General features: G+C 32.9%; 2 long non-coding RNA genes across 9 annotated transcripts; one reads left to right on the top strand and one right to left on the bottom strand.

Moving 5' to 3' along the window:
• The first annotated feature begins 1,397 nt into the window (after positions 1–1,397).
• Positions 1,398–31,985, top strand: LOC126978833 (uncharacterized). 8 transcript variants are annotated; one of them, XR_007732710.1, is made up of 9 exons: positions 1,420–1,460; positions 3,366–3,457; positions 8,041–8,109; positions 8,208–8,326; positions 18,746–22,405; positions 23,108–23,336; positions 23,418–23,680; positions 26,947–26,995; positions 30,338–31,985. It is a non-coding gene; the product is annotated as an uncharacterized LOC126978833 (long non-coding RNA). The 8 variants fall into 8 exon arrangements; XR_007732715.1 differs by lacking the exon at positions 3,366–3,457 and having other exon boundaries at positions 1,398–1,460; XR_007732712.1 differs by lacking the exon at positions 18,746–22,405 and having other exon boundaries at positions 1,430–1,460.
• A 3,911-nt stretch (positions 31,986–35,896) lies between these two features.
• Positions 35,897–39,641, bottom strand: LOC126978834 (uncharacterized). Its single transcript, XR_007732718.1, has 3 exons — positions 39,561–39,641; positions 36,497–36,671; positions 35,897–36,075 (listed from the first exon to the last, which is right to left on the bottom strand). It is a non-coding gene; the product is annotated as an uncharacterized LOC126978834 (long non-coding RNA).
• Positions 39,642–50,985: the final 11,344 nt, after the last annotated feature.

Below are 50,985 nucleotides of genomic sequence, written 5' to 3'. Positions count from 1 at the left end.
GTATGAATAGAAAGTAAACAATACATGCTTCAAAGAACTGTGGTCTGCTACTAAGATAACTGAATTAAGATCTTACCACGAATACTAAAAATATATAGTTATAATACTTACTTTATAAATCAGTTGTCTATATCGATTAAATAGATTGATTCAGTGTAAATAGAAATATCTAATATATAAAATTCTCATGTCGCGGTGTTTGTAGTTAAACTCCTTCGAAACGGCTTGACCGATTCTCATGAAATTTTGAGTGCATATTGGGTAGGTCTGAGAATCGGACAACATCTATTTTTTATCCCCCTAAATGTTAAGGGTGGTCCACGCCATCTTTTTTAAATTTTTTGATTTTTTTTAATTTGTTTGATTATGAGTCAGCATTAAAAAATACACACAACTTCCAATTTTCACCTATCTACGATCAACAGTTACTTTTGTATCACGATTTTGATATCGGCAATACAACGTTTGCTGGGTCAGCTAGTATATAATATAATAATATTTTCTTACATAATTAAATTAATGTTTTGAACTTTATCAATATAATATGATTTTCATTCTAGTTACGTTATTAAAACTTATGTATTAAAGAAAAAATTGATCATTATTAATTAGTAAAATTTTTGTTTGTTTAACACTTACATTTTGTAATCAGAATTGGGAGTTATTCTCCTACTTTAGTAATGACTAGCTGACCTAACAGACGTTATTCTGTTCATAAAAACTCTTGCGGATGGAATTTTGGAAAATCCGTGCTTAGCTGACCTCTACTCGGTGAAAAGAGTATTCCTACCAAATTTCAAGTCTTTAGCTCCAATGGTTCCAGAGATATCGTGATGAGTGAGTATATACGTGGAAATCTCTATATATATTTAAATATATATATGTTAAATATATGTATATATGTATATATATAGATTTACACAAATTAAGACACTGTAGAATGCTTGACAATAAAATATAAAAAAAAGTCTATAAAATATTTTTCATTTAGTAACACAGATATATTAAGATTATTATAGATCAAAAAATAATTAATTTAGCGTTAAATATGGCTATTTTTAAATAACAAAACAATAGAGATCCCTAAGATAATTACTGCATTAATGAATTCAGTGTATTATTATAAAGTTGATGAAGATAATGCTGAAAAAATTATTGATGAGCTCATATATAAAATATGGCAACGAACACAAGACGAGGCAGCTAATTAACAATAAAAAGAAAGATATCGAGCCAAATGTGGTAAAATAAATAAAAACTTAAGATTCTCTCAAATTGTCAACAAGGAAGCATAGATACATGGAGGCACGTGATAGTAAGGGATGGATATACTAATGCAATTTCGTTGCAGTAATATAGTAACCTTGGTTTGCCAGTTAAGAGTTAAGACCGGAGATTCGGAGGTTTAGTCTGCATTCATACCAGAACGCCGAGCAGGACGGTCGTGAACACAAAGAGCAGTAAGTTGCTATTTAAATAATACATTTAGAGTATATTTTATAAACATTTTCATTGAAATAGCCGTTATTCAAAGTACCTAACGGCTAATTTAATGCAGTAAGTTGCTATTTTTAATGATACATTTAGAGCATATTTTATAATCATTTTCATTGAAATAGCCGTTATTCAAAAAATCTCACGGCTAATAGATGTGAATTGAATGTTATTTTTTTTCTATTTATTTTTTAAATACAGTTAGAGCTCTATTTATGTTGCAAAAAAATATGCCGCGAATACAGAAACCGTGAATATGGAATGGTAATTTATATGGATCTATAATAGTAGATACGTTCCAAAAAAACATATAAAAAGATCAGTAGAAGTTTTTCACCATATTGATTATTTATTATGTTCAGGCTTTGGAAATAGCTTAAAGAATTTTGTAAATTTTTCTCGCTTGGTAGTTATTAAAAGCTCCTCAATCGGTTGTAAATAGGTTTTGTTATTTTTTAACCGATTTTAAAAAGGAGGATGTGCTCAATTTAATTGGTGCATTTTTTATGACTTAGCTATTAAGATTAAGCTGATTTTTTGATCCGATTTACGTAATTCTTTTTTTGATGCGGAATCGTTGCCACTTGGTCCCATAAAAATTTAACATAGATTGGCCCAGTAGTTTTCATTTTATGAACATTTTTGTTTACATGGACGATGTATTAGGCTTTTTAGGAGTTTATGTAGGTTTCTTATATATTATTATTAACCCGTGTCCCCCGTGGGTCTAAGGCTACCTGCCATTCATAGCTAACAAACGTTCTTTTTCATTTCATTGTCTGACAACAACGAAAAATAGAGTTTCGAACCGCATTTTTTCTTAGTCAATACTGTTTATCGATCTATATTGTTTATTTAGGCGCGCGGCACCTTTCGTGAGCCTACCCATAGCTACTTTAAAGAATGGTTATTTAAAGCAACGATATGTTATAATTTACCTATTATAATTTAGAAAAATCCTACTGTAGTTTACAGAATTTTATTACAGACACTAAAAAGTGAAAACGTAAAAAAACTACATTTAAAAAAACCGACTTCAAAAACTTAAAACTATAAAATAACTTAGTAAAGAAGTAATTTAAAAGACCTCTTATGCAGACCTTATTAACAATTATGCTACCCATAGCTAGGTTTGAATCTTTAGCCGCGAATATGTTTAAATAACATTTTATTATATAGTCAAAGTCAAAGTCAAAAAATCTTTATTCACTGTAAAACTTTATAAGTTATTTAGTGCAAGTCAGGATGAAGTACAAAAGTTACAATAGCATTCAAATGAGTATAACAATGTTCATTAACAAAATTTAGAATTCCAACTATCTTTATCATTCAAATAATCTTTCACGCTATAATAGGCCTTAGATGTTAATTTATTTCTTACGATACATTTAAATTTTTTAATAGGTAACATTTTAATTTCATTTGGGAGTTTATTTTAAAATACAACACAATCCACTTTAAAAGATTTTGCAATTTTACGGAGCCTAGTAGATGGAATTGCGAGTTTATGTTTGTTTCGAGTATTGACACTGTGTACATCACTATTCTTTTTAAATTGGCTAATATTTTTATGGGCGTATAGGAGGTTCTCGTATATGTACTGGCAGTGTACTGTCATAATATTTATTTCAGTAAACTTTTCTCTCAATGAATCCCTTGAACGCATTTTATAGACTGCTCGAATTGCTCTTTTCTACAGCACAAATATGTTTTCAATATCTGCAGCCCTACCCCACAATATAATTCCGTAAGACATGACACTATGAAAGTAGCTGAAATATACAAGTCTAGCCGTTTCAACATCTGTCAGCTGCCTAATTTTTTTTATCGCAAATACTGCATACATTCTGCATAATACATTTTCATTATAGTAATAGGAATGAAATTGCTGCTCGTTGCTGATGAAATTACTGGACTAACGAGACTTAACACGACTGCAATTGTGATGCCGCGCAGAACATTGGTAAATAATATTTCTGATTAATTTTAAGATACTTGATAAGTATCATCTTTACAAGTTTCGTATCGTTAATTATGTCAAATTGTGTAATATGCTTCCTGAAAACCTACTGGAACAAGTTGAATGAAAAGTTATGGAAAAAATATTTGAATGATAAGAAGGTTTGGATAAGAGTCCTGCTCGTCTCGTCCCTTATTATCATTAAATAAATCAATATTAAGGTTCTGTTATATTTTTATAGTAAAAAACATTAAAATTGTAAACTTAATAATTATCCTCTATTATAAAAGAAATAACGTATTCATTAAACTCACTTCAAAATGATCTCCAAATCAATATAAGCAAGTTGTTGAAGATACTTCATCTCTTCTCATTCATTTACACCACTTTGTTCGGATAGTTGAGTCTCTTGAATCTAGAAAAAATATTTTATCTGACGCACTTTTCGAAGTAGTTTAGTGCATAGGCACCAGAGGATACTTACAAGTAGGTCTTTACTTTGGTCAATTATTTTATAAATCACAAAATGTAATTAAATATACTAAGTTTCATTAGTTACAATATTTTTTATACAACACAAGTGCTGGCCTGGCAAACAATGTTTTAATTATATTAAGTACCCCATTCGAATAGTAATTTTTATATCTTTATCATTATTCATAATATCTTTAATAGTTTTTTTCTTATAAAATTAAGAGACGCCAAAGTGTATTTAAACATAATCACTGGGATAGTTCCTAGACATTATTTTCGGTGGTTAGTAATAGCTTAAATTTTATGTTGCCTTTTTATTGTGAAATATCCTGTGTAATTATTATTAACAATGACTGAAAGAAAAAATTGAGCGCGATTGCGATTAGATAAATTTACAAAAATAGATGAATTTGTGTTGTTATTTGATGAAGTGTTTTTATTGTTTCAAACCTAAATTTTATTTCTGCTGATTTTAAAAGAGTGTAATTTTAAGTCAATGTAATTATGTGATAATTCATTTAATTTTTTCAGATTAATTTGTAAAACTAAACATAATCTATAAATGCAGAAAATAGAATTTAATTGAAACTACTGTATCCAACGTTTTACAAAACTATAAAAAATACTTTATCTGGTGCACTTATCGAAGTATTTTTGCACATATTCACCAAACTATACTTATTAGTAGGTTTTTGCCAAAATTTTTTTTTTAGAAATCACAAAATGTAATTAAATTTACTAAGTTTCACCAGTATAGTTACAAATTTGTTTATAGAAAATTTATTGAAGTAGGCGTTACTTTGCGTAAATCCATAATTATACAAATGATTTAAGTTTTCTTTATTGTTAGTTCCGCCAATATTTGTTTTTTTTTAAACAATTCGACGCATGTTACGACACGAGACTCGTGCCAGATTTTGGCGAGACAACACGTCCTGAGGATGCCTCGTGGAGAGACGAAACACGTGTCGAATTGCTTAAAAACAAATATTGGCGGACTTAACACTAAAGAAAACTTAAATTATTTGTATTGTTTAAAGAAGACAAGTGCTGGCCCGGCAAAATATTTTTTTACTTAAATTAGGTACCCGCGCCCGCGCATTGCTTGAATCATATGCAGTCATATGCAACGAAATGTCATTGACTAAATTATTTGTATTGTGAATATATAGGTACTTTGATAGTCTAAAAGTAAAGGTTCCGAATAAGTAATCACCATATTTAGTAAAATTGTTTTTCTAATTAATTTTTTGCTGATCAATAAATAAACGAAAATACAATCAATACGCTCTAAATAGAAAATATCGAGACCCAATACTATTGATTGAAGCACAGTGTGACGTCAAAGTACGCGTTTTCATTGTTTCAAATCCTGATTTTATTTCTACTGATTTTAAAAGAGTGAATGCTTCAAGGTATTTATGAGATAATTAGTTTTATTTTTAATTTTTTCAATTCACATTTTTACATATTAATTTGTAAAATTAAACATAATCTATAATTGCAGAAAATATAATTTAATTGGAATTACTATATCCATTGTTCTTTTCTTTTTTAAACGATCTCATCGAGAATTATAGTTATGATATACCTCAACATTGATAATCATAATAATAATAATATTGACACACTTTTTACACAAATTATCTTGCCCCAAGTTAAGCATATATAGCCTGTGTTATGGGTTACAAGACAATGATATATTTAATACAATATACTTACTTAAACATACATAAATTCATATAAACATACATAAATACATTTAAACATCCATGACTCGGAAACAAACCTACCGTGCATGTCATATCGAAGTTCAATTATAAACTTAATTATAAAAGAAATAACATATTCATAAACTCACTTCAAAATAGCCTTCACAGTAATATAAATAAGTTGTTGGAAATACTTCATCTCTTATCATTCATTTGCGCCACTTTGTTCGTATAGTTGAGTCTCTTCTTAGAAAAAATACTTTATCTTCTGCACTTTTCATAGTATTTTTGCACGTAGGCACCAAAAAATACCTACTTATAAGTAGATTTTTGCTTTTGTTCATATATTTTATAAATCATAAAATGTTATTTAATTTACAAAGTTTCATAAAAGTTATTTTAAATTTTTTGATACCAAACAAGAGCTGGCCCGGCAAACGTTGTTTTAATTATACTTATTACTTAGTACCCCACGCCTGCTCATTGTATGAATACCTAACTAGTCATAAGTTATGAGATGTCATTGACTGAATTATTTGTATTGCGAGTGTATAGCTATTTTTTAGTAAAAAAAATTTATGTTCCGGACAAGTAATCACCAACATATCATATACGTAAACTTATCCTAACAAGCATTATTCCGATCGGTAGTTTTTGCAGTATAACCGAAGGAGAGAACCGGCTCTACATATAATAGAATAATCAAAGAATATGTAATAGTGCAAGTAATATAATCTTAAAATATATAAATTACGTGACACGTTGTTTGTCCGCGATGGACTCACTAAACTAATGAATGGATTTTAATGGGATTTCTTCATGGAGTGCAGTTTGGTCCAACTTGAGAAATAGGATAGTTTTTATTTCGATTTGGGGCCCGTAATTATTTTTATTTTCAATATTTGTTTTGTATGGACATATTTTATATGAGAGAATTTAGTGACGCACGGTTTGACAGTTCCGCTGTGAAACAATTTCATTATAACAACAGGGAGAATTTTTTACAAAACAATTCTTGATATTTTGAAATATTATTGGCAAATTCCTATATAACAGTATTTTTTTTGCCATCTACAGAACAACGTCTGTCGGGTCAGCTAGTATAATATATTGTTGACATAGACTCTGACGTTACAAGAATGTTTTAACAATAATTTGATGTGTTTGATAACTTGTAGGATGTGAATATTAATTACGATTTGCCCAATAACGGTCTTGTGTAGAACACAGTAAAAATAGTAGGGTTAGTGTTGCGTTATGAATACATGAAAAACCAGCTTACCGAATTTCACACATTTAAACGTTATCAAAGTCAAAAAAATCTTTATTCTCTGCAAAACTTTATAAGTTATTTAGTGCAAGTCAGGATGAAGAACAAAAGTTACAATAGCATACAAATGAGTATAACAATATACATTAACAAAATTAAGAACATTTTAATAACATTTGGGATTTTATTATAAAATATAACACAATCCACTTTAAAAGATTTAGCAATTTCACGGAGCCTAGTAGACGAAATCTATCTATCTCTCATAATACACATTTTGAATTAGGACATCTATTTGGCTGAGCCAATTAGTGCCGAAACAAAATCGAGAATTCAAATAAGTCTGAAAAGAGGTTTCACATAAGTAAATAAGGATTGTATTTGATTCGATGCAGTTCTAAACATTCCTAGCGTGCTGTGCTTTACACCAGATGTCAATCAGTCTAGCTCTTTAAAGAAAAATTAACCTTATACGTGTAAATCAACATAATATGCGTACATAAGATCGCAGGTCGCATGTAATTTTTGATTGGTGTTGCATTGAATATCGATAAAAATAAAGTTATGATATAGCTCTTCATCAATTTACTTGTTGACGGTTTTAAATTGTGATGAATCATAAAACACTAAACCTATATTTATTAAGGTGTTTTAATAATATTAGTAATATTGCATTATTATTTTGTATTGCAAGTAAACAATTTGAACTATTATATGTTAATTGTTTATTAAAAATAAAATAATATATTCTTTTAAAGTGTCTGTATTTTGATTTCACTAGTTATATTTTATGTACGTTTTTTGGAATTACTAAACGAGATATTTTTACCCTACTTCTAAGTATTACCTTTTTTTACCGGTATGTGTGCAGTATTTTCATTTTTTCGTTCCAAAAACGAAATTTTTCATATTTGATGATTCGATGCATCTTAGCAATCCACGTCATACCATTTCTTATTGTACAGTAATGTAATAATGGTATTAAATACTTTTTATTTAAACAATAAACACCACAAACAAAAAGAACTTATGCCAATATAAACATTTACGTAAACTACATAAAATGTTTTTCTCGGTCTTTTTTAAACTTGTTCGTTTTCGAAGTGACCTGAGCAAATTCGTTTTTGCAGGAAACCAGCTTTGCCTCCTAGTCGCTCCACTATTCCTCATCTATGGATTTTTTGGAAATCTGAAAACAGGTATGTATCAGCTATCGCGACGCACGACCGGAGTTTTCAATATTGATCTCAATTTCTAAACAATATGTGCTTTATTTTAATTTTATAATCTTTTGCAGGGCCCATATATATTTCAAAATAGATTCCACAATCGTGTTTTGATATTCAAAGAACCGATGTCCATATTGTTTGAATGCTAACTACACGTGGTGGCCATATCAGATTTCCATCCATTCCGGTATGTACAGTAGTGTCTTAATCTTAAAGTGACAACCGGCATGTACTTAAAAAAGTATTTTTTTTTATTTCAAAACTTATTTGTTTATTAATCCCGGAAGTGAGGGTTATCACTTTAAAAACATAACAAATTGTTTAGAAATAATACTCTTTCATAGTTCATACTAAAATAGTGATATTTAAAATATACATTTTAACATGTAACTTATATTGAATTATGTAAATCATAAACCTAAAGTAATGTATAATATGCCTAGTCACCAGTAGGACATGCGATTGTCCTTATTATATATTATCCAAAAGTATTTTTTGTTTCTAGATTAATACAATGGACCTCGATTTTCTGTCCACTACAAGTTCACAAAGTTAAAAATTGATTTTTTTACAGAAAATGTTGTCGAACCAAGTATCTGAAGTAGGGGAGATTGTAATTGTATTGTAATGTAAAGGTTCGAAGAAAGCATAATATACATTAATATATCTAAATAAATTAAGGATTCTACTAGTATATAGTGTTGATACTAGTACATGACAGACAAAATGTTTTTTCCAATTCACTTTTTAACATACACATCACCGTAACTCGTTCACAATGAAAACGATACTTTCTAACGTATGGCAGGGGTTGGTTGACTGCGTGGAACGAACTTTACTTGGAACGGCTGAGGTGCTATCGTAGTCCTACGGTTCCCTCCAGTGTAGGTAGAGCATTCCCATCGTGATGAATCTGCAATCTTTTATCTACTTTCCATTCCGGGGTTTTCGTGGTGTGCCATAATAGTGCTTATTTAACCACCCGGTGGCTGACATCTTTTGACATCCGGGGAGTGGTTTTATTCATAACATTTTCTTATATATAGTATTATCACGTCTTCTTTTTTAAGGGATCCTAACAAGTTGAGGTCTCCTTTTGACAGGATTTTCTTTTATTCCTACGGCTTGGTTAATTGAATTTACGCTACTACAGAAGTTCAACCACCACTAACTACAATCATCCAAAGTAATGATGACTTAATAGTCTCCATGCCGGCTGAAAACAAGTCGTTACTAATTTCATGCCGGCTAAAATAGATCTCCAAGAATTTGTTTCAATTTCAATTCTTCAAACGAAACAATTAAATGAAATATCGATATATTTTATTTAAATATTATTTAATGTACAAACCGTGATATATTCCTTCAAATAGCTCTCCTTAGCGACCCTCAACTATGGCTTTCTCAATTTAAATGAAATAACATCAATAAGGTCTCTGGCATTAATAATGTTGAGAGCGCTGCGATATTCATCCTTCAAGATTTGGTAAAATGCAGACATTTCTTCATGGTGCTGTTCTACTTTTTCTTTAGACTTAATAGTCTCCATACCTGCGGAAAACAAGTCGCTACGAATTTTATTTAATTATTGTAATTCTTAGAACATAACATACTTAAATGATGTTAACTATTTAGTAAAGTATGTAATGGTATTTTATTAAAATATTTTTGTACCAACCGTGATCTCTTCCATAAAAAAGCTCTCCCTCGGGACCCTCAACTTTAGCTTTCTCAATTTAAATCAAATAATAGCGAAATGGTCTCTGGCATTCTTGATTTCCAGAGCACTGCGGTGTGCCTCTATTAATGTTTAATAAAAAGCGAATATTTCTAATCGGTTCTTATCTACTTTTTCTTACATCTGAGCTTATCTCAGTATGTTGGATGTTACCCTACTACAGAAGCTTCACCAGGCCTCCGTTCTCTGGAATATATTCCGTTTCTCGTAGTGTTTTTATGCTGTTTTATATTTTTCCCAGTTCTTAATAGTTCTGGTATTTCTTGCTCGGTTATAGAGTTCGCTGAGTCGCATTCGCCTACCCACGCCGAATGGCATAAAGTATTCTGGTCATCTGCCTTTGCCAGTTATTTTAGAAGGCCTCTTCTCTTCCAAACTTTAGCTTTCTTAATTTAAATGAAATAATAGTAATAAAGTCTCTGCCATTTTGGATGTCAAGAGCGCTTCTGTGTTCATTTATTAATGATTGGTAAAAGGCGAACATTTTCTTTCGTGGTTAGTTTGTTTTATTTTTTCGTGGTTATTTATTTATTTTTTTATGGAATAGGAGGACAAACAAGCGTACGGGTCAACTGGTGTTAAGTGATCACCGCCGCCCACACTCTCCTGCAACACCAGAGGAAACACAAGAGCGTTGCCGGCCTATAAGGAAGGTGTACGCGCTTTTCTTGAAGGTACCCATGTCGTATCGTCCCGGAAACACCGCACAAGGAAGCTCATTCCACAGCTTCGTGGTACGAGGAAGTTTTTTGATCTTATGCTACTACAGAAGTTTCACCAAGCTCCCGTTCTCTGGAATTTATTGCGCTTCTCGTAGTGTTTTTGCGCTGTTTTATATTTGTCCCAGTCGTCAATAGTTCTGGTATGTTGTATGAAGTATTTCGGTCATCTGATATTGCTAGTTATTTAAGCTTGCATTTGAATGATCTGCAACTGGAAGTTTGTTTGGAAAAGCTTGTCTGTGAACTAAGGCCTCGTCTAAACATTTCCACGTTTTACTTTCTCTTGATAAATCAGTCCAAACCGGATCAACAGCATCAGGGTATCGTAACATAACTACAATCATCCAAAGTAATGATGACTTAATAGTCTCCATGCCGGCATGAAAGTAGATCTCCCAGTATCTGTTTCAATTTTAATTCTTTATACAAAACATAATGAAATGATATGCACTAAATATCATCAACTTTAAAGAAAATATATATTTAATCAAAACAAATCTTACAACAATATTTACAATACTACGACTAAATATTAAATTATATGAACCTATTTCATTAACATATTTTTGTACCAACGCTGAACTAGAAGTTTGTGTGGAGCAGCTTGCCTGTCGACAAAGGCCTCCTCTGAAGATTTCCACGTTTTCCATTCTCTTGCTAATTCGGTCCGAACCGGATCAGCTGCATCAGGGTATCGTAACATAACTACAATTATTCAAAGTAATGAAGGCTTAATTGTCTCCATGCCGGCTAAAATAGATCTCCAAGAATTTGTTGCAATTGTATTTTTATATGTATTTTTATTTAAATATTATTTATTGTACAAACCGTGATATCTTCCTTCAAATAGCTCTCCTTCGCGACCCTCAACTATGGCTTTCTCATTTTAAATGAAATAACATCAATAAGGTCTCTGGCATTAATAATGTTGAGAGCGCTGCGATATTCATCCTTCAAGATTTGGTAAAATGCAGACATTTCTTCATGGTGCTTGTCTACTTTCTCTTTCATCTGACGTTTTCCCTGAGTGTTGGATTTACGCTACTACAGAAATTTTGCCAGGTTCCTGTTCTCCGGAATCTATCGGTTTCTCGTAGTGTTTTTGTGCTGTTTTATTTTTTTCCCAGTTCTCAATAGTTCTGGTATTTATTGCTCGGTTATAGAGTTCGTTGAGTCGCATTCGCCTCCCCACGCCGAATTGCATAAAGTATTCTGGTCATCTGCCTTTGCCAGTTATTTTAGCTTGCATTTGAATGATCGGCAACTACAAGTTTGTGTGGAACAGCCTGTCTGTTGGAAAAGGCCTCCTCTACAGATTTCCACGTTTTCCTGTCTCTTGATTAATGGGTCCACACCGGATCAGCAGCATCAGGGTATCTTAACATAACTACTATCATCCAGAGTAATGAAGCCTTAATGGTCTCCATTCCAGCAGAAAATAGGTCTCTAAGAATTTGTTTCAATTATTGCAATTCTTAGCCCGAACCACAATTAAATGAAATAAACAATATATTATACAGTATATGAATGTATTTTATTAAAATATTTTTGTACCAACCGTGATCTCTTACAAACTTTAGCTTTCTTAGTTTAAATGAAACAATAGTTATAAAGTCTCTGCCATTGTTGATGTCAAGCGCGCTTCTGTGTTCATTTATTAATGATTGGTATAAGGCGAACATTATCTATCGTTGCTTTTTTTTTCTTAAATCTGAGCATATCAGTTTGTTAATGTTACGCTACTACAGAAGTTTCACCAGGCCCCCGTTCTCTGGAATTTATTCCGCTTCTCGTAGTGTTTTCGTGCTGTTATATATTTGTCCCAGTCATCAATAGTTCTGCTATGGTGTATGAAGTATTTCGGTCATCTGATTTAGCTTGTTATTTAAGCTTGCATTTGAATGATCTGCAACTGGAAGTTTCTTTGGAACAGCTTGTGTGTGGACTAAGGTCTCCTCTAAACATTTCCACGTTTTACTTTCTCTTGCTAAATCAGTCCAAACCGGATCAACAGCATCAGGGTATCGTAACATAACTACAATCATCCAGAGTAAGGACGACTTAGTAGTCTCCATGCCGGCTGAAAGTAGATCTCCTAGTATCTGTTTCAATTTTAATTCTTGAAACAAAACATAATTAAATGAAATGCACTAAATATTAAATTATATAAAACTATTTCATTAAAATATTTTTGTACCAACGTTGGACTAGAAGTTTGTGTGGAGCAGCTTGTCTGTCGACAAAGGCCTCCTCTGAAGATTTCCACGTTTGCCATTCTCTTGCTAATTCGGTCCGAACTGAAATAGCTGCATCAAGGTATCGTAACATAACTACAATTATTCAAAGCAATGAAGGCTTAATTGTCTCCATGCCCGCTAAAATAGATCTCCAAGAATTTGTTTCAATTGTAATTCTAAAAACAAAACAATTAAATGAAATGTAATTCATTTTAAATAATATGAATGTATTTTATTTAAATATTATTTATTGTAGAAACCGTGATATCTTCCTTCAAATAGCTCTCCTTCGCGACCCTCAATTATGGCTTTCTCAATTTAAATGAAATAACATCAATAAGGTCTCTGGCATTAATAATGTTGAGAGCGCTGCGATATTCATCCTTCAAGATTTGGTAAAATGCAGACATATCTCCATGGTGCCTGTCTACTTTCTCTTGCATCTGACTTTTTCCCTGAGTGTTGGGTTTACGCTACTACAGAAGTTTCGCCAGATTCCTGTTATCCGGAATCTATGGGGTTCTAGTAGTGTTTTTGTACTTTTTTATATTTTCCCAGTCTTCAATAGTGCTGGCAGTTTTTAATCGGTTATTGAGTTCGCTGAGTCACATTTGCCTTTCCAGGCTGAAAGGCATAAAGTATTCCAGTCGTCTACTTTTGCCAACTATTATTTTAGGTTTCATTTGAATTACTTTCCTTAAGACTTAATAGTCTCCATTCAGGCGCATAGTAAGGCGTTACGTATTTGATTTAATTTTTGTAATTCTTAGAACATAACAAAATTCAATGAAATTTACTATATAGTAAAGTATATGAATGTATTTTATTGAAATATTTTTGTACCAACCATGATCCCTTCCTTCAAATAGCTCTCTCTTGGGACCCTCGGGATTTTTAGCTTTCTCAATTTAAATGAAATAGTAGCTCTACCATAGTCTCTGGCATTGTTGATTTCGACAGGTCTGCGATGTTCATCCATTAATATCTGCTAACTAAATGCAAACTTTTCTTCACGGTGCTTGTCTACTTTCTCTTGCATCTGACTTTTTCTCTAAGTGTTGGGTTAACGCAACTACAGAAGCTTCGCCAGGTTCCTGTTCTCCGGAATCCATCGGTTTCTAGTAGTGTTTTTGTGCTTTTTTATATTTTTCCTAGTTTTTGATCGGTTATAGAGTTCCCTGAGTCACATTTGCCATTCCAGGCTAAAAGGCATAAAGTATTCCGGTCGTCTACTTTTGCCAAGTTTTATTTTAGCTTTCATTTGAATGACTTTTTCTAAAGACTTAATAGTCTCCATTCCTGCCGAGAATAAGTCATTAAGAATTTGTTTCAATTATTGTAATTCTTAAAACAAAACATAATTTAATTTAATTTACTATATATAAAAGTATATGAATGTATTTTGCTCTCCCTCGGGATGCTCAACTTTAGCTTTCTCAATTTAAATGAAATAATAGCAAAAAGGTCTCTGATATTCTTGATCTTGAGAGCGCTGCGATGTTCCTTTATTAATGTTTGATAAAAGGCGTACATTTCTTACAGGTGCTAATCTGCTTTTTCTTACATCTGAGCTTTTCCCAGTTTATTGAGGTTACGCTACTACAGAAGTTTCACTAGGCCTCCGTTCCCCAGAATCTATTCTGCTTGTCGTAGTATTTTTGTTTTGTTTTTATTTAAATCTATGTACAACGTTTTTTTCGGAAATCTTCATGCCATTGTCCTTAGTATCTATTATTCAAAAGTATTTTTTGTTTCTAGAATAATACAATGGAGCTCGATTTTCTGTTCACTATAAGTTCACAAAGTAAAAAATTTATTTTTTTACAGAAAATGTTATCGAAGCAAGTAACTAAAGTAAGGGAGATTGTAATGGGTTTGAAAAAAGCATAATATACATTAAAATATCCAAATAAATGAAGGATTCTCCTAGTATATAGGGTTGATACTAGTACATGACAGACAAACATGTTGTTTCCAATTCACTTTTTAACATAAACATCATCATAACTCGTTCACAATGAAAACGATACTTTCTAACGTATGGCAGGGTCTGGTCGACTTCGTGGAACGAACTTTACTTGGAATGGCTGAGGTGCTATCGTAGTCCTACGGTTCCCTCCAGTGATGGTAGAGCATCCCCATCGTGATGACTCTGCAATCTTTTATCTACTTTCCATTCCTGGGTTTTATTGGTGTGCTATAATAGTGCTTATTTAACCACCCGGAGTCTGACGTCTTTTGACATCCGGGGAATGGTTTTTTTCATAACATTTTGCTGGTTTCTTAGGCTGTACTTATATTATAATTGCAGTATTCTTTTTTAAGGGATCCCAAAAAGTTGAGGTCTCCTTTTGACAGGATTTTCTTTTATTCTTACGGCTTGGTTAGTTGAATTTACGCTACTACAGAAGTTCAACCGCAACTAACTACAATCATCTAAAGTAATGACGACTTAATAGTCTCCATGCCGGCTGAAAATAGATCTCCCAGTATCTGTTTCAATTTTAATTCTTTATACAAAACATAATTTAATGAAATGCACTAAATATTAAATTATATGAACCTATTTCATTAAGATATTTTTGTACCAACGCTGAACTAGAAGTTTGTGTGGAGCAGCTTGTCTGTCGACAAAGGCCTCCTCTGAAGATTTCCACGTTTTCCATTCTCTTGCTAATTCGGTCCGAACCGGATCAGCTGCATCAGGGTATCGTAACATAACTACAATTATTCAAAGTAATGAAGGCTTAATTGTCTCCATGCCGGCTAAAATAGATCTCCAATAATTTGTTGCAATTGTAATTTTAAAAACAAAACAATTAAATGAAATGTACTAAATTTTAAATAATATGAATGTATTTTATTTAAATATTATTTATTGTACAAACCGTGATATCTTCCTTCAAATAGCTCTCCTTCGCGACCCTCAACTATGGCTTTCTCAATTTAAATGAAATAACATCAATAAGGTCTCTGGCATTAATAATGTTGAGAGCGCTGCGATATTCATCCTTCAAGATTTGGTAAAATGCAAACATTTCTTCACGGTGCTTGTCTACTTTCTTTTGCATCTGACTTTTTCCCTGAGTGTTGGGTTAACGCTACTACAGAAGTTTCGCCAGGTTCCTGTTATCCGGAATCTATCGGTTTCTCGTAGTGTTTTATGTGCTGTTTTATTTTGTTCTCAGTCCTCAATAGTTCTGGTATTTATTGCTCGGTTATAGAGTTCGTTGAGTCGCATTCGCCTCCCCACGCCGAATGGCATAAAGTTTTCTGGTCATCTGCCTTTGCCAGTTATTTTAGCTTGCATTTGAATGATTGGCAACTACAAGTTTGTGTGGAACAGCTTGTCTGTTGGAAAAGGCCTCCTCTACAGATTTCCACGTTTTCCTGTCTCTTGATTAATGGGTCCACACCGGATCAGCAGCATCAGGGTATCTTAACATAACTACTATCATCCAGAGTAATGAAGACTTAATACCGTAATAAGAATCTTTGTACCGGACAATTACTGTTCGAGGCGCAAGCATAGATTGTTCTCAAGTATGACATATCGTACTGTGGCTCGCACCAACTCACCTATACCGAGGTCTCTCTCTGCTCTCAACGCTCTTCTCGAAGCCAACCATGCTTGTGATTTATTTGCGGATGGATGGCAGACGATTTTAACAGAGTGCTTGCGTTTTTGTGAGAGGAATGGATGAACGGTATTTGGATGTTAATTAATTGTTAGTTATTTACAGTAAACTTTGTATTTATTAACTATTATTTGTGTAATATGTCTAGTTTGTAATTAATTCTTACTTTAATATTGTAATTGGCTTACGCCGTTTTATTAAAGTATAAATAAATAAATAAATTAATGGTCTCCATTCCAGCAGAAAATAGGTCTCTAAGAATTTGTTACAATTATTGCAATTCTTAGCCCGAAACACAATTAAATGAAATAAACAATATACTATATAGTATGTGAATGTATTTTATTAAAATATTTTTGTACCAACCGTGATGTCTTACAAACTTTAGCTTTCTTAGTTTAAATGAAATAATAGTAATAAAGTCTCTGCCATTGTTGATGTCAAGAGCGCTTCTGTGTTCATTTATTAATGATTAGTATAAGGCGAACATTATCTATCGTTGCTTTTTTTTTCTTAAATCTGAGCATTTATCAGTTTGTTAATGTTACGCTACTACAGAAGTTTCACCAGGCCCCCGTTCTCTGGAATTTATTCCGCTTCTCGTAGTGTTTTCGTGCTGTTATATATTTGTCCCAGTCATCAATAGTTCTGCTATGGTGTATGAAGTATTTCGGTCATCTGATTTAGCTTGTTATTTAAGCTTGCATTTGAATGATCTGCAACTGGAAGTTTCTTTGGAACAGCTTGTGTGTGGACTAAGGTCTCCTCTAAACATTTCCACGTTTTACTTTCTCTTGCTAAATCAGTCCAAACCGGATCAACAGCATCAGGGTATCGTAACATAACTACAATCATCCAGAGTAAGGACGACTTAGTAGTCTCCATGCCGGCTGAAAGTAGATCTCCTAGTATCTGTTTCAATTTTAATTCTTGAAACAAAACATAATTAAATGAAATGCACTAAATATTAAATTATATAAAACTATTTCATTAAAATATTTTTGTACCAACGTTGGACTAGAAGTTTGTGTGGAGCAGCTTGTCTGTCGACAAAGGCCTCCTCTGAAGATTTCCACGTTTGCCATTCTCTTGCTAATTCGGTCCGAACTGAAATAGCTGCATCAAGGTATCGTAACATAACTACAATTATTCAAAGCAATGAAGGCTTAATTGTCTCCATGCCCGCTAAAATAGATCTCCAAGAATTTGTTTCAATTGTAATTCTAAAAACAAAACAATTAAATGAAATGTAATTCATTTTAAATAATATGAATGTATTTTATTTAAATATTATTTATTGTAGAAACCGTGATATCTTCCTTCAAATAGCTCTCCTTCGCGACCCTCAATTATGGCTTTCTCAATTTAAATGAAATAACATCAATAAGGTCTTTGGCATTAATAATGTTGAGAGCGCTGCGATATTCATCCTTCAAGATTTGGTAAATCCATTAATATCTGCTAACTAAATGCAAACATTTCTTCACGGTGCTTGTCTACTTTCTCTTGCATCTGACTTTTTCCCTAAGTGTTGGGTTGGCAACTACAGAAGCTTCGCCAGGTTCCTGTTCTCCGGAATCCATCGGTTTCTAGTAGTGTTTTTGTGCTTTTTTATATTTTTCCTAGTTTTTGATCGGTTATAGAGTTCCCTGAGTCACATTTGCCATTCCAGGCTAAAAGGCATAAAGTATTCCGGTCTTCTACTTTTGCCAAGTTTTATTTTAGCTTTCATTTGAATGACTTTTTCTAAAGACCTAATAGTCTCCATCCCTGCCGAGAATAAGTCGTTAAGAATTTGTTTCAATTATTGTAATTCTTAAAACATTACATAATTTAATTTAATTTACTATATATAAAAGTATATGTATGTATTTTATTAAAATATTTTTGTACCAAACGTGATTGCTTCCATAAAAAAGCTCTCCCTCGGGACGCTCAACTTTAGCTTTCTCAATTTAAATGAAATAATAGCAAAAAGGTCTCTGATATTCTTGATCTTGAGACCGCTGCGATGTTCCTTTATTAATGTTTGATAAAAGGCGTTCATTTCTTACAGGTGCTAATCTGCTTTTTCTTAAATCGAGCTTTTCCCAGTTTATTGAGTTTACGCTACTACAGAAGTTTCACTAGGCCTCCGTTCCCCAGAATCTATTCTGCTTGTCGTAGTATTTTTGTTTTGTTTTTATTTAAATCTATGTACAACGTTTTTTTCGGAAATCTTCATGCCATTGTCCTTATTATCTATTATTCAAAAGTATTTTTTGTTTCTAGAATAATACAATGGAGCTCGATTTTCTGTCCACTATAAGTTCACAAAGTAAAAAATTTATTTTTTTACAGAAAATGTTATCGAAGCAAGTAACTAAAGTAAGGGAGATTGTAATGGGTTTGAAAAAAGCATAATATACATTAAAATATCCAAATAAATGAAGGATTCTCCTAGTATATAGTGTTGATACTAGTACATGACAGACAAACATGTTGTTTCCAATTCACTTTTTAACATAAACATCATCGTAACTCGTTTACAATGAAAACGATACTTTCTAACGTATGGCAGGGTCTGGTCGACTTCGTGGAACGAACATTACTTGGAATGGCTGAGGTGCTATCGTAGTTCTACGGTTTCCTCCAGTGATGGTAGAGCATCCCCATCGTGATGACTCTGCAATCTTTTATCTACTTTCCATTCCTGGGTTTTATTGGTGTGCTATAATAGTGCTTATTTAACCACCCGGAGTCTGACGTCTTTTGACATCCGGGGAATGGTTTTTTTCATAACATTTTGCTGGTTTCTTAGGCTGTACTTATATTATAATTGCAGTATTCTTTTTTAAGGGATCCCAACAAGTTGAGGTCTCCTTTTGACAGGATTTTCTTTTATTCTTACGGCTTGGTTAGTTGAATTTACGCTACTACAGAAGTTCAACCTCAACTAACTACAATCATCCAAAGTAATGACGACTTAAAAGTCTCCATGCAAGCTGAAAATAGATCTCCTAGTATCAGTTTCAATTTTAATACTTAATACAAAACATAATTAAATGAAATGCACTAAATATTACATTATATGAATCTAATTCATTAAAATATTTTTGTACCAACGTTGGACTAGAAGTTTGTGTGAAGCAGCTTGTCGGTCGACAAAGGCCTCCTCTGAAGATTTCCACGTTTTCCATTCTCTTGCATATTCGGTCCGAACCGAATCAGCAGCATGAAGTTATCGTAACATAACTAAAATTATCCAAAGTAATGAAAGCTTAATTGTATCCATGCCGGCTAAAATAGATCTCCAAGAATTTGTTGCAATTGTAATTCTTAAAATAAAACAATTAAATGAAATGTGCTAAATTTTAAATAATGTGAATGTAGGTATTTTATTTAAATATTATTTATTGTACAAACCGTGATATATTCCTTCAAATAGCTCTCCTTCGCGACCCTCAACTATGGCTTTCTCAATTTAAATGAAATAACATCAATAAGGTCTCTGGCATTAATAATGTTGAGAGCGCTGCGATATTCATCCTTCAAGATTTGGTAAAATGCAAACATTTCTTCACGGTGCTTGTCTACTTTCTCTTGCATCTGACTTTTTCCCTGAGTGTTGGGTTAACGCTACTACAGAAGTTTCGCCAGGTTCTTGTTCTCCGGAATCTATCGGTTTCTAGTAGTGGTTTTGTGCTTTTTTATATTTTTTCCAGTCTTCAATAGTGCTGGCTGTTTTTAATAGGTTATTGATTTCGTTGAGTCACATTTGCCTTTCCAGGCTGAAAGGCATAAAGTATTCCAGTCGTCTACTTTTGCCAACTATTATTTTAGGTTTCATTTGAATTACTTTTCTTAAGACTTAATAGTCTCCATTACGGCGGATAGTAAGAAGTTACGTATTTGATTTAATTTTTGTAATTCTTAGAACATAACCAAATTCAATGAAATTTACTATATCGTATATGAATGTCTTTTATTAAAATATTTTTGTACCATCTCCTCCATAAAAAAGCTCTCCCTCGGGACCCTCAACTTTAGCTGTCTCAATTTAAATCAAATAATAGCAGAACGGTCTCTGGCATTCTTGATCTCCAGATGTTCCTCTATTAATGTTTAATAAAAGCGAACATTTCTAATCGGTTTTTTCTACTTTTTCTTACATCTGAGCTTATCTCAGTTTTCTCTTGCTCTCCAACATGGACGGCACCATAGAGCTCCATTCTTCTTGAGATTTGTTCATTAAAAATAGCAAAGTTTGAATTGCCTTTTTCGATACAAGCTCAACAGTAGCTGGCCGATAACATTATGACCTATCTTCCTGACTACCATTAGGCGGATACATTATATTTAAACCCAATGGATATTAGCAAGTGTAGCACCGTTATGCTAGTGTGTGTGCGGTTACGGAGGGTACCAGTTACACAATTTTTTCTCCCTTAAGTAATCATATATGGCCATAAATATTTATATCGTATCGTTTTTACACTTTTTCACAACGCACGACGGCATTTTTAAAATATTTTATTGAGACGCAAAGTGATCTGTCACAGACGATGTCAATTCTCATAATGGCCCCTTATCGGCCTGTAGTGGTGTGTGTGCTTAGGGCTATGTATTTACATGTTAATCGGCTTGTTTTGGTGCTACACTGTCATGTAAGATGACACGGAGTCCTTATTTTTTTCCCAGTCCTCAATAGTTCTGGTATTTTTTGCTCGGTTATAGAGTTCGCTGAGTCGTATTCGCCTACCCACGCCGAATGGCATAAAGTATTCTGGTCATCTGCCTTTGCCAGTTATTTTAGCTTGCATTTGAATGATCGGCAACTAGAAGTTTGTGTGGAACAGCTTGTCTGTTGGAAAAGGCGTCCTCTACAGATTTCCACGTTTTTCTGTCTCATGCTAAATGGGTCCACACCGGATCAGCAGCATCAGGGTATCTTAACATAACTATGATCTCCATTCCAACAGAAAATTGATCTCTCATTCTTATAATATAAATAGATCTCAGAATTTGTTTCAATTGAATTTCTTAGAACAAAACATAATTAAATGAAATGTACTATATATTAAAGTATATGAATGTATTTTATTAAATTATTTTTGTACCAACCGTGATCTCTTCCTTCAAATAGCTCTCTCTCGGGACCCTCGAGATTTTTAGCTGTCTCAATTTAAATGATATAGTAGCTCTAGCATAGTCTCTGGCATTGTTGATTCCGACAGGTCTGCGATGTTCATCCATTAAGATCTGCTAACTAGATGCAAACATTTTTTCACTGTGCTTGTCTACTTTCTGTTGTATCTAGATACTTCCGCGTTTTTCTTTCACGTGAACCTTTCCCAGATTTACTGTGTTTACGAAGTTTCGCCAGGTGCCCGTTCTCCGCAATCTCATCCGATTCTCGTATTGTTTTTGTGCTGTTATATATTTTTCTCATTCCTTAAAAATTCTGGTATTTTTGCTCAGATTCTGATTTTATAGAGTTCCTAAAGTCACATTCGCCTTCCCACGCCGAAAGCCTTGAAGTATTCCGGTCGAATGCTTTTACTGGCAGCTGAATGTTTGCGTGGAACAGCTTGTCTGTCAACCAAGGCCTTTTTATGATGAGCACATCATATCTTTTGCTAGTTGGGATTCTTGTGTCAGCAGCTGGGGACATAGAAGTTCCTCAGGATTTGACATGTTGCATATTCATATACTTTGGTTGTAGCAGTGAGGTTACCATAATATGATGATCTGCGTGGCATGTTCTAGTATCCAGACTGTATACAAGTGGGTTCATCGATTTAGTTAATCTCTATAATGCTGCAGCCCTACTTCGGCTACTTGCTGGGATATATTTTCTGTAATTGCAATTTGCTCAACAAATCAATTTTTAATAACTGATAAAGGACCTCCGCATGGGTGGAAACTAGTTGATACCAACACCAATGAATTGTGAGTTAACCTTTATTAATAATTAACGATTGTCAAATAAATAACGATAATCGCACGAAAGTTTAAATAATTTAATTTAATACACTATTTTTTAGACTTAAATAGACGAGTTAATGACAAATAACTTTCTCGCTGATGGCGCTGCAATTGATAAAGCAGCAGAAGCGTTCTCGCAACGGGTATAATATACGTTCACAAAAATCGGCACCTTTTTGCTCTTAATAGTGATTTTCATTATTATAACACTAGAAATAAGGGATTGCTTGAAACTAATTCTTGTAGGCTTCATAAGATATATAATAGCGTTCAGGGTACATGTATACACTTTTATAATATAGTCTCAGCCACTGTTCAGGCATTATCTATAAATAAATTGAATATTTTATTAAAATGGCTCTGTCGTAAGTCCTATTACTCCTATGTGATCGGACAGCCTGGGACTAGATTATAATTGTTTTATGGCGATAGAAATGACTGTACAATTGTGTATATTGTACTGAAAAGAGCGCAAAAAAAAAGGCTGGAAGGCTTTCTTGCACCGCTTCTTCTCACTTAGAGCGCCATTTGTTTCCGAAGCTGTAGTAGTATCTAGTATATTAGAAATGACATCAAAAGAATTCTAAAAAATCAATTTTGAAAAAATAAATGCCTTTTTATGCCTTTAAACGTAATATGTGGCATCACAATGTTGTTGTGTTTTAGCACCGGCGGTTCGGCATCAAGACTATTCTTTCTATCTGGGATCTAGCCGGAAAAGCTCAGATGCAAGAAAATGTTGATAATAATCGTGATGAAATGTTGGCATTTTACAAGACCTTGATAAATCAACACCGCTTCACTCTCGAAGGCGAGAATGCCAATGGCCTTATTGAGAAAGCTAAAGTTGACACGTCACGTCACGAGGAAGAGCTATTTGAAGGAAGAAATCACGGTTGGTACAAAAATATTTGAATAAAATACATTCATATAATTTAATATTTAGTGATATCATATAATTATGTTTTGTTTTTAGAAATACAACTGTTGGAGATGTATTTTCTGTTGGTATGGAAACCATTAAGTCTATAAAGATGATGCTGCAGCCGACAGGGGGGGGGGGGTGTTATTTTATAACACTAATGTTAAGAGACGTGTTCAGGAAGAGATTGATTTTGATGTGGGCCGAGAGCGTCTCCCGGCTATAGAAGATATGCCGGGCCTGCCCTACTGAACCATCTATCTTGGAAACACGTCGTATGTCAGGAATTATTCCACTGGCTACAGGATATTCTCCAAGTAAGTAAATTTACAACATATTCTATGCTTTGAATTTTGACACAGACAATTTTTAAAACATCGCCATATGACGAACTGCTTGGCATGTTCTAGTATCAAGTCTGTTAAAATCAATTTTGAAAAGACCCACCCACCCTGATAACGGGCCTCCGAATGGTTCGAAACTAGTTCATACCAACACCGATCAATCGTGACTAAATACGATAGCGTTTCAACAGATCCATGTAAGGTTCGTCCCGCCCAATCGATCAGCCTATGCATTAGCCTGTATGCCGGACCAAGCCCATCGGTGCCGATCCGTAATTGTAATATATTACCTAGATATATTACAATATCGCTATAGTATACCCATGATATAACAATGTCACTAAAACCAGGCCGTTAAATTGCAAGAAATTATGTCAATTGACAATTTACCGTTTAATTATAATATCTCTAGTACAATTGTAATAAGTGTGATACTTACTTTGGATAGTTTCACATCCATCACAGCAAAGGGTGGTGTCAAGGCTGTCCAGACCAGTCACCCTAAATACCGTATGACGCGTGGTCAGCCATTGCTCGTCTCGCAAATATTTTTGGGAGGGAAAGACAAGAAATGATAATTATGCGAACATAGCGAAATCTACCCCGTAAAACTAATTTTAGTCTTCAGTTATTGCGTCCAAGCATGGCCCGATCGCGCATTTGGCATTCCGTTATCACCTGGGGGCCTATTCCTAAAACCGATGTTGGATATATCGTGGCATTAGTCGTATCGAATCCTACTCTTAGTTACATCGTATTCAATGTTGAAACGATGTTTGCACGTACGAAACATTATTCGATATAATCGGTCCTAACCCTACTCTTACTTGTAAATGTCAGTGACGAATATTCGAATTTGCCAAATATTCAAAAATCACTTTTTCGATAATCTTGACGACACCTTCTAGGCTGTCGTTGCTATTATTCGCAAAGGTATAACAAAATAGTAAAAATATTATATAATATTATATAATACTAACTGACTGATAAGTAACTGTTGATCGAAGATGGGTGAAAATTTGAAGTTGTATGTATTTTTTAATGTTGACTCATAATCAAACAAATTTAAAAAAAATGTCAAAAAAATTTAAAAAAAAAACGTGTGGACCACCCTTAACATTTAGGGGTATGAAAAATAGATGTTGGCCGATTCTCAGACCTACTCAATATGCTTACAAAATTTCATGAGAATCGGTCAAGCCGTTACGGAGGAGTACGGGAACGAACATTGTGACACGAGAATTTTATATATAAGATAAGGCGATAAAAATAACTTATCGGGTATATTGGGACAGCTTCAGATTATTGACAGCTAATTACTGACAGTAGAAGTTAGTAATTGATCTCTATCTGTAGATAGTATATTGGGATCGGCCATAAGAGTACTGACGGCTACGTCGCGTCGCGGCGTGGAAGAAGTGAGTGTGAGTTCCTACGCCAGCTCGCGGCTACATCTAGTAGCCACGTACTTACGGGATATTATGGTAAAATGATTTATTTTGGCGTGTTATGAAAAAATTATGACGGTGAACTTTTAAGATGCGCGCGCATCACTGTAACACAAAAGTAACAGGGTGAAATTGGTTCCTCAATTTTCTGATTTTTTGATATTTATTATTTTTTGGTTTCTTCGTCCATTATTACGATAGGCAAAGGGTTCAAGCCCGTACAGCCGTATTCGTTATTTAATAATTAATTGTCTAAGCCATCGTTGCCAGATTTTACATTATTGTTCTATCAACAAACGTAGACTATCACGAGGAATAAATTATTTTAAGGATTTTTGCTTTGTTAGGCCAAATAAGTATAACTTCTTGCGTGCATACATATAAGTACACACACACTTTTTTTATTATTACGGTTAAGTTCTTCTACCGGTGAGTTTAATGTCGCCATTGTATTTCCACACTGTATTCACACAAATTATATGTTATTTCATATCAACAACAAAAAAGGTGAGTTAAATGTTACACTTATGCGGCGTATATCACAATTTTTTTTCACGAAGTAAAAGACAAACGACACAATTGGTCACTCATTCTAGAAAGAACCATGCCAAATCATATGTTAAGTAATCATTGAGGGTCTACTAATTACACAGACAGATAAGGATCTAAGAACCGCTTCTAAAATCTTAATATATATAAATTACGTGACACGTTGTTTGTCCGCGATGGACTCCTAAACTAAAGAACGGATTTAAATAGGGATTAATTCATGGAGTGCAGTTTAGTCCAACTTGAGAGATAGGATATTTTTTATTTCTAATAATATTATTATAATATTTGTTTTGTATGGAAATATTTGCTGTGAGAGAATTTATTGATGCACGGATTGACAGTTCTTAATTAATAACATTTCATTATAACAACAGGGCTATTCCACAATGTCCAAGATAATGACAAAGTGAAGTAATAGATTGTCATAGACTAGAAATTAATGGCTACATAACAGTTCCAGAAATAACAGATTGCGTTTCACTATCACATGGACTAGTAAAACAATAAGGACTCCGTGTCACCTTACATGACAGTGTAGCACCAAAACAAGCCGACATAGCCCTACGTCTGACCGTCTGTATAATAATTTGAAGCCGTTGAGTATTTCATGATCACGATGTTTTGATTTGGTTTTTATTGCCTTTCCAAAAATTTATTATAACTTTTGGTCACGTCCAAATCGTAGGTCTTTTGACCAAGAGCTTAAATAGGGAACACTTTACATCTCCTCTCAATGACGCGATGTAAAAATTTTGTTTTTTCCTCTTTTCTATCCCTTCGTTTGGATACCCCCATCATGCAAACCGGCAGATCAATATTTTTCCGTTATCAGTACCACGTAGGGCGCATACCCTATTAATATATGAAGCGATTGAGTACTTCTTTGTTACTTGACTTGACTACTTTTTTACATTGTTACTGTATCAAAAAAGAATAATAATATAATCAAATGTGGTCATCGTGAACAATGCTCTATTATAGCGACAAAGAGGCTTAAGCTCACTCCGCTAGAAGTACAGTCAACATTTCTTTGAGGCCGAGGGAGAAGAGTGAGAATTACTTCTTTTATTTATTCCAAAAGTAATCGTATCGTAATAGATAAGGTACAATCGATATGCTGAGGGTGAATATTGTATTAAATTTACAATGCCAGCACATTATGGTTAGGTACTCTGACAAACTGCAACGAAAAGAAATAATGAATAAAATTGTATCCTATACCTTTCGTTATCTTTCCAGACTGACAGGTGCAAGAGCTCTTCAAGAAGATAGATGAATGCAAAGACAGGTATGTCTTGCATATGCTATTGTGAACGTGTCTTCCAAGCACTACCATTGGGTTTAAATATAATGTATCCGCCTAATGGTAGTCAGGAAGATACGTCACGATGTTATCGGCCAGTTACTGTTGAGCTTCTGCTTCGAAGAAGGCGATTCAAACTTTGCTGTTTTTAATGAAAAAATCTCAAGAAGAATGGAGCTCTATGGTGCCGTCCATGTTGGAGAACATTTGGCTTGCTGCCTGGCAAGTGTGTTACTGGCCTGGGTAACGACGAAATGTTAATATTATCGATTTTGCGGATTGTTTGCAATTACCGCTCTCATGCATAGAGATTTGATTTGTAATACAAAAAGTAAAGCTTTGGTAGAAGTGTTGATGGAATTTCACGTATTCACACTTACACCTAAAATATAAATTCTTTCCATTTGTACTTATTAATCTCGTCAGGATCGATGGTAATCTAGTATGATTACCTGTATGTATGATCCTCTGTACCTGGTGACCAAAACCGATCAAAGATAATTCGTCTATGAAAGATCCACTCTAAACTGATATTAGTTTTAGACGCAATAAATATGATAAATATTTGCAAATTGATACTGGATTTATGAAATATATAGATAAGACTATTTAAATTTGAAGAGACTACCTGGAAAAATGGCGGTTATGAAAGAAATCCAAAATAATCTCTCGGACCACCTACGAGCCAGGTTGGAGGGAGAGTTGAAATGATATCGCCATTTTGATGAGGACCTTTTTATCTTTTTTATCAAACAAATACATGATGAAAATCCAGGTGAAGAATTGCCAAATATTCTAGCTAATAAAACTATTAGTGAACCAAGTTGACCACGTAATGATTGTATAAGTTCGAGGCGTAATTCGAGAAGTAATTTTTGATTCTTCTTGAATTTTGTTTGCAATTGATTCTATTTTATAAATGAAAGCAACTTTTTCTCAAAGAAGTTATAATTTTTATAAATGATTGATGATTGCTGCATCATAAAATATAAAATATCTTTATATTTATTCACAAATAAAGAAGAGAATAAGGTGCATCATTGTACATTTTCTCATTCTGAATTTGTTGTTCAAGAAAGTAATCCAAAAGATTATTCACTTTTTTGTTAGAAAAAGACTTTAGTTTTGTTTGAAAATCGGCCGCGATGCCATCCTCGAACTTTCAAGTATCTGGAAATATAAAAACAATATAAAATTATATATATTTGTAAGTTTACAAAATCATTACGAAGTAAATTTGACTCACTAATGGTTTTATTAGATAGAATAGTTGGCTATTCTTCACCTGGATTCTCGTCATATATATTGTTGGATAAAAAAGTTAAAAATGTCCATGTCAAAATGGTGATATGATTTCAATTTTCCCTCCAACCTTGCTCATAAGTGTTACGTCAGATTATTTTGGATTTCTTAAATCAATAACCTTTTTCCAGGCAGACTCGACAAATTTGAATACACTATTCTATATATTTAGTAAGCCCAGTATTGATTTGCACATACTTATCATTGCGTCAAGAATAATATCAGTTTAGAGGGGATCTTTCGTACCCGAGTTGTTTTTGTCACCAGTTGAAGGCTCATACATAGAGATAATTATACTAGATGACCAACAATCCTGAAATAATGAATAATAAGTACAAATGGCAAGCATTTGTATTTTAAGTGTAAGTGTGAATACTTACTTGTAATTCCAACAATACAACCATATACTTACAACTATAATAAAAAAATGTGTAATAATTACAATGGAAACCGTAACTTTTTGCAGGTAACTTGATAAAAAGTACCGTCATTCAAAAAAGTTATTAATTAAAAGCTTCTTAAATTTTGATTGCAATTGATTATATTTTATGAATGAAAGCAAGTCTTTTTCAAAGCAATCATAATTTTACCTTATTTTTTAAAATATAATATATTTTTATTTAATTTATCCACAAATGTAGAAGGTGCATCATTATACTTTTTCTTCTTCTGAATTCGTTGAAGAAAGCAATCCAAAAGATCCTTCACTTTATTGTTAGAAATAGAGTTTTGTTCAGGTTGCAAATTGGCCGCTATGTTATCCTCGAGCTTTCAAGTATCTGCAAATATAAAAACAATATATATATATCCACGGACGAGTAAAAAAAGGACTCCATGTCACCTTACATAGCAGTGAGTCACCAAAACAAGCCGGTATAGTGTAACTACATAGCCCCATGCATACACTTATACAAGCCGATCGGCCACCATTATGAGATTTGGCATCGTCTGTGACAGATCAGTTTGCGTCGCAATAAGATATTTTTTAAATGCCGTCGTGCGTTGTAAAAAAGTGTAAAAACAATACTGTAAATGTATTTGTGAATATATGATTATTGAAGGGAGAAAAAATAGTGTAACTGGTATACCCCGTAACCGCACACACACTAGCATAAAGGTGCTTCACTTGCTAATATCACGGCGCGGAGTCCTTCCTTTTTTACTAGTCCGTGAATATATCATATTTTTTAATTTACAAAATCATTACGTGGTAAACTTGGTTCACTAGTTGTTTTATTAGCTAGAATATTTGGTAATTCTTCACCTGGATTTTCAGCATGTATTTGTTTGATAAAAAAGATAAAAAGGTCCTCATCAAATGGCGATATGATTTCAACTGTCCCTCCAACCTTGCTATTAGGTGGTCCGACAGATTATTTTTGATTTCTTTTATAACCGCCATTTTTCTGGGTAGTTTCTTCAAATTTAAATAGATTTGTCTATATATTTCATAAATCCAGTAGTACTTTGCAAATATTTATCACAGTTATCGCGTCAAAAAATAACATCAGTTTAGAGTGGATCTTTCGTGCCCGAGCTGTCTTTGACCGGTTTTGGTCACCAGATACAGTGGATCATACATACAGACAATCATACTAGATGACCATTGATCCTGGTGTAATTAACAGATACAAATGGCAAGAGTTTGTAGTTTAATTATAAGTGTGAATACGTGTCATTGTATCAACACTTCTACCAAAGTTTATCTTTTTGTAAAACATAGCAAATTTCCATGCAATCGAGCGGTAACTGCAGGCAATCCCTAAAATCGATTAAATTAACAATTTTTCGGTACCTAGTAATTAGTAATATGCTGAACAGTTAGCAAGCCAAATGTTCTCCAACATGAACGGAATCAAACAGCTCATTATCATCATTATCATCATCATTGTTAAAAAGATTGGAATATACAAGGTTACAATATTCCACCCGTCTCATCAATTATCTCGCTGATTAACAAAATAACCATGTACCCAATTTTTGTTCTGAATCCTGAAAAGTTTATACCAGAAAATTTCCTTTTAGATGGAAAGTTGTTTGCACCGGATTACTTCATGCCGTTCACAGCGGGTCGCCATGTTTGTTTAGCAGAGCAACTGGCACCAATTCGTGAGGGAACAAAAAACGTTTTTTGAACTTGATGAGCCATTGAGCATTTGAACCGCCGGAAGGTGAAAGTATGCCGAACCTCAAAAAGGATCTTTCGGCATGAAGTACGCGCCTTATGTAATTTCGCAACTTAATGCACATTTTTTGACAATTTCACTGTAATTTTTTTGTCTTTTACAAAAAAAAAATTTTTGGTTCAAATGGTTTTTCATTTAGTATATTTGATTGGATTTGTAATTTGACATTTACGTATTTAGTGTGATGTATTATTAATTCTAAAATAAATTTTGTCAACCCGCATACTAAAGGGTACAATATGTATGAATGATGACTTAGGCTGGGTTGCATCATATCAGCTTGTGTTAAGGTTTAAGTCAAATTTAACCTTAGCAGTAACGCTGATTTTAACATAGACTGCGGAATGTGTTGCGCCATTGTATACCTTGGTTACCAACCAAGGTTACCAAGTTAATGCTAAATAGTGACATATCAAGTCAATATCGAATATTTATTTAAACCTTTTGATAGGTCGCTATTTAGCTAGTTAACATTAAAAATACCTTTAACTGACGTGGATTGGACGGTTATGGATATCAGTTAAAGTTATGACGTCATCTAAAAATTGTCAAATGTGCAACTCATTTTATGCTTAACCGGTAATTTACCGTGTTTATTATAGCTAAAGTTACTTGGTGCAATCCAGTATTAGTAAATTCCAAATTAGTATGTATTATTATATTCAGTATTATAGAATTAAAAGATTCATGTAACACCAGTCACTGTTGAAGAACAAATATACTTTGTTTTTATGTGTGTAATTCTTAATTTCATGTACAAACGTAGAAGCTGCTATATTATTTAATCAGTAAAATTTTTTGTATGGAATGTTATTACTAAGTCAAGTTTATTTTTAGCTCACAGTTTGCTGTTAGTATATATTATAATAATTATTAAATTTTATTGTCCTTCTATAAAACATCTATATGTCTGTGCGGATTTTATATTATTGTATTTGAGAATTTCTTGACATGTATTTTTTGCGTTGTTCTTAGTTTGTCGTTACTTTTTAATTCTTATGTTTTTGGGTACAATAATCATTTTTAATTTTAAGTTACATTCAAAGCTACTTTTGCACTGGTGTTTCTTAGTATTATGATTATTATGCTCAGAATTGATAATGATTGGAATTACTTAACTTATATTGCCTTAAGTTCGTCTTTGGACTACTAACATATGAGAATGAATGAATAATATTATGTTTAAAACTCAAATAGTACAAGCATTAAAATCGTATCAAATACTGTTTATATTGTTTTAAATTTATAGTTTGTTGCACCTTTTTCATTCTCTTTTTGTATCTATTAAATTTTAACCTTGTAATGTTTACCTTTCTCGATTTTTGTAATTAATCTGTACTTAACGGTGCTGGTGGCACATTTAGTATTATTACCTTATAATATATTTTAGTTAGTAAGATCCAATGTTTCACTGTTTGTTGATTCCTATAAATAAGATAAAAATAAATTGTATTTTAGATAATAAATTTTTTACTCTCCCATATAAAGCTTTTAATTTTACAACATTACTTATCAATATTCTATACTTATTTCAACTTGGGTCATAGACATTACTATAGGTACTTAATATATGTATTTGAAGCTTATTCGATCCACTTGCAGGGATGGTCACCACAGAACAACCTTGACGGTGAGAATCTCTTGACATATTGAGAAAATTATATTCTATCATTCTTGTCAAAATGACCAATGTATAGACTTGTAATAAAACTGTAGAGCTTGAATGTCTGTACATAGAAAAAAAAATTGCTGAAAACTGAGTGAGACTTCTTACAGAAGAGAAATTTAAATTTTCAAATTTTTTTGTCTCTCTGTTTATCTGTTTTTACGGGCAAAACTCTGAAACTGATCGACCGATTTAAACGAAATATTGTATCGTGGTACCATATAATACAGTCAACATCTTAGATACTTATCATCCCAGAAAATGAAAGAGTTCACATCTACAGTAATATATATAACTTAGTACAGAACTTAGATTTGTGCCTAGTTTAGTAAAATTTATATTGCCGGCTAAACAATTCATATTACCTAAACTTATGTTAAATCAATTGTGTGTATCTGACGTCATTTTCACCTGAGGCAAAGAGTGAGATCGATACGTCATTTGTTAATTTTGGTCCAGTATTCCCAGACATTATAAATAGGTACCTACATCGATTTATGCACCTAAAATGTATAAATCTTACAAACCTGTAAAAATCTCAACTATAACTTCTGGCTTTCCAAAGTCGAAAAAAAAAACATGATTTTATTGAAATAATCATAACATTCTACACTACAGAGGAATATCCTCTAAAAAATTTATAGATCAACGAAGTAACGGAGCATGACGATGCTACCTATCCAGTTGAATCCTTAATTTTCTGAGCACTGACTTTGTTAAGTTTTTGTTTACATTAACGATATATGTTGGAAATGTCGGAAACAATAAGCTGTCTGGTAGCTTTCACCGAAATCGCTGTCTCGAAAGGGCTTACCTTTAAGTTATAACAAAATAACATATGGCGGAATGGTGTATCTTATATAGGTCTACAGAAAAGTCCGCGATGGCATAATATGTCTATCTCTTAAATATAACATGCTTGCAGCGATACGACCCATTTCCCGCATCGTTTTGCCTTAAAAACATTCGGACTTATACTAGATCCCGACTTAATAACAAGCGAAATTATAGAAATTTAAATAAATTAAAAATATCTCAAACAAACATGTCACTAGTAATAAATAGATGAATATAAAAGAAATGTTTTCTCTTATCTGTACCTTAACTTCTTAATATTATTTTGTTTAAGACTTTTTGAAGTGACTACATCTTAACGGCCGTTCCCAATATTCAGTCTATCTCTTACTTGAGATAAACATCGTAACTATCGTTGACTTTTCTGTCCCAATAAAGTTATTGACGGAAACTTATCCGTATACGCTGTCTGTCAATGGGACGACGTATAGCTTACCAGCGATAGAAGTTTGTATGGAAATTGAATTCACGTGTCCCAATATAAGTCGATAAGAATGACTTATTGGGTATATTGGGACAGCTTCAGATTATTGACAGCTAATTACTGATAGTAGTAGGTAGTAATTTATCTCTATCTGTAGATAGTATATTGGGAACGGCCGTTAGTGTTTAGCCTCATTCTAGAGGAAATGATATTAGAAACCTCAATATAATTTTTTAAAGTAATCTATAAATGACCCCACAAGTATGAGTTTGATGAAAAAAATTTTTTTCAGTTCTCAGTTTTTATCAGTTCTAAGTATGAGGAGCCCTCAAAATTTATTGTTTTTTTTTTTTTTTTTTCAATTTTTGTGTGAAAATCTTAATGTGGTTCACATAATACATCAACTTACTTACAAAGTTTCAACAGTATAGTTCTTACAGTTTCGGAAAAAAGTGGCTGTGAGTGTGACATATGGATGCAAAGACATACAGACAGACATGACGAATCCATAAGGGTTCCGTTTTTTGCCATTTGACTACGGAATCCTAAAAACTCCTCCGCCGCATCTGTCTGTCTGTTTTCACCAATCGATAGCGTGGTCCATGAGGAAGGTATACAATTTGTAATTTTTTGTGTACATTTTTGTAATACTTAACGATTTTCCGTCTGGGAGCTTTCAATGAAAACGCTGTCTAAATAAACCCTTTGAGATATAACAAAATAATGTATCGTGGAATAGTGTATCTTATAAAGGTCAGAAAAGTCCTCGATGGCATACGTCTATCTCATAATAATAATAATTATAATATCTGCTCACATATCACTGCGGACCGACGAGAGCTTGAAGGAACTGGAAACTTTGAGCAGACTATGTCAAGATGTCCTGGGGTATCTGAAGTTCGAAGACAAGGTGAGGACTTCATAATCATAAATTCCGGACAACTGCTCTACTTCTGGAAGGGTGACCAGTTTTTTGAGGGCGTCGGATTCCTTGTCCACAAATCTTTCGTCAGCAACCTAACTTAGGTGGTCAGTGTGTTGACTAGGGTAGCGTACCTAACACTCTGAGCGGTATTCGTTGAAGGTTATTCAGGCTTTATGTGGAAGCTCACGCAAGCGGCAGGGCATGGCACATAGCTTGACGGACAGTTGGGGCAGTATAGTCCTCGAATAGCAGTCCCGTACCGGAAGACGTAGTGTTGGTAGCCCACCAACAAGATGGACTAATTTTCTGGTCAAGATCGCCGGTATAGGTTGGATGAGAGCAGTAACTGAAGTCTACTTCATCTATTATAATCTATATCATCTTGCAAAATGTTATTCATATTGAGAGATCATTCATTCATAAGAATGAATCTTGCCCAATATACGTACGACTTACTTATACATAAAATAAGTCAGGGCCACAAAGAACTACTTTTTGTTATATAAGACCATGTGGTGGTGCAAATGATAACTTCACGCCAAGACTGTTTGAAGCTATATAAGAAAATCTTAATAGATACGGAAATCTGCGTCCGGAAATTGCATGCAGCAGGAAAATATTTTGAGTTTCGATTGTTCAAATAAAGTCAAATGAAATCAAAATCCATTCATTGCAAGTCATATCATACAAAAAGATAGTAGAAGTACAATATATAGGTACTATAATATACAATAGATAGTACAAGATATAGTAGTACGCTGTTTAGTCAGTAGAAAATGATAAGGATTAATATTCTATTCGTGCAAACAGCTTTTACATTACCGATTTATAATTGCCAATATATTGAAGATATACATGCGGTGATAGTATCTTTCATAGCGGTAGAAATGATATGTCATGATAGCAACATGTATGTACCAGGACTTCATATTCAGTTTAGAGGTTCATGCACAATGCAGGTTTTACTTCTGACATGGGTACTTTGTACGCACGCAATTGTTTTTTTTTAAGAAGCAAATATGTTAAATGAAACCTCTGAAATTTGAGCAGTCCTCGCAATTACTCATTTATTCCATAAATTGCGAAAAAATAATTCTAATTCATAAACGTTGAACATATTATTATAAAACACCTTTTAAAGGATTTAAACGCATGTAACTGTATTTAGATTAGATTTTGCGTAAAAGTTACTTTTTTATTAAAAATAACAATTATTCGCGTTTTAATTCTTTAAAAAGTATTATTTTCTTCTAATGTGTAACACTCGCGTTAATCAAATAAAATACTATATCCAATCATTATCACAAAGTAAGAGATAACCTCTTCTTTTTTGCAGTGGATAGAGTATGTTACTATTAAGGGATAGACGTATGCCATCGAGGACTTTTGGCTCTGGCAACATTAATTTGTTGGTGTGGTCTTCGCTTGTGGTAGAGTTGTCGAACCCGTCGTTTTGTAGCAATAAAATTTATTATAACGTAAATAATTTTATGTTAAATTACTTAACTAAGGAAAATTAAATACGAGACCATTTTAAGAATATTATAATTTATAAATTCACTTAATGCACAAACTTGCGACATAACTCAATTGAACAAAATGAGGGTACAAGGTACTAAAATAACTACAATCATCCAAAATAATGGGACTCCATTAATGGTATCCATGCCGATAGAAGATCTCCAAGAATAAGTTGCAATTGTCATTCTAAAAAAATATAATTAAATGAAAATCACTTAATATTAAATTAATCATATTACGACAAAATAAGATATTATGTATGTGGTAAATCGCAATGACATGTTACCACATAATACGTTTGATACACTTAATGCGAGCAGCAGATTTGCATCAATTGGAGACCCATCCGCGAGAAAGGTATTAGTCATAAATTCGCCAATTGCAGTCCAATTGAGTGGAAAAATTCAAAATAGATTTTTTAAGTATATTACAAAAAGAGACTATGTTTTCCAATGAAAGAGCTGAAGTAAGGGCATTCTAGTAGCTTCAAAGAAAGCACAATGAGATTAAAAAATCTAAATTAATTAATGCGCCTACTTTTATAAAGACTTGATTTTAGAACATGAGAGACAGACAAGTTGTATCTAATTCACATTTTCACACATACATCACCGTTACTCGTTCCATTCTCGCAACAAAATCTTCTGGACACATCCGCCTTATCACGTCGAATGTCATGAAGTGTTCCGATTGAATTTGTTACTGTCGTCGGTGAATCTTCTTGGTTTGAATTTATTTCACATGACCCAGCAAGAACGGTGTAGCCATTGAGATAAATATCCCTAAAAAGAAACAAACAGTAAGTACACCAGTAGATTTAAAAAATGTCTATATGTGTGTAAATTCAAAGCACATATTGTTAACTTCAACTTAATAAGACAAAATCATGATTGTTGGCAAATGTCAACAGCCTACAACGACACGAGTGTTTTATATATTAGAATATTAGATAACCGCACATAATTCTTTATATAATATTTTTATTAAGAGTATCTGAGAGCTGAAATCCTTTAGGGCAATTCTTACCCAAGCTCTCTTATAATTAAAAAAAAAAAACAATTTAATAGGAATTATGTTTTTCTATACGCTTTTATTTAACTAGTTGAGAGCAAGGATTTGAAATTGTTGAAGTATCTGGGGCATTAGACGTCATTGTATCGCCCTTCAAAACAAAACAATAATACTTGCTGTCGGATTTATGCCTTTGATAAGTAATAATAATTTTAATACACTTTTACGCATATTATCTATAACGATATATTTAGAACAATATACATACATTAAATACAATTCGAGTGACTAGAGCCATGATAAACACACGTTCAAACACAATATGAATATTAAATATATAATATAACATATAATATAAATACTTCGCTCCGGCTTAAAATCGTTAAAAATTATTCGCCAACCCTTGTTGGATGCCTTCATCCCGTACAAGTAAATGAAAAACCTAAAAATTATCTTTTTTCTATCTGTTGAAGTATAAATACTTTAAAGGCCTATAATATTAGTGATGTCAAAGCTAACATAATATACATCGCAGGAATTTTTAAACATAAAAACCCGTAGTGTATCTATAAAACATAAATAAATCTTTGTATACATTGACATTCAATTTTCGTTTCTGTACGTTAAATAAATATAAAAAAATATAATTTATAAGCATTACTTTATTACATTATTATAGCAAAGTACTTTGTAAAAAAAAGGGTGAGTTTGTAAATAAGGGTGAGTGAGCTAGTCTTCGAAACAACTAAAACTATACTAAATAAGTAAGCTATTTATATTCTGAGGAAAAATACTCAGATGATGTCACAGGCTCACCCTCTGCATGATCTTATATAACTGACCATTACAGCATACTTTAAATTTGAATTATTTTTCAAAAGCACTTAAGGTTCTTATGTAAGTTAGAATTCAGTGTGATACTTTGAGTGCTGTTCGTTCTCTAGCGAAGCCTCCGTTCGAGGCTCTAGCGCCACTCTCATAAAAACAAAATATTTTGTAGAAAAAATTTAAAACAGGTTAACGGGCAAATGTTGCTGAAAGCCTATTATGGTATTTGTGATGATTTTCGCATAAAGTTTAATTTGTTTGTAATGTAATATACAAATAAATCATATATATACAGCGAGATAAATTAAAAAATACCAAACACAAATTGATAAGTAAGATAAATAGTCCGCATTAACTTAGCTTGGGAAGATTAGAAGTTTTTACATCTGGCTTACAGTACAACGACCGACGGTTTTAGCGATAGCAAAAAGAGCAGTCTTGTTTGTTTAGTGTTTCTTCAGAGGAGTATGTTGAATATTTAATAAAACACAAAGTTAAACACGTTTTGGACACTTTTTAAAAAAGTTCTACTAAAACAGACACGGAGTCTTTCTGTTGTTTATCGTCAATCTTTAGACGTCGCCTAAAAAGTTAGACACTTAGTCAGTTTAAATTAGTTTTTGTAATAACACCAATAGAATTCGAAACATAGATATAAATAATATCGAGTTTAATATTTATTTATCATTAATTTTAAGCTTTTACACTCTAAGTTTAATTTAACTAAGAGTGTAGAGTTTTAGTTATCCCAGAAACCTTAAATGGAAACAGGGAAGACAGCACAATAGATGGTCCGACGAACTAAGAACGATAACAGGCAAGACATGATTTAGGATAGCTAAAGATAGAAAAGAGTGGAAGAAGTTGGAAAAGGAGAAGAGGAGAAAAACAGATAGTGATAGATGCTTACTTAAGGATAGTATGTAAATATATATAATTATGTGCAAGCATTTATGTGATGAATATGAATGTTTGTTTTCGAGTCATGGATGTTTAAATGTATTTATGTATGTTTATATGAATTTATGTATGTTTAAGTAAGTATATTGTATTAAATATGTCATTGTCTTGTAACCCATAACACAGGCTATATATGCTTAACTCGGGGAAGATAATTTGTGTAAAAAGTGTGTCAATATTATTATTATTATTATGTAAATACTACTGTCTCAATAAGGGCTTATATTATTAACATTATTATGGTGTGTCTTCAAAAACAATTTTATTTAAAACCGCTTACTTAAAAAACATAGGACAGAAATTAATATCATCATTAAAACAGTTCCTTATACAAAATAATATATGTTCAGTCCCCTAGTCGACTCGAGCCGAGTTCGGGCCGCGCGTCACAACTCAGACTCTTCAATACCTGCAAAATAAAATCCTCAGCGCGCCTAAGACGTATTCATTTCAAAAATAATGACAGATAAAACTCTATGATTAATAGCTATGTGAACGCATAAATAATATTATATTTGTTGTACGGATGATTTTTTTGTATCGGTCGTCGGGTGTATTTGTAGTATTTGGTAAACTCGAATCACATTTTGTGCCTTGACAATTCGCAACACATTTGCAATGATTGTTTAAGCCGCTTTGTGCTCAGCGTAAGGCGCGAAAAGCACATGGACTTTGTTCCAAAATTTTAATATATTAACAAACCATTAAAATCAATAGAAAAACGAATCAGTCAGTTCACGTACTAAATGAGCCGTTAGTTATTTTGAATAACGGCTATTTCTACTCAATGTTATACCAACAAATTATACACATTATAATATTGTCACTATGAAAATATCTTAGAATTAGATTATTTAAAAACATCAACTTACTTATTTTTGGGTTTACAACCGTCCGCGTCGTGTTCTGCGTACCATAACAACTGAACTTCCGACGGTCGATCTTAATTCAGATGTATATATACTTAATGCACACATGCATCCGGCATTTTAAAATTGGCTTTCCAATATCTCCATCTCTTACTATCACGTGCCTCCATGTATCTATGCGTCCTTGTTGACAATTTGAGAGATTCTTAATTTTTTATTTATTTTACCACATATGGCTCGATATCTTTCTTTATTTTGTTAATTATTAGTAAGTTAGTTACCTGCCCTCGTATTGTGTTCGTTGCTTTATATATGAGCTCATCAATAATTTTTTCAGTATCATCTTCATCAAATTTATAATAATACCCTGAATTAAATATTGCAATTATTGTAGTGATTTTTTCTTTCGTTAACTAAAAAATGGGCATTTCAGATGCTGAAAGAATTATTTTTTGATCTATAGAAAACTTAATATTTCTTTAGTATTAATTAAAAAATATTTTTACGGACTTATATTGTTTATTTATTTTAAAGTATTCTATAGCTTCTAAGTTTTTGTAGAACATTATTATATTAAGAAGAATAATAATTCCAAAACTGATTAGAGAACATAAGTGCAAAACAAAATAGTGACAGTTACTTATGATTTAAAAACTAGATTATAGTAACAAATCTACAATTACTTTACAAAATTTTATTAATTAATAATGATCGAATTTTTCTTTAATACATAAGTTTTAATAGCGTAACTGGAATGAAAATCATATTATGTTGCTAAAATTCCAAACATTAATTTACTTATGTTAGAAAATATTACTCGTATAATACAATATATTTACACTGAATCTATATGTTTAATTGATGTAGACAACTGACTAGTAGTACTGTAGGAACCATTTATTTTTGTAATTCGTGGTAAGTGTAAATTTCAGTTATCTCAGGAGCAAACCACAGTTCTTTGAAGCATACACTAATTACTCTGTATTTATACTTATATAATAATTACATTTTCAACAAGGGTACATTATGTTGCGTTTCTCAAATATAATATAGTAATTTTACTATCAAAAATTGGTAGATGCAATTGCTTCTAATATTTTAGTAATGAAGGCTTTAAGTGACCATAACGTATGATTGATACATCAACATATTTATATACGTATACCTATAGTAAATAAATAATTCGAACGGAACCCTATGTTCATCTCGACGAACCTTAAGGTAGATAAGGTCTTTAGTTCTTTTTAAGGGCCAATATGGTCTTTCCACATAGTCTAGTTTTATCTACTTTGAAGTTACTGAAAAAATGTGCGAATGTGAGAACTTTACATGATTTTCTATCAACCTTACCCGTGCGTTGATGCCCAAATCACAACCGATAAATTTATTCGTATACCCTTCTTTTTCAAATGGCTGAATAATGAATTTCTTATTTTAAATATTTACTTATTCTACATACAACTTCCCTCATAGATAGTACACATACCCACGATTGGTCAAATTGTACATATGTAGGTACTGTACATGTAATAAATTTTGATTTATATATAATGTTCAGTCTGACCATAGTGGAAAACTTGTAAAAATAATAATAAAAGATTGGTCAATGTCAGCTCAAAAAAAGTGCGATTATACCAGTTACTGGTCGCTGTCCTGAAATGCTTAGAAATAATTTGGTAAATAACATACCATTTTACCACAGTAGACATAGGTATGTGGTGAAGTTGCAAATTTTCACCACTCTTCAAATCTTTCTGTAAGCAATTTCATATGATTTTTACTCCAATAACGGATACAGTAAACAACAAACAAATCTGGTTTTAATGAAAGGGCAACTATACGTATCCACAAAAGTTGTAAATGCTTAAATGGGCTCTATTATGAGAAACATTACAATAATAGCGAATAATTCAAAATTTATGTACTAAATACTCCAAGCTCTTTTAAGTAGTTTTTTAAGAAGACACGTTTAATTGCAGACAAAATAAAAAACAGTAATAATAAAGTAAAAGCAACTTGGAATATAATTAATTTAATTAATAATGAAACTGGTTGATCAAGTCGCCGTAACACTTCTATGTATATTAATAATCGGGTTATAAATTCAGAAATAGAAATTGCAAATGAATTTGATAAATTCTTCTCCGAAATCCTAATTATCACGACCATAGGCCTAAAGTCTTATATTATATAAGCCTAAAGTCTTCACGAAAAGCAGCACATTCTGTGCTTCAATTACACGTAACACTACGTTCCATTGATTTGAAATTTTAAGTATGTTATAGGTCAAATCAAATCAACTTTATTTGGAAAATAAGCTTATAAATATAGTGTTGTTGGTTATTTGGTAATGTACAGGTGCACTTATCCTAACCTGTAATACAATAAGACTTAACACGGTTAAGATGCATGGTTCTAGGAATTCTGCTGCTTATATGTATTATATGTATGCCTGTTCCAGCTTCGCCGCTTTATCAATTCGTTTTTTTTTACAATCCTTTCAATTTGGTTTGGTGGTTCAAAAATTTAAATTATTCGCCACCCGTCTTACCTTATCATTCAAAATTTCCGGTGACCATTGTGGTTTTCTTTATGCTTAGATAAACACTAAAACCTCTCTGTCGGTCGGTAAGTAAATTTCGCAAAAATCTTGCTGACATGATGCGAGAATTTCTACGTGATCGCCTATTGTAGTCGTAGTTTTTTCTAGCAACAATCAAATTGGTCCTTGTCTTGGTTGCAGTAGAAACATAGTAATATAATAATAATCTGTATGGGTTTTAGATAATTGCATTTGATTTGATTGATTCTCTAATATGCAACGTGGTATGGCTTTATCAGCTTATTGACTAAGATACGCAACGCAAAACATGCGTTCGTTTATTGTTAAACGTTTCTAACTGTGTTGATGTGAGCAAGTACTTCGTCGTGCGACCGTCGAGGGCTGTTGTGCTGTAGTTATACAAGTGTAGTACATATTGCGAGTCCTTGATTGAGCAGATAACTATTAGCAGCATTACTTCTCGACGCAGTTTTAGTCCACCGAAGTTTACTTTGTTGCAGTTGGTAATAAGTTGTTTGCGACAATATTGTCGTATTTTTCCTGTTAATATCTTGTTCTCTTAATAATTACATACTTTTGGGTTTTATTTTTGCGAAATAAAGTAGTTTAACCTTTTGCAATGATGTCACGAGTAAGCTATTAGAACACGCATAAACCTTTGTACGTACAAATATGATTAGCCTACGATAGTGTGCCGTTGAGATTATTCGTAAACGTTCCTGGGGTTGTGCATTAGCGATAGTTTTTTCTTATAGTTTATATCCCCAATTTTATTAACCGTGGAGGTGGTTATATGTGATTGTCACAACGGTTTTAGTGACTAGAAGGTAGCTTCATCACTACTTCTTGCCATGGGGCATAAAAAGAATGGGAATGTCCCAGACCCACGGTTATCGTGAGTGGAGACTAAGGGCATTTTCCATCCTTTGCACTGGATGCCGTGTAGATTATGGGTACCATAACGGCACCTTTTCCTGCCATGAAGCAGTAATGTGTACGCATGAATTATTGTGTTCCGGTCTGAAGGGCGCCGTAAGGCTAGTGAAATTACTGGGCAAATGAGACTTAACATCTTATGCTAAGGTGGCAAGCGCAATTGTAGAATTTTAATATGATTCAGAATTTTCTTGTTAAGTGCTCTAACTCTCACCACGGAGACCCCTGTAGAATGCTCGCTCGTGACGTACCAATGACGAGTTTTAAGTTTTCGGATTCATATGTAACGAACTTTGCTGCGCGCTGAGTTTATTGCATTAGACTTTCATTGAAATATTGTAATGTGTAACAGTTTGAAAAAAAATAATGAATGAAATAATTGATGATTGGCTTTGCTTAAATTCCTATGTTTTTTTTTTATGGAAAAGGCGGACATGACAATTTGACTTCTTAACTTGTTAGACACTAACTGCCTTCGAGTATTAAACAATAATAAGAAGTCCATCATCATCATTATCAGCACGAAGAAGAAGAAGTTTTATAGATACTACGTTCGCTACTGACAACATTCCCAGGAAAATATCCGATTGCGGATTGAGTAACACAGCATTTGACTTCAAGGGTTGTCTAGGTAATCAAACATTATATTCTTTTAGAGATCCATGGAAAACAAACTGAGTATCCACAAAGACATGCTCTAAGTTAGTTTCCAGGTTGAAGCTTAGTACTTTGGAGTTCACATTGGTCGAAACTCACATCCCATTCACATATCGACAAAAGATGAAAAGAATCACCATGGGTGTACGTCGACGTTGGAAACATATCCACTCAAATTTAATTTTATGGCTATTCATAGCAATTGTGGGGCCAATAACCACGTTCGAAACATTTCCCGGGAAATATGCGCCCAAACAAGCCTCGTCTCTACATACGGATAAAAAATGACTACATGAATCCTTGATAAATAATGACTTTAAGTGAACCAAGGAATTACAGGAGATTCCTTGGTAGAACTGTCAAGGATACCCTGGTATTCAATACTCAAAAATAAATATATTTGTTTCTGCATCATTAAATAAAGTCGAACTTGCAACACATACAAGGAAGCTGTATGTCTTGTGTTTTTATTTAAAGGTGACAATCGTAAATTATTGTGGATTGTTTGTTTCTTTACGTCGAGCGGGAAAACGTGATCGTTAATTCTCGGTATGGACGACTTTATTGGTGTTTGTTTTTATTTTGCATTGAGCATTAAGTTTAATTAGTTTTTGAACCAACTTCTTAACAGGAGGAGGTTCTCAATTTGAATATTTTTTTGTATCTATACGTAACCCGATTTCAACTCAAGTTGGGGCAGGTAGCTAAATTTTTTTTTCTTCTTAGTGCGAGTAAGAGTCATTTTAGGTGACACTTTTAACCGACTTCATAAAAGGAGGAGGTTCTCAATTCGTCGGTATGTTTTATTATGTTTGTTACCTCAAAACTTTCGACTGGGTGAACCAATTTTGATAATTCATTTTTTATTCGAAAGGTGGTGCTTCCCATTGTAATTTGGTCCAAATCTGATAAAATTTAAAATTTGATATGCGTATGTGGACGACAAATTTACGAACAACTACATTTGCAACCGATTGCGATGATTCTTTTTTTATTGGAAAGTATATACTTCAAAGGTAGTTTAGTGAGAGTTAGTTGGTTGGGTTCTGATTATGGAATCAATGACAAAGCAACGAAACTCTTCAATTCTTAGGAGCAAACTAAAGATACTCGGGCGAATCTTTTTTATGCTATTAGGATACTTCAGATTCACTAAAAATCAAAAAATTAACAAAAAAAACAACCGACTTCAAAAACGATATTCCAAAACAATAGATATTATCTGCACTAAAAAGTATAAAAATAATTGCGTATTTTTATACAATCTAATTACTTAATCTAATTCTAGTTACAATTATTGTAATTTTTGGAGTCGGTGTCAGCCAAGATAGGTTGGTACATACATAGTTAAAGGTGAGATGTGCTTGAGTCGTGAGAAGGCGAGAGGCGAGAGCGGGTCGCGGCGGAAGGACACTGATTCCAAAAATAACAATAATCGTAACTAGAATTACATTAATTAATTAGAGTGCATAAAAATATGCAATTATTTTTATACTTTTTAGTGCATATTAAATCTATTGTTTTGGAATACCGTTTTTGAAGTTGGTTGTTTTTTTGTTAATTTTTTGATTTTAAGTGAATCTGAAGTACACTAACTAGCAATTTGTCTAAATATTTGTAGATATACTATAGCAATGAACGTAAGCGCTTTGATTACAGACAGTTAGAAATTCTGCCACAGATCGCACCCTTACTGAGTTCCATTGATGATATGATGATCAATGGAACTCAGTAAGGGCGAAAGTAACATCATATTGTTTTGGAATAGTGTTTTTGAAGTCGGTCGTTTTTTTGCTAAATTTTTTTATGTATAAGCGTGATCACTTCAAAGTTATCCCAAAGCTCATCAATAATTGCAGAAGCCATAGAGATTGGACAGGATTATAGAACTTAAGAACATGACAGAGTAGATAGACATAGCTTTAACTGTATTTGACTAAGTTAAATAACGGTAAAAAGATTCTTGGATTACCAAAGAGATGGTACTATTTTCACTGCCTTATAATTTATTTAATAAAGTCACTTAACTATCTTGTCAGCACCCATGTAATATTTCTCTCACAAATCTCCGTATACGAATACTTATTTTGCTATTAAAAATAACAAAAAGAAAAACAACTATTTGTATTATTATAAATTTTGAGGAATTCCCTCGACCACTCATAGATCTCATCATCATTCAAATCATTACGCGTAATATCTCATAACATGGGCTTTCATTAAGTCTCTAATATTTATATTAAATTGCGCAGTATGTGTGAGGAGCATTTCTGAAGGGGATCCCAAATCGAACATGTCCCTTGTTTGGCAGTATCATGTAGGAAAACATTATATGGAATGTTGAAGACAAGGATTGCCATAAATGGCGAGAGCTTTTAATTTCAACAAATAACAAGTTTCGCAGCGGCTGTCTCAAGGTTATAAGTAAGTCGCCACATAAAGTGGTTTCGCGGGTAACATTTTATGTATGAATGTTATATAGGCTATACTTAAATTAAATTCTATATACTGCCTGTGAATTTTTGTCATTTAAGTCTAAAGGCAACTTCAGACAGATCATGAAAATTTTGACAGTTGAACTCGGGTTAGAAGTATCCATTCTCCAGAATGCTATGCAACTTTAGCTAGTAAGCTAAAGTATGTTTCCATGATATGGTATATGGGAGAATATGTATGGGTGGCAGTTATAGCATTACACGTGACCGTACCCTAGTCCTCTTCAGTCATAAAGAACGGTTTGTCCAAACCACTAAGTCGTAATTTACTTAAATTTATTTTTATTTTATCATTATTAATTTGTAATCTAAAAATAACTGCTTATACCGAAATTCGGCGATGGTCATCACTTAACATAAAGTGACCTTTACACTCGTTTTTCCTCCTATTCCATTAAACAATAAATGCATAATAATTTTCTTTTTCAAACAAGCGACAATCTCCCTTGGCTGGTTATGGCTGAATTTAATAGACACTAGGATGTATATATTTAGCTAACTTAATTTTTCTTGTACCTAGCAACTATATTTACGTGGTACTAAGCTACTAACGGTCGCTTTCAATAACCTATCTATCCTTAGTTTATCTTACTAGGGGTAGACAAATCTATCCTTTTACGCTTACTTACATTTCAATAACCTATTGACAGATAGCATTGGACTATAACTATATTGGACATAAATACGGATAGATAAGATCTTGTCATTAAACGGTGACAACAATGTATCCGAAAGTTAAACAAAGGATAGATAGGTTATTGAAAACGGCCGTAATTTAATACAAAAACTGAACTCAGACGCGTAGAGAGATAGAAATTCCAAAATGCTTGTGTGGCAGCCATTATCAACAACATAGCCAGACAGCTGCGCTTGTTTATAAATAAAAATTATTGCATCAATTTAAGAATTCAGCCGAACGATGAGAATTCCAAGGTTTTTCCATTCTTTGTTTACTTTGTCGTTTTTCCATTGTTTATATTATTTTACTAGCTGATTCCCGCAGCTTCGTCCGCGTACACACATGACTAAGCACCTAGTACTTATAAAAAATCATTGTTTCTTAAAACTTTCTGATCTTTATATTAAATGATGATATCAAAATATTTTTTACTCGATAGGGGCCAACCAAGTGTTTTAAGAATAACAATTAGAAGACTTAATGGAAATCTATATAATAATATCCTAAATTTGCGCACAAATGAAAACCTATGAATATGAATCTATCCTTTATTTTATATTGATATATTACTTGGTTGTTTTCGGGAACAGGTATGAAGAATGTTTTCATCCATTTAATAACAAGTCAATTCGATTCGATAATTCAGAAATCTGTCAACTTGTCGATCCTGTCATAGCGAACTTTGTTTTTATTGGTATTAAAAAGAGTGATGTTAAGTATGTTAAGTATTTTTTTATTAGTTAAAATTTTTTGGATATATTAAAAAATACATATATTTATTATATTTTTACACCTATCAATAGCTTTTTTGAGGTTCAAGTACGTAGTTCATTTATCTACCCACTTTTTACACAATTGATTCGAAACGATCGAATTCTGACTGTCGAAAAGGACCCTTTATCTCGGAAACGCGTGGAGTTGACGCGGATGAGTAGACAATCGAATAAGACAGATAAGAGAATGAAGTAAAATATGAACGGTCGGCCTACGGCATAACATTTAATATTTATAATAATCAATATATTTAATAGAAAGTGAAAGAATATAATGTAATAATAGAATAAGAATATAAGGATAACAGAATATATGAGATTGTTTTATTTTATAAATTCACGTGTGATGGAGGACCCACGCGCTACAGTATCAACATGCCACATTTTATTAAATTATCTATATAAATTATTGTGCACTATATAAGTAACTTTAGATTTTAACAAACAAAGAGTATCTAAGATATTGACGGGCAATATAAGGTATCAACCTGCCAAACTATTAAATTGTGTACGCTATATAAATTACTATAGATTTTTAACAATCCCACGGGAACTCTATAATTTTCCTGGATGAAAATTATCTAAGATATTGACCGGGGATGTAAGGTATCACTATGCGATTTTAAATAAATCGGTCCAATAGTTTTAGACTTTATCCCGTACGAACAGAAAAACAAAAAAAAATCGTCCTCCAGTGTACTTCTATTTTTGTATTTTAACTTAAAAAAAAACTGGTAGTTTTTGACGTTCAATAAGTGACTTTAAACCCATAAATAATATTTTAAAATTGAATAAACATATTATTATTATTTGACACATACTATGATGGATTAAACAAGACAAACGTTATTACTTATTTTTAATTAATTTAAACTATTTAATCAAATATTTTGTTTTGATGAAAGTGGCACCGTAGCTACGAACGGAGACCTCACTAGAGAACACCAGTCGAAGTATCACTCTGAAATCTAACTTGCATAAGAACTTTTAGTGCTTTTGAAAAATACACATTAAATCATTTAAATAGGTATAAAAGTATGCAGTAATGTTCAGTTATATCAGGTTACAGCAGATGGCTCCTGTGCTCCTCATAATACAAAAACTAACTTAACATTTTTTTGCTTTTAAGCCAGCCAAGCTTTGAGTTTAAGTTATTTTTAAGACAAGCATTTACAAACAAACCGACAATCTCACACTTTTTAGTCCTCGCTTATAAAGTACGAAGTTTATAATTGACTATCAAATCAAATCAAAATCACTTTATTCATGTATGACAAGAAAATAACAATTATTGTCAAAACTTTTCTTTTCCTTTTACATTTACTATCACTTCGGAAATGGGTGAGCTCTCAACAGTTGGGTGCTATTTAACCAACCCTATCTAGTCCGCCCTATCTACCAGTGGGAGGCTCCTTTGCACAGGATGCCGGCTAGATTATGAGTACCACAATGGCGCCCATTTCTGCCGTGAAGAAGTAATGTGTAAGCATTACTATGTTTCGGTCTGAAGGGTGCCGTAGCTAGTGAAATTACTGCGCAAATGATACTTAACATCTAATGTCTCAAAGTGACGAGCGCAGTTGTCGTGCCATTCCAAATTATTGGGGTTTTTCAAGAATCCTGACCAGCACTGCATTGTAATGGGCAAGGCGTATCAATTACCATCAGCTGAACGTCCTCCTCGTCTCATCCCTTATTTTCATAAAAAAAAGAATAAATAAAATATGCAATTGTTCCCCTTATTGAGGATCAAGTAAGATCATTAACAAAACGGGACATTACAGGTTCAAGTTCAAAAGAGGAGACTTCAGCTGCTCTTAATATCTGAAGGACAAAAACATTAAAATTTCACTCCTGTATTAACACCTAAAATGTTAGTGAGAAGAAGCAGCAAGAAACTCATTGCTACTGTTTAAAATCAAGTTTTACGTTTTACAAATCATTTCAATTAAAATATATTATGTAAAGTGATGCAACTTAAATACTCAATCCATACGAGAAAAAAGTAAATTCAAACTTAAAAACAAGAGTTATTGAATAAAACAGTAGATACATCAAGCCACACACACCGTAAATAAATAAAAGTATATTGCGATATTTAATTTTCGATTAAAAAAATATAATAACTTTAATTTCTAAAAACATGAAGCTGAGTTTTTGGTAACAGAATCATCCTACCAGCACAAGTGGCGCTTCTTTACGGGCATAACGCATGGGCCAGCCATCGCCTCCCTTGACCATATCTAAGGGACGGGAACGACCCGTCCCAAGTCGCGGCGACAATCAGTTATATTGAAGCGACCAGGAAGAAGCCTGTCACTAGAACTCAACCAAATAACAAAATAGCATTTGTATCTACATAATACAGTGCAATACCCACTAAATACCTCTACTTACAATATTAAATGATCATTTAGATTGTAATAAGGTTTTTCTATAAGCTTATACTTAATATAGGCTTTGAACTTTGGTCTTCGCGTCAGGCGCTATATCTGTCCGGCCGGCTGCAACGCCACACTAATTATTGTTCATACTTCATTGAAAGGACACTGCGTACGCGCTGCTCTTCACATAAACGCATTAACAATGTTATTGTGGTTCATATACTGTCCTTCGTATCATTTTAAAAACTGTCTGTGGTCGTACCAAGTGAAGTACTGCTCGACTGAGGACAAGGGTGAGTACATTAGCCAATTGGCACTTTTTGTATATTAATTGTGAACTGGCCGCTGTAGATTTCCTGCCTGACAGTCCACCTCACAATACGCCGCAACCTATTTTGACTCCTTTGAAAATGGTAAAATTGTAAGTAGAGGTGTTTAGTGAGTATAGCACAATATTATGTAGATTTACATTCTATTTTGTTATTCGATTGAGTTTTCGTGACATGTCGGACATCGTGCTTCGTCATGCACATTGGTTGTTGTAGCGTCCCTTAATATGGTCGAGGCAAGCAATGCCTGGTCCATGCGTCATGCTCGTATACGATTCGTACGTGCTGCTTGTTATGATAGACGATACCTAAAGTCTTCAAAATTAAAGTTATTTAATATACATATATTTCTATAGTCGTTAAAATAATGCTCTCGTAAAACCTTTATTTGAATTTACAGTGTGTGTGGCAATTAGTTTCTGGCCACTTCTTCTCACTAAAGCATAATTCAAGACATTCATTAATGTCATTTTCTTAACCTAAACGAATAAAGTGATTTTGATTTGATTTGGGTAACAATTTGTTTATTCAGACAGACCAGGTCCAGAACATAAAAAAAATCAGTTATATTACATCATTTTAATATCATTGTGTCAAGGTGAAAATTTATAA

This window comes from Leptidea sinapis, chromosome Z (genome assembly GCF_905404315.1).
Source record: "Leptidea sinapis chromosome Z, ilLepSina1.1, whole genome shotgun sequence".
NCBI lineage: Eukaryota > Metazoa > Arthropoda > Insecta > Lepidoptera > Pieridae > Leptidea > Leptidea sinapis.
The sequence above is the reverse complement of the archived record's forward strand: the minus strand, read 5'-3'. Positions and strand labels throughout refer to the sequence as shown.